Here is a 72,089-nt window from a genome sequence, read left to right as displayed (position 1 = left end):
GTGGTAGAGATATTAGAGTTTCACAAGTAGAACAGCCTGAACCTGCATGAATTTGGGCTGGGTTGACTTTCCTCTGTGACCAAGCTACAAGAAAATACTTTAGGTTGGCAGCCCTCTGAGCTGAAAGATTTGCCTCAGGCTAGAGGTTTCAATTTCTTTCCAAGGAATCTTACTCTGGGAATGACAATGATGTATCAAAGGTGGGCAAGTAAATCTCCTTGGAGGCTTTTTCCCTCAGCTGATATCTAAGAAATCTTGTTCCATTTAGACTGAACATAAAGGACAGTGCTTAACATGTCCCGAGCACAGGGGACAGCTGCAGAATTCTTGGCCCATGTTTAGTAGAAATAAATATGTTGAATGAAAATTTCTTGGTGAAAACTAGCTGGATTGAGAATAAAAACAAGCCCAGTCTAACACAACTTGGCAGACCTAAGGACCCATGCAAGGCCCACTGCAGAGTAAGGACTTTCCTTTCTGTGAGCTGATGACCTGGCCATGGGGCAGTTTTAGGGATATGTGAAGGTGTGGTGGCTTCATCCCATCCTTAAAATGGTCCAGTTCAGGGTACCACATAAAGGTTCCTCACTAAGCACTGGTGAGACCTCCCTGCATGCCCAGTTTGGGCTCCCAAGCACAAGAGCAGCAAGAACACATGAGAGAGGATCCTGTGAAGGGCCCTGAAGGTGATTGAAGGCTTAGAGCATCTGCCACATGAGGAGATGAGCCAACTATGGCTGTTCAGCCTCAAGGAGAGAAGGTTTGGGAGCAGATATTACCGACATGGATGAGTACCTGATGTGGGGACCCAGATTTTTTCTCAGTGGTGCCCCTTGAATGGACAAGAAGCAATTGGCACAAACTGAAATACAAAAGTTCCATATAAATACAAAAAACGCCTTTCCTGTTGTGGAGGTTTTAGGAGGGAGACCTCGAAGCAGCCTTTCAGTCTCTGGAGAGGGACATTTCATCAGGAAATCTAGTGACAGGACAAGGGGAAATGACTTCAAACTGGAAGACTATACTTTTAGATTAGATACTAGGAAAAAAATTCTTCCCTGCAAGGGTGGTGAGGCCCTGGCACAGGGTGCCCAGAGAAACTGTGGCTGCCTCATCCCTGGAAGCGTCCAAGGCCAGCTTGGTTGGGGCTTGGAGCAATCTGGTCTATTGGAAGGTGTCTCTGCCCATGGCAGGGGGTGGTCGAAACTGGATGGTCTTTAATGTGCCTTCCAACCCAAGCCATTCCATGATTCTAGGAATAATGAAGAATATGAATTATGAAGAATAATAGAAACCACATAGAAGCCCATTCCAGCTTCTTTTACAGTGATCCAGCTCCACTGAAGTCAGTGAGGACGTGGCCAAAGCATTGTCACAGCTGTCCTTGCAGCAAGGAGGGAGCACATGGCTGAGGATGAAGTAGGGGACCTTGGCAGTAGACTTTTAACATGTAGACACTGGCAACGAAGATGCAAGACTTTAATCCCAGACCCTGTTTTACATGTGCCATGCACGCCACACACTTATTTTGGGAACAGCTTATTACTTTGTCTGGTCTGCTGCAAATGCTAATGCATGTAGATGCTAATCAAGATTCCTGCTCTGCTTCCCCACCTCTCCTAATTGGATTGCATTAGAGCTCATTTGGGAGTTTGCACTCAGAATCACAAATGGGATTGGATCGGGTCTGCCCGGTCTCGGAGTGGGGGCAGCTGTGCTGCAGAGGAAGAGGGGGAACAGCAGCAAGGTCAAAATCTCAGAGCAGCCAAATAAATCCCTTTGTCATGCAAACAGATGTCCTGCAGTCACTTGGAAAGGGTGCACACCTCACTCCAGAGGGTCTAGCAGAAGTAAAGAACTCTATTATTTTGCAATGAGCAGCAGAGGATTTGGAGTGGCTACAGGAACAAGGTGAATGTAGGACATGCAGGAACCTGGTTATTGAAATGTGGCATATTAAAGTACTGTGACCTGACTTAGGGAGGGAGGGAGGAGGGAGGGAGTGAGGAAGGGGTTAGGAGCTCCTTCCTCCTCCTGTGGGTTTGGCTTGGATGGTGTTGAAGCCTGAGGAGAAGCCCCATTAGCTGCCCTTTGGTTCTCAGTGCAATATTTGGACTCAATGGAAGTAATGACTCCTAAATCACAAGAAAACAAAAATAAAATTCATCACTTAGCTAAACTCACCCAGTTTTAGTGTGCACTCACTTCTTCCAATGGGCCAGTTCTGCAGTTATTCATATTTTTATTCATAGTCTGAAGCCTGTATTCCCAGAAACTCTACTTGGATGATGGATTCAAAGCTTTCTGAAAAGAAAAGCCAAGTGACAATGTCCATCCTAGAAAAAAAGACATTTATTTCATCTTTAGTTTTTTCCAAGCTTTTCAACGTGATGTGATTGGAAAGAAAAACCCATGGAAAGTACTCAGTTACTTGGCTGCTGCCTGGCAACTTTTACACGACAATCACAACGCTTTATATGATATGTGATATATATAATATTTATCTGATAAAAAATGCCACAAATATTTGTGGTCAGAAATTCTTCCAGACAAGAAATCTGAATGAAAACGATTTGGCAAGAGCTGGAACCAACTGCCCTGTAAACTACGCCGATTCCAAGCCCTCATTTATTTTTGCTAAACAACCTTGTCTGCTTTTTTCTTTCTTCCACAGAGAGTTTGAAAACATCAGTTTTTCCATCTCTAAACAGAAACTCTAAGAGATAAGAATGGTTTGTGCTCTCCTTTTTGAGAGAAATGGAAACAAGAGCTCAGATGCATTAAAAAATAGAGCCTGGAAAGCACTGAAGTACTGCTAAAATTCATGGCACTGAGCCTAAATCATTTCAGATTTGGCCCTTGTAGATGATAATGGCATCTTCACTGTTTTCCCCCACACACTTAGTTAGCTACCAAGAGGCAAATCTGGCATTTTATATATGTGGATGTTATTCACTGAGGTTCACCTTAAAACTGTCTAATCCAAAATATTTTTGATTATTTGTAATTTTATTACTGATGGAGCTCAGGAATGAGGAAGTACCAGGATTCCCTATGGGATTTACACTTTTTTCCTTCTAACACTCCAACTTGAACTTTCTCTCTTGGTTCCTAACTCAGTGCAACAACACACTGCTGTTATTTTACAATTTTCTTTACATCCTGACAGAAAAGAAGGCTCAAGAGGAGGACAGCAACCTCTACTCATTTTGGCTTTTCATGGAGAGAAAGACTGAATGGGTCCCTCTTAGCAGGAAATGAACCTCGGGACCTCTCCAAAGAGCCAACTTGAACCCATCCATGGCATGTGCAGAGGTTATGAGCACTCCAAGATGATGAAGAAGCCTGGGAGCAAATCAACTTCTAAGATGGAAAAAAAACCCCTTTTACTGTCATCTATTAGATTCAAAGAGAAGGATGAGCATTAAAGAGGGAAAAGAGGTACTGAAAGGGAGTTGCTTGCCAAGAAATGAAGGTGTAATAACCCAAATATGATAATTGCTACTGTCCTGGTGCTTACAGTTATATTTTACATGTTCAAACTCAGACACTGCATAGTAAAAAACCCTTTAGATTTCTCATAAATCAACTCCCCTGTTTATTATTAACACAGCACAGCCCGAACTGGGAACCAGCAAGAGCAGTGATGAAAGAATTACTTTTGCTCTTCTGAGGAGCTTGGCAGCTTTCCCTTTGCTAATGCTTCCTCTTTGTGTCTCCTAGGAGTTCAGCCCTATTTGCTGCAATCTTCATTGTGGGTGCTCAGTGCTCAGTGTCTGTAAGATCTCTGCAAGCCTGACATTGAGTAATAGCTTTCTAAAAATGCCTCGAAGGCCATTTTAAATGTGGCAAAATGGTCTGTAACAAAATAGGTAAATGCAGAAACCTCATGGGATTTATATAAAATGCCCCAGAAGAAGGGAAGGAAACTAATTGCTGTCTATGTTCAGCTGTTCTGTTAAAACATCTTTTGCTTCAACACTTTCCATGGATACAATGCTAATACACTTTCTTCTGGGGAGATGTAGCTTTTCTCACATGAATGTCTATCACCTCAGGGATAAGACATTATTCAGGTCAAGAAACATGCCAGAAAAAAAAGCATCACATATGGGAGCAGTTTCAGACACTTTATTCATTTCCCAGGACTTGCAGAGCCTCGTGGAAGATCCTTCCATGCGTCAGTCATCTCCACAGTCCCAGCTTCTGACTGAGAGGTGTAATAAAATCTCTGGTAGTGGTGGTAAATGGTAAAATAGATCAAAAGAAAAATCTTCTGTGGCTGGAAATACTTCTGTCTTCATAAACTTCACTATAATCTGTACATGCTGTCTTATATGTGAAATTTTATTCCATATTTATAAGTATGGGGGTTGACAGCCATCTACACAAGATGACAGAACAGTCTCTTAAATCACTGTTTTCTCAGGAACCAGCTTCTTGGGACTGGAAAGAAACAACAAAAAAATAATGCTTAAAGAACAAAAAAACCCTTTTCTACAGACTGTTGCCAAAGACTGTATCTTCTGATACCTATTTTTTCTGTCTCCACTGGAACAGAAGCAGAGTTGATGAGCTTCAATGAGACACATTTTACAGCTGGGTTTCTTTTTGTGACCATCACACGCAATCTCTGTGCGCTGTCTGAACACTCCGTCAAGGCTGAGGGGGGATAAGGCTGCCCTAGGTGGGAGTCTTACCTTGGTGTCATTGGAATTTCTTAGCAGAGGTAGAGAACAGTGTGTTATCAACACGTGAGATTGTGCCACGCTCCCTACCACAGTGAGGAGCACCTTAGAGACACTTTTAGCACAGAAAATTTCACAGGAAGTGCATTTGGCAATCAACCTAGCAGCTTTCACTCAAGTGAAACCATTATATCAATCAGCCACATACTGTCTTTTTTTTCCCCAAGGTAGCAGCTGCAGGGTGTAGCCTGAGATATCCAGATTTTATTTCATAACTGTTCTGCTTTATATTTCATTTGTTTTAGCTTTTCCATTTCTCTTAGCTCTGCCAGCTATTGGGAAGTTTTATTATTATTTTTACAGCCTTCCAAATGCATTGCAGGGTTATAACAAGCATTTTCAACGTCTTGAGGCAGTTCCCCCCTGCCTGTTGCTAAACTGCTTTGAGTAATGTGGTTATTCAAAAAATAAATACATCTCTGTGCAATGCATCTAAATGTGATCCTCCCTGAAAACATGTTTAAATTCTACACCACATCTTTGGCTCAGAGGTTTTTGGGGATTTTTTTAATCCCTCTCTCAGAAGTCTTTCAGTCACAGCTGAACTTTCCAGGAATAAAACTTCCAAGAGTCTTAGACATGATACAAGGAAATTCTGCAACAGAAATGACACAAACTTTTATCCACTTGCCAGAGTCAGATTATTTCAAGAAATAGATTCTGCTCAAAGCACCATCATGTTCCTCTGCTCTGTGTATTTCTGAAGCAGTCGTGGCTTTCATCACTTTACATTTAAGGAGACTTATGCTACTTCTCTGCATGCTGTACTACAGGCAGTGAGGACCTGTCAGCCTGAGTTACATTCATTCTCAGAGTCATTATCAGGAGGGGACTAGAAGAAAATCTTGTTAATACATGGCATCCTCTGCTTTTCTGCCTAACCACCTTTATGCTAAAAAAAGGAAAATCTTCTCAGACACCTGCTTTCCAAGACCTTCTGAAATTAGTAAAAAAGGAAAGAGAAAGCAGAATATCTCTGGAGGTTCTCTGCTACACCCACTGAATCTCATGACTGAAAGCCCCTCTTTCAACCACAAACACCTTAAAAAATAAAATAGATGCAGAGCACATTCAATGTAAAGAAAGGTATCCTAAAGAAAAGAAGATTCAAGTTATTTGACTGCCCTGTTTTAATTCTCGTGTCACTGTGACCCAGCTGCTGCACACCACAGACCAAGCACCCTTCTCTATGGTACTTTTAGGAAGTTTGGCTACAGCAGAGCCCTGCCAGCCATAAGAGATGGTTGTGTTGGTAGGGAACAGCACCTTGTGCTCACCCTCCAGCGCTGGAACAGTCTACATGGGCATCTCAAGGACTCACAGAATCATTAAGGTCAGGAAAGACCTCTGAGATCACCAAGTCCAACTGCCAAGGCAGCACCACCATGTCCATCACTAAATCGTATCCATGTGCCATATTCTCGTATCTGGGGTTTTCTCAACACTTTTGGGGATGGTGACTCCAGGACTCCAGGACTGCCCTGGGGATCTTGTTCCAGTGCTTGACAACCCTTTCCATAAAGAATTTTTTTCTATTATCAATATAAACCTCCCCTGATGCAACTTGAGGCTGTTTCCTCTTGTGCTGTCCCAAGGAAATGACTCTGGGCCTGGAAAAAGTGTCTGTGGGTCAGCATTGTCCTGGAAGAACAGTGGTGGCCTTGGTTTGGGTAGAAAGAGGGTGACAGGCAGCAACAAAAGGATAGAAAGTTGTGCTGGAGAATTGAATGGAGTTTCAGCAGCTTAACTCAGCAGCTCCTCTGGTTTACACCTCTGCCTACACAGCAGCTAAAACCATTTTACAGTGAATTCATATCCAACATATTTTTAAAAAATAACTAAGCTGGCTTGGGGAAAGCATGCAGAGGTATCAGGAGACATTTCACAGAGCTTTGGATAGATGTGCAAGTGCTGAGGATTTTGATTTTACCTGCTAGAGGAGGGAAGCTGCTGACCGAAAAGATGGTGCACGTGGGCAGTTTGCATTTCTTTAGCAAACTTCACCTTCTGGCAAGAGCTGCACAGGAAATCTTTTCCACAGTGTGGTGATATCTGACAGAAAATTGTAGCTGCTGATGGAGAAAATGGTATGTGCCTAACACGAAAGGATTTATCCATCTTCTCCTCACTGCTAAAAAATATCTGATTATAATGGGAAAGGTCTAAAAATATTCTTTAATTTTTAAGTAAACACATCACTGCACAAAGCACTACACAAGATTTTATTTGGGCTGCTGCTCAACATGTTGGAACAAAATGATCTTTAAGGTTCTTTCCAATCCAAACCATTCTATGGTTTTAGGAACTCTTTTTTTCTGTTTACAAATGTGCAGACACTTGTTTTAAAAGTCGCTATTTGTCAAAATGGAAATAATAAAGACAATCTGACTCTTGGAAACAAAGCTCATCCATAACTCAATTGAAAATAACTCCTAATAACCCTTAATGACAAGAAATTAATTGAAAAATAAAAGCCATGAGGGTAATATGAAGCTCAACATGAAACTTCACATTGAAATGCTGCTCCAGTGTTTATAGAGAAGAGTGAGCTGTGAAAATATATTGCTTTTGGCCCACAGAGCCAGACCAAACACAGGACAAGAATGATCCAGCAGAGGTTTTTAATTGAGCTCTGTGCATTTCTGGATCAGGGCTCTGGGAATTCAGTCACTTTTGTGTGATTAATAAACATTGAGCTAATGGGCAGAAGGGCCCAGCAGATCAATCATGGTGGCATCTTGCAGAACAAAGCTCATGAGAGCTCACCCACTTGTATTGCACTGCTTCCAGAAAAACATCCAGTCTTGATCTGTGGGGAGCCAAAGATGGAAAATCTGCTGCCTCCTTTGGGACCCTGTTTCACTCTTAAAAATCTCTGTCCTTCCAGCCACTGGAATACCTCTAGTTTTACTTTTCAGCTGTTGTTTCTCACTGATATTTTTCTTCCTGACCTAAAGAACTGTTTTGCATTTGTGGTTATCTCCCCACAGGAAAAGTAACATTGTTGTAATTATTCTCTAATAATAATCATAATTTATTATTATTCTAAGCAATGCTGATAATCAAGTTTTTTTTCTTCATGTTTCTTTTTGATAAGAGTTTATCAGTGTATGGCACTTCTCACAGCCCTCAAAAACTTTTTGCAGCTCATTTCTTTATTTCTCCAGGATTGTCCTGGGAGACTTCGCATAATGTGGACACCAGCCCAGTAACACTCCAAATGTATATTAGGTAGATGTTGACAAATTTCAGCTTCTTGTTTGAAGGGTTTCTTCATTCTCCCAAGACAAAAGACTGAACTTTTCACATACTCACTGTTGTAATGAGTGTTACATTGCACATTTTACTATTTCTTTACTTTCTGATTTCATGTGGCCAAATGTTATGCCTGATGTGCAAAAATCTAATAAAATTAAATAAACTACTGCATTATTTCAATACAAGTGGTTATTTTAAAAAGTAATGAGACATATTTACCCACTTGCATTGCATCTGTGAAGCTGCACCAGGCAATTATTCTAAAGAAAGTCAGTTCTGATTCAGTCCTCTGCCTTCCACCTTGGCTGTTCAACCTGAATTTACTGATCACATCATCTTCCTCGAGGACAAGAGGCTGTAGTACTTTCTGATTTAGAGCCTGCTCCTCACCCTGCAATCACAGTTCTCACTGTAATAGACTGTCACGCTGATGGTGGCCTCAATCTTGAAATCTTTTGTTCAAACTCACACCAGAGTTTAAATACTCCCTAGCTGTGAGTGTGGTTGATAGCCCAGCCATAGAAGTCTGTTGTGGTTGAACTCCAGCCAGCAATCAAGTGCCACACAGCCCCTTGGTCACCCCATGTAGGAACCCAGAGTGCTGAGAATATTTCTCTGCCTGTTTTGAAGGGTTTTTACCCCCCTGAACAACACTGTTTTAACCTCCAACCTTGGAAAAAACTGCCTACGATCAGACAAGAACTAGAAAATACAGTGGTGTGAATTAGGTGATAGACTACTATGTGAGATTGTCACAGGGTGAAAAATTTAGAGGTTTTGGGCTTCTCTTTGTAGTAAATAGATAAGGGCAAAAAACATCAAAATGGAGGACTGTTGTTGTTCCCTAAACCTTCTTCTTCGTCTTTTTCTTCTACTACTCCATATTCTGCAGTAAAAGTAATTTGGGATGACTGGACAAAAAATTCCGCAGTTCCTGGTCATGTTACTGAATAATCGGTAGGAAAGTGAGAATATACATTTTTAGTAACCATTGGTTAAATTATCTTTAAAAGGCTGTGTAAATCTTGATAATCACACTTCTCTCCTTCTTTCACTGCTCTATGTTATGCCTGGGTCATGCTAGTGGCTCTGTTCCTCTGATAAGACTTAATAAATAACTATCTAGCAGCAGAGAAGGCTGAAAGTCTGTTTGTCTCTTGAAAACCCTGGCAAGGACTTTTAAAAATGCTCTCCCATCAGGAGAGGTTAGATTTAAGGCACAGATCAGTGTCAACCCCACCCCTGCTGTTCCCTGCTGGAATGGGGAGGAGAATCTGAAAAAACACCCAACAAAATCCCATGGGTTGAGATAGGAACAGTTTAATAATTGAAATAAAATAATAATAATGATGAGGAGAAGGAGAAGGAGAAGGAGAACAAAAACAACAACGACGGCAGAACAAAATCCAAGCGAAGCAAGTGATGCCCAACACAATTGCTCACCACTTGCTGACCAATGCCCAGTCCTTCCCTAGCAGTGATTGTCCCCTCCTGGTCAAGTTCTCCAGGTTAAATATTGGGAATGATGTTCTATGGAGTGGAATATCCCCTTGGCAATTAATCCAGCTGTCCTGACCATGCTCCCTCCCAGAACAGGGAAAACTGAAAAGTCCTTGATGTAGACTAAGCATGGCTTCATAACAACTAAAACATCAGTGTGTTATCAACATTATTCCTATACTGAATCCAAAACACAGCACTGTGGCAGCTACTGGGGGAGAAAATTATCTCTATTCCAGCCAAAATTAGGGCAATGTCCCACAGAGCTTTTTCCTTGGCCTCCTTTGTCAGAAATGGTCTCACTTGCACCATGAAATGCACTGTTCTCACCTTTGCTTTGTCATCGTCTGGCTAAAAGTTATGAGTAATATTTTATACAGATGCATTCTGTCTGTCTGCATTTTGTGAGAATGAGGCAATTTGAGTCTGATTCCTTCCCCTCTGCAATTTTCTCGTGGGATTCATCAAATCCCATTGTGTTTTCATTCAAGAAGAAACTTCTCTTTTAAAGCTCTGTGAGTGAATGCCAAAAAGGTGACAGTCAGGGGAGGATCAGAGAGAGCAACACCCACAAGCTTGGTAACTGTAGAGAGGAAAAAAATGAATTAAAGAAGTTTCAGAATATGAGACATTTTATTTATTTAAAAAAAAATATTATAAAGTGTGTATTTGTGATACACACATATAAGTCAGAGAGAAAATGTTGTTATTTGCATCAGAAACCCCCCAACTATTTATAGAGAATCCCAGAATCACAGAATGGTTTGGATGGGAAGGGACCTAAAGCTCATCCCATTCCACCCATCCATGGGCAGGGACACCTCCCACTCTCCCAGGTTGCTCCAAGCCCTGCCCAACCTGGCCTTGGACACTTCCAGGGATCCAGAGGCGGCCACAGCTTCTCTGGGCACCCTGTTCCAGGGCCTCCCCACCCTCACAGGGAAGAATTGATTGCATATAGGTAACCTAAATTTCCCCTCTTTCAGTTTGCAAGTAGCATTTTATAACTTTCCTTAATAAAATCACTCCTATTATATGGTAACAACACAGAAAAATCTACTGTGTTTTCCTTCTTGAATTTGTGATTGGATTTTGTTGTTGAGAGGTTTTTATGGCAAGGATTTCCAAAGCCATTTGACCACCTAAATCAGTTGTACTCTGAAGTTGCAGCATCTGTTTTTTTCCAGTGAGATCTTGATGTGCTCAATGCAAAGCACTTCAGATACTGAGCTCTACATATTTAATCTGTTCACATCTCTAGACTTATTCACTCTCTTGTTTTCTCACCCTTTTTACCCTAAAGCTCCTCAAAAGCCCCCATGACTCAAATAATTACGTTCACTAAACCGTTCACGCACATGACGCTCGATCATGTGTCTGTATTAGACTAAATTAAGGCTTTTGGCATCGAGCCCCTGCCCAAAAGAATTCCCTGTATCTGCATCTTGTTACAGGCTGCATCCCGTCCAAATGCCAGGCTCATCTCACAATTTCACAATCCTTTTGAGTAAGCAAAATGGTTATTTTATAGAATTTTGCTATAAATCTGGAGAAAAATTTGCCCTTTGGAGGGTTACTGGTCACTGAAACTTAGAAAGCTGCTACCCACATGAACAAACCAAAAATTGCTTACCCAGAACTGTTCTGTTTAATCCATCATATTTTTTGCACATTGTTGGGTTTCACCATAAAAATAACTCTATATTTTTGAATCACAGAACTATTAAAGCAATTGAAAGGCATTGAACTAAAGATAAAGGTGATTTAAACCAAAACAGAAATCCCAATATTGATTACTTCATGATTCTTTAATACAGGCTAATGAAACACCTAAATAGATTAAAATGTCCTTCTCCAAATGTCTTAAATCCCTGATGGGGCAAAGATAACCCAGGTGGATTTTGCACTTTTTTGTGTTCAAAGGGTCTTTGCTAAATATCCTGCAGGAAACTGGATTGTTAATGAGGTCAGACCAATACATCTGTTGTCAAAAGTCATGTTGTCAAAGCATTATTTGGGAACTCAGAAATTCTCAACTTTAGGTCTTATTCTGTCCTAATAAGAATGATATTTAGAGGAGATTTGTCCAGGTAAATAGGTGTCCTACAGATTTTCATTCACATTACATATTAGTTGGGGCATGGTTGGCTTTTACTGCAAACCTCAGCTTTGGCCTTCCAGGTTCAATGGGATTTCAAAGCCAGGCTTGTTCCAAAGGCAGCTCTTGGACTAGAAATGAGCTGTGAAGGACAACACTGAAATGGCAATGGAACCCCACCTCACATAGAATCATGGAATATCCTGAGTTCCAAGAAACCCACAAGGATCATTGAGTCCAACTCCTGCACTGGGCAGCCCCAAGAATTCAAGAGGATGGAGAGATGCTTTGTCTCAGAAAGGAGAGGAGACAAGGATATTCATTATTCAGGAGGAGGAAGAGGAGGATGTTTAGTCTCAGGGTACTTTACATTATTACAATCTTGCATTTAATCATCCAGAGCAATGAAATAGATTAACTGGAGTTTAGGATGGCCACAGAAAGAAAAAAGGACTGAAACGGATTAGCTGAGACAGCAGGAACATCTTCAGCCTCAGAGGTTACTCAGAGCAGACACTGCCTGAAAGGATGAGTTTATACAGAGCTGTGTTTGTCCTTAAGCAGGAGGATGGACAAGTTGACCTTCCAAGGTCCCCTCAAGCCCTATCAATTCCAGTTTACTATTTCCTGCATATAAAATAGGAATGGATTAATTTAAATACACTGTTGACAGGATTTGAGGTGGGAGCTGAGAAGCACAGGTCTGCCAGGATTGTTGCAATGCTGATTTCTTTTCCTGTCCGGTGTTCTGTGGTGAAAGGATTTATTTCGGTTATTAAACAAGAAGCTCTTTGCATGTGCCATAGCTTGGTGGCAAATTTAATTTCCTAAAGTTTGTAGAAACATGCGCTGAGATTAAGGGCCAACCAGAAGCTCATCTTCTTCCTCTACCCTAAAGGTTATGGGGCAACATGAGGGAAAGGTAGAAGGACAAAAAAGAGCCTGGTCACAGTGAGAGTAAATAAATTATTCACCTTCCAACATCTGATTGTCTCCTTGCTTGAGGAAAAAGTTGTATTAATTCTGATATAATGTAATTCTCCTTTCAGGGTCACATTACAACCCCCAAAGAGCTGGTTTCAGCTGCAGCACACATTTGTTCAGCCTGTGTTAATCTCTTTTCCAATTATCACCCTCTAGATCCTTTTGCAAACAAAATCAGCGTATGCAACTGGCTGTGAGACTTTTGGGAACAACAAACAGAATGAGGTCTTGATGAAAAGGTCAGCCTTTATCCATACATGACATCTCTCTCACTCAGTTCTGAAGCTGCTGTGAAGGGATTCCAACTGAGACTGATTTGAGTGTGAAGTCTGACCCTCTCTTTTGGGTGATATGGTGTGACAGGTAAAGAAAGGAGAAGAAATTAAAATTTTAGCTCTTTTTAAATTTATTTGCAAACAAAAAAGGCTGATTATTTTTTTTTTAAGAATGAATCTCAGCTGATTGACTGAAATAAATTTAAATATTTTTAATTCTATATAGTTCTAGAACATTTTCCCTATAGTAATATTGCTGGTATCCAGACACACTTCCTGGGAACCTGAGAGCTTTTAGTATGATACTCCCTCATTCTTGGAAGGGTTTAAGGCCAGGCTGGAGCTTGGAGCAACCTGGGATAGTGGAAGGCGTCGCTGCCCAAGGCAGGGGGTTTGAACAAGATGATCCTTAAGGTCCCTTCCAACCCAAACCATTCTGTGATTCTGTCTTTGGAAAAAAAAGAAAAAAAGCAGAGATTAAATAGATTTAAGATGCCTGAAGAACAAAAAGATCACTTTCCCTGAGAAAGCATCAATGACAATTTCACTTCAAGTGCAACAAATATCTTAAGCCAGTGAAGAACTGCTGTTGTTTTCAGGACTCCCTTGTGTTTTCCTTATGATAACTCGTATTTTTCTGCTTGAAACACAACACAAGGACAACAAAATACATATGATCCTTGCTCACCAGAATGAGTCAGTGAAAATTTTGGGGGTGATCTATCCCAAGAATGGGATGTCTACAGAAGAAACATGAAATGAGGTATGAAGATAAGCAATGGTTTTTAATCACAGACGCAATCACTGCTTAATGGAACATACCTTTGAAAACAAACAAAATGATAAGGTGGAAGTTTGTAGTTAAGGGTCCGAGCACAGTGATATGAATTTTGATTATTCTGGAATTTACTTTTTTCTTTCAACATAGAAGTTGTTTTTAGGATTGAATACTGATAAAATGTTTCATGGAGACATGTAAACATAACCAGCTGGAGGTTTTGATGAGATTTGTCTCCCTTCCCTTTAGCCCTCTCTTTTTATTGGAATCTGAAGAGCTGCGGACCTGAGCAACACCACTCCAGGTGTGTCATGGTCTTACACAAGACAGGCAAAATCACAGAATCCCAGAGTGGTTTAAGTTGGGAGGGACATCAAACACCATCCAGTTCCACCCCCTTGCCATGGGCAGGGACACCTTCCACTAGTCCAGGTTGCTCCAAGCCCCGTCCAACCTGGCCTTGGACACTTCCAGGGATCCAGAGGCAGCCAGAGCTTCTCTGGGCACCCTTGCCAGGGCCTCCCCACCCTCACAGGGAACAATTTCTTCCCAGTATCCCATCCAGCCCTGCCCTCTGGCAATTTGAAGCCATTCCCCCTTGTCCTGTCCCTTCATGCCCTGTCCCCAGTCCCTCCCCAGCTCTCCTGGAGCCCCTTTAGGCTCTGGAAGGGGCTCTGAGCTCTCCCTGGAGCCTTCTCTTCTCCAGGTGAACACCTCCAGCTCTCCCAGCCTGGCTCCAGATACCCTCAGAGTTTCTCTGTGGCCTCCTCTGGACTCACTCCAGCAGCTCCACGTCCTTCTGCTGTTGGGGATCTGCAGCTCTGCAGGTATCACAGCCCGTCATTCCCACTGACTGAACCAATGCAGTTCTTTCCACACCAGTCTTGGACACTCACCATGTACTGGAGTGTGGCTCCACACACTTTTGGGGCCTGATTAACTGTCCTTTCCCCCAGAGGTCTACTCTGAAGCTCTTGGGAAAAAAAAGAACTGCCAGTTCTCACTCTCTGTTTTTGTACAGGGGTGCTGACTGCACTCTCCAGTGACCCTAGAAGGGCCAAAGGCCAGAAGTCACCAGTTTCCCTGCTGAGCTCAGATCTCGAGGCATCTAAAGAGAAAGCTCCAGAGAGCTTATCACATCTCTTACTGAAGATTTATTAATTGCAGAAATGTAAACCCTGTTCAAGAATTCTGACTTGGCTTTCCCCATCGCAGGGACTCGTGAGCTGTGCTGGTGGAAGGGGGAGGCACTGTTAACCTAGGAAAGACTGCAGCTGTGAGTACTAGGGGGAAGATACCAGTCAAACTTTCTACAAATATTATATGGAAAATCTCTTGAGTTGTGTTTACGAAAAGGCTTTAGCTGGGATTATCACTGAGCTCAGTCCATTCCTGCATGAGCTGCAGGACAGGATCTCGTGAGGGCTGGCTGTAAAAGATGCACATTCTTAATCCCTGGACTCAGAGACGGATGTGAACTGCTCACTAAACAACTATGCACTTCTCTGAGGGTTCTTAAATGCTAACATGTCCACATTCAAATCCACTGCCTGCAAGAACAGCTTCAGTTATGGCAGCTCACGGAAGAAAAAGTAAACAGCTTAAGGGCCCTCGAAAATCTATTGCTTTTCTTTCCCTGAATTGCAAAAACAAGTGTTAAAGCACAGGATGAAGCCACTGAAATGTGTTTTCAGTAACATCGGGGAGGACAGAGCCAGGCAGGGACAAGGTCACCTTGGGATGTTAATGAGCTGCTTGCTTGACCCTGTCTTGTGACCCAGAGTGAGTTTGTGTATTTCATTTATTTCACCCCTTACTTGCTCTCACAGTCCTTTTCCCACAATGCCAACCAGCCTGTATGGAAATGTTGAGCTCTCTTCTGATATTAATTATTGCTGTGCAGTGTGCAAGATTCAGTGCCACAAATATGTGTTTCCATGCACGTGCACGGTGGGTGGGACGGGGAGCATCCTTTGTTTTCACAGAATCACTGAATGGTTTGGGTTGGAAGGGACCTTAAAGACCATCCCGTTCCACCCCCTGCCATGGGGCACCTTCCACTGGACCAGGTTGCTCGAAGCCCCATCATGTTTTAGTGAGACAGTTCATGTTTCTGAGGCAATTTACAACTGACTGATGGATTAAGAGGCAGGAACTTGGCTTCTTCTGGGTCTATCCATTTACAAATGAGGCATCACCACCATTCCCTCTGTCGCCTTTCATCAATTTTTTGCCTACAAAACTGGAGTCTGTACCACAAGCAGCAAAAAGCTGTGAACACCTCCTTTAAATATCCAGGAGTCGAGGGAAGCAACACTTAATGAGGACCTTATTGTACAACTGGCTTCTCTCTGGAGAGGGAGAAAAGAAGTTGAGTGAATTTGGGGACACACAACAGCCTGGCAAGTGGCAGTACACAATGAGGGACAGGAGTGGGCATTTTCTCTGCTGGGATGGAGAGGGGAGCTGTATTCCTCTGATCCTTGCAGGAAAACCCACAAGTTTCAAATCTTAATGATACTGCCCAAACTTGGAGAGCGCTGGACATTAAACACCTTTCACAATCTGCATGGAAACTGGGGTAAAATACTGCCACATCCATGCTGCTGGCTTGGATCATTTTACAGCTTTGCAGCTTTTGGCCTGGGGCATAGTCCCACTGTGCCGAGCTGTAAAAATACAAAATAAAAGGATTATCTTCTTTGCCAGTCTAACCACATGACAATAAACAACAGGCAAGTCGAGAAGGAGAAAACACTTCGAGGGTATTGCTCAGCACTTAAGGAAGACAAATGGCTCGTTTCATATAACACTGAAGGGGAAAAGGCACAAAGGAGAAGTGACATGCCCCGATGATCTTCCCCAAGTCTAGCAAAGTGTGGGAGGGGAAAACTGTGCAGATGTGACAACCTGCAATTTTCACACTTCATAACAACCAAGACATGAAATCAGGAGAGCTTTAGCTCTCTAGCAGTGATGACAAAATAATTTAGAAAGATTATCTGAAAGCACCACAATTTCAGATATGACCTGGGTTGACACTGAAGTCCTGATAAAAGCCCACAGGTTTTGTCACCTGTCACTGTTTACAGCATTTCCAGGTGATGAGAAACAGCTGTAAAAGAGTTAACAGGGCACAAAGCTCATCACAAACTCACCCCCAGGTGTTTTGCCTTCCTTTATCTAGTCTGATGTTTCTGAGAGCTGAGCCACCTCATTTAAAGGTGCTTGGGGGGGGGGGGGGGCTGTTTAAGACCTCTATTGTCAGCTCCCCGTGTGCTGCTCCCAGGGCCGGCTGAGCTGAGGTGCCTCAGGTAACAAATGGAAGTTTTCAAGGGATTAAGGGGGGGGGGGAAAAAAAGACTGAAGAGTTCCAAGTGGAAGATTAGTCATTGTGAGTTAAATGTGTTTAGTGTGATCTAATGACTAGACATAGGCAGAGAAAGTCAAAGGCAACTGAGTGGGGTTCTTGAAGTATTTTGACTGCCTCTCAATTCTGTATCAAATGAGGCACATGATAGTCTTAACAGGCAGCTATTTTTCTTCTACATGTGTTACCTGAACCCAATATTAAATACAAATCGAAAGCACTCTGGGGTGTGGAGTATTCAGAAAATGGAAATAAGAAGCTTCAGTTTTGAAACTGATGCAATAAATCAATTAGCTGAAAAAATAACCCAGAAAGGATTAACTCTAACAAGCTCCAAGCGAAGTAAACAAGCCCACTGTTTGCTGTTGGGAGTTGTTTGCTGTGTAATGTGTCTTTTAGGTCACCATGTCTGCATAGGTAATTACAGAGAGCTGCTCTTGTTAGCAGGATGCCTCTCCTGCACGGAACCTTGAACAGCAAAAGGCTGATGAAATGTGGGGGGTTTAAAAGAGAAGAATATAGAATAAGGGCATCCATAATTAAAAATTAAGGCTGTGTGGTTGATCTGGCACACTCTCTTCCCATAGCAGAGGAAAGAATCATGCCTGGGTGAATCTGTTCTTCCCAAAATGAGTGGCCATTTACAGCTGGGCTAAAGAGAAGGGGACTAAAGGAGGCTGAAAAGTGCAATAGTTCAGTTTTTCTATTTTAATTAATCTAAGAGGAAGACGCAGCCTCTATTTGGAAATGGCACTTATCACATCACAGGCTTGTTGTTGGGTAATAACTCTTTCCCCTACATGGAACTTTATGGTGTCTGTGTAGAAGAGTCTCTAAAGCACAAGCAAGGCAATACAGGGTTTGTGATGTTTTGGGTTTGTTTTTTCCTTTAAAAAAGGAAGAGTGTGTTATGACAGGATCAAGGCAGTGCCAAAAGAGAGAGCTGCGTGTGGCTGTGTTTATGGAGGAGGCTGCTTCCTAACCTGCTGCAAACTCCTGTGTGCTTGATGGAGCACAATAGGGTATGATAAGAAACATTTGAGTTTAACCCGAGGGAGTAACCTGGGCCAAACAAGACTTATCACTTTTTGTAGCTAGAACTACCTGAGCCAGATGGGTGTTGGTCACTTGTCCTGAAGAAAGAGCCTCAAGTTTTGCCAGGGGAGGTTTAGATTGGATATTAGGGAAAAATTCTTCATGGAAACGATTGACTGCCCAGGGCAGTGGTGGAATCACCATCCCCAGAGGGATTTAAAAGCTGTGTGGATGTGGCTTTTGGGGATGTGATTTAGTGGTGTCCTTGGCAGTGCTGAGCTAAGGTTGGACTTTACTCCTGGAGGTCTTTTCCAACCTTAATGATTCTGTGGTTCTGTAACTCTTTGCTCCACAAGCCTCTGACATTCAAAGCCTCCAAATTAAGCAAGACTCAGCAAAGGAATTAGTTCTGAGGCATATTCTGCAGACAAGCATTCCTGCTGCCATTTGTGCCCTTGAAATAAACCTTCTCCCAAGCCTCTAATCACATCTTTGATGCATCAGGGTAAGTCTTGTAAACAGATGAAAATTTACTGCACTGGATTGCTCGGGAAGGTGTCGCTCCCAGACAACTCTGGTTGTCTCTAAGTGCTTTGCAAACATCAGATGATTCTGAAGGCCTCAGGGTAAGTTCTCTGGGCTGGAAAGCTGCTTTTTGGAATGCACAGTGGGGAGTTGTGGCTTCCTGAGCAAATGGATTTGTGCAGCAGGTGTCAGCACAGCACAGTATTTCATTTCTTCTGGGATCAAGTCTCAATAATTTGGTTCTGGTTACTCAGCTGTTAAATCGCTTCCTGACGTGTGTGTAGTGCAGTCTGTGACTGCCCCTTTTTGCTGTAATTGCTTTCATTAGTGCTCAGTTGTGTTTTTCTCTGCTTGCTAAGATGGTTCCTGGCCTTATTGGGCTGTGCAACTGCTTGATCATTTTTTCCCATCATTTCCATTGTTTAATGTTGCAGTAAAAAGTCTGAAAAGAAATTAATGTTGCGCCATATAATCCATGATAAATGTCTCAAAGATATTTGGGAACATGACTTAGCTCTTAGATGACATTTTAGTTATCAGTGTTCTAATCCTTGCAGCTTTAGGTCCAGATTTAAAGGCATTTAGGCAACTGATCTCCAGTAAATTAAAAAAAAAAAGGAAGAAGTTTATCTAGGATCTATCTTTGATTCAGATTTCCATCTGTGAGCTCTCAGATTGTACTGAATGCTAAAGCCAGACTTGCCTTTATCTCTCTGAAAAGATAACCAGCCAGGGGGGGAGGAGGAAGAGAAGAGATCAATGTGGCAAATGGAAGACATGGTCTCCAACCGCTTCTCTGGTCACCTCTGGAAGATGTTTTATTAAATCCCAGAAAAGAATGATGAGTCTCAGATCTTCCTGCAAACGCATCTCTTAAAATCTTTGCCTGAAGGCATTCCATTTTGGATAAATAGATACTCATTGGAAGAAGTGTCTGACCTTGTCTCCTTGCCCAGATACTGGGAAAATATAATGACCAAACAGTAACTCATTTTCTGGCTTGTTTCCTCTTGGGTGCATTGGAAATGGAATTATTTGCACAAAACAAAGCAACTTCAGTGGGATTAATTTTTCCAAACCTCATGTTTGCAGCAGCATCTTTGCGGGAAACCTACAGTTTGTTTTCTGCTTCCAATCAAACGTTGACAGAAAACAGAACCCGGTTTTCCAAATCCCAGAGTCCCTTAACAGTGGGGCAAAGCCAGGTAAGGGCTCTGTGTAAAGGGCTAATCCCACATTTCCTCTTGCTGCACAGTGATGTCTCAGCAGCATGTTTGGAAAACCCTAGAAGATAAACCTCCCCGGGGAACCTGGGGTGTCACAGAAGTTTTGGAGCTGTGTGAGCAGTTGGATGATTGTGTTCATGCCCACTGGCTGACAGAAAATTAAGTGGAGGAATATAAATTAAACTGCAGGAATATAAATTACAATGGTCGTGGGGGGGGGGGGGGGAAGTGAGATTTGGAAATCTTGGCTGTACCTGAGCATCTTCAGCATCTGAAAGAGCTGCTGGTTCTCTCCCTCCCTTTGCTGTCTCCACTCACATCAGGTGGAGTTTTTGCGGTATTTGCATCCGTGTCTTGGACTTGACACCAGAATGCTCCTGACTCTGGACCTGGTGACACAAAGAATGATTTTCTGAATGCTTTCTGAGCAGATTTTGTTAATATTCAGCCTTGCTGTTCCCATTACAAGGAGAATTTGATGTTGCCCCAGGCTTTTCTTTTGCTGGAAGGCTGCTGTTTGCAGGGATCACCTGCACAGTCCTGCTTCTTTCTGCTCAGGAGAAATTTCCTCTGCTTTCCTTGGGTCCTGGTGATCATACCCAGCACTCCTCCCATAAACCCCCAAATCATCCCACTGACAGGCTAGAAAATGAGGAAAACAGAAATAACTTGGTCTTTTTGAAGTATCTTCCAGGTTTAATCAGGAAGGAGCTAGAGCTGTTCTCTTTGGTATGCTCATGGCTAAATGAATTTATTAAATTAATTTTTTGATCAGCTAGAAAAGCAGTTTGGAGCTGACCAGATCCAAAATCTACTGAGCCACTGGGGGTGTTTTTATAGTTTCTTAGTGAAGTTTGGGTAACAATTTGAGTATGCCAGGAGAAAACCCAAGCATTCAAAAAGTGTAATTAAATGGGGTGAAGGAAATTCACAGTTGGAATTGCAGTAAAACATTTATTTTGACATTTGGAAATGTGGGGTTTTTGCTAATTTATCTCTCAAAGAGGTTATAAAACATTTGCCAGTGTTACCTGTTGCCTCAAATTCTGAAGAAGTTTATCTGTAGAAATGTCCTGGTGAAGTCTGGAGCAGAGTTGTGGACAACTGGGTGTTTTTTTTTTTTTATTTTTCATTCCCCTGAGAACACTGGTTTTTTGGGTTGGTTTTTTTTTGGTAATGAAAAGAGAATGTGATGCTGCATCTCCCTTGGAAATTCTTTTCCCAACACTGTTCATTCATGAGATCCTGTGTAAGGGGCTAGGAAACCAAACAAGTGCTTTCCTACAAGATACCTCCAGATAGTCCCACAAATAATCCTAAATGTGCCTAGAGCAGCTGAATGCAGGACAGCATTGCAATATGTTACCTTACTACAGAAGTCACTGGGGTTTTGCTGGCACTTCAGCCCTTCCAAGCACCCACCTTTGTCTGCCCTGGATACAAATCTGCTTCAACCGCAGGATTTAAGTGGCAGGGGGTTTCTTTTTGTGTGTTTCTCCAGCAATCACTACAGAGGGGCTTTGAGCCATTTTTGTGGCTTCTAGGTTTCCCCAAAATCATCACATAAATAAAAAGATAATGCAATGAGCAAAAGACTGAGAGTGCACACAAAAGCACGTTCAAATCAAGAGAACAGGTAAAGTGATTCTCCTGTCCACCACTTCTGGACCTAGAGAATCTGAAATATTCAGAGCATAGAAATTACAGGAATATCCTGGCTTGCTGTGGTTTATTTTCTAGGAACACAGGCAGCTGTAGCTGTGCTCTTGTCCACAAGCACACCAAACAGCCTTCTTAGACCAGCTTTTAGGTTTCTCAGCTTTAAAAATAAATACACATTAAGGCTGTTTTGCTGTATTTCCAGCAGGTTGTCCAGGCATTTTGTCTCTAGGATTTCAAAATGCTGTTAGCCCTTGTCAGGTTCTTTTGCAGTGTGGTTGCACAGCTCCAGCAAAATGGTGTGTAGATTATAAATTACACCACTTGGAGTTCATGCAGGTGTGGAAATTGCAGTCTGGTTTTCCTGAAAGGGAGAGTGAGCAGTGAAAGGAGCTGGCATCTGGCTTAGCGCATCCTTGGTCTCCCTCTTCTGGCTCAGCTGGAAGGAGCTGCTCCATCCACGGAGAACAGAGCAGTGGGGGTTTCCAGTCAAGCTCTCCCACCCTTCTCTTTTTTTTTTTTTTTGTGCATCAACTACAGACTTTGAGAAAATCATCAATATCTCTTTACTACACACATGGAGTGGGAGGAAGGGGATGAAGGAGATTTGGAAACATTCAGGTTGTGACTCAGGATGTTCTGTTACTGCTGGGCTCTGGCTGCCTCCCACATTTTACCTGCTGGCTGGTATTAAGGGTTTAGAAATTCTAAAACTCAGTCACTGAGTTAAAAGGTCATTAAATTATCCACAAACGCTTTTTTTTTTTTTTTTTTTTTTTTTTTTTTTTTTTTTTTTTGGGTGCATTTTTATCCTGGTGCAAGTTTTATCTCAACAGGACCAAGGCAGTGACTGTCCCCTGTGCTGGGCAATGCTGAGGTACCTCCAACCTTGGGGTCAGTTTTGGGCCCCTCAGGACAAGACATTGAGGGGCTGGAGTCTGTCCAGGGAAGGGAATGGAGCTGGGGAAGGGGCTGGAGCACCAGGAGTGGCTGAGGGAGCTGTGGGGGCTCAGCCTGGAGAAAAGGAGGCTCAAGGGGGGACCTTGTGGCTCTGTACAACCACTTCAAAGAAGGTTGTGGGTATTGGTCTCTTTTTTCAAGAGAAAAGTGATAGGAAAAAAGGAAACTTGGTCTCAAGTTGTGCTTGGGGAAGTTTAGATATGATATTAGGAAAAATGTCCTCATGAAAGGGGTTGTCCAGCCCTGGAACAGCTGCCCAGGGCAGTGGTGGAGTCCCCATCCCTGGGGGGATTTAAAAGCCGTGTGGATGTGGCACTTGGGGACAGGGGTCAGTGGTGGCCTTGGCAGTGCTGGGGAATAGTTTGACTCAGTGATTTCAGAGGTCTTTTCCAAGTGAAATAATTCCATGAGTCTCTAAGACACCCTGTCAGCAAAATCAGGTGGTAATTTGAGTTTCTTCTAAAGGGGTTTTGATGTGAAGAGCAGATTTTGTATTCCTTCTCCTTACCTTTGGCTTTCTGAGCCTTTCTGCCACAAACTGGCCTCTAAGTAGTTTTGTTCCTTTATTTCTTAAAAAAGTGCAAGCTACAGCTGTTAACATCTGGCTTTAAAAAAATGCAATATCAGACTTCTGTATTTCACAATTACCAAGGTTTTTGTGTATTTTGAAGCTGGGCGCTAAACCGTGAGTAACACCATCGCCCACTTAAATTGGCTTCCTTTTCCCCACACCTGGCTTACATATGTGTCACAATATGTGACATTTAGAAGGGAATTTGGCAAGAGAAAATTAAAAAATGGGTGTCAGATGGAAGTGTAAGCTCTGAGACACAGGAAGAGATCACAGGGGAAATCTCTAGTCGCTATTGTGAAACTGCTGCCTCTTAAATATAGGGAATTATAACCCACTCTTTGGCTGTGTCTGGTCTTCTTCCTGTAGAAACAGACACCTTTGGGACTTTTAACCTGCAATTTTATGCAAGAAACCTCTACCTATACATATAACAACTATATCAGAAAAGCTGGTCTTGTTTTTGCTTTGCTGCTTGTTGTTGCTTTTGATTTTTCTTCACTGTGTGTGTCCTCACTGATGATTTATGTGTGAAGTTGAAAAAAGATTTCTGAAGTTTGGAAAAGAGCTTGTTCTAATTTCGTTGGGGTTTGCCCATCTTTGTTTTCTGTCTTTGTACCAATTTTTCCTTTGAAGAGGCAAGGCACATTTGGAAAAGTCCTGCAAGAACCTGCTTGGCAGGAACTGCAGCTCAGCCCAACATTTGTTCAACTTCTTAATGCCGTGATTGTTTTAATAATAATAATGGTAATAATAATGATAAATAAGTAGTATCAATCTTATCTTTTTATGATAAAGAATCTTAAAATGAGAATATAATTTTAAACCTGGCAAGGTGCAAGGCACCAGCTCCTATAAGCAGTTGCACATTGATGCTTAAATAATGTGACTTGCCCAACTCTTTAGCTCTCTTACAAGGATAGAGGGACTTCTCTTTGCTGCAGCCCAGATTAAAGTTGGCAATATTATAAATTAGAAAATTAGGGAAAAAGAATAACTGTGGCAAAATTGAAAATGGATCCCACTTTGTTAGGGAGGGGGAAAGTTGGCTTTAACACAAGAACTCTTTAAGTTGGGGATTTAGGAGCACAGGGATGTAAATTGTGTGCAAATTTACAGAAGCAGATTTCTGAGCAGTTGTAGCTGTGGGCAGAAGTGAGGATGTCCAGCCATGTGATGTGGCACAGTTTGTGTGCTGTTTCTTGGGATCTTCTTAGATCTAATTAGTGCAACACCAAGTGCCTGAACTAACCCTAGAGGGCTCTCATGACTCAGGAACAGAAAGGATGGGAGCATCAGAGGAGAGACTTCAAGTTCTCAATTTTCTCCTTTCATAAGGAAATACCTGCTTTATGCTTATGTATGTGCATTGGCCAGGGTGCAGCATTTTTGGTTTGAAACAGAATTAGAAAGTATCTGGGGTTTAACTGTGCCCTTCCCATCCCTTTCTGCTGGGAGAGAATTTTGTCACTAAGCAGGATCTTAAAAACATTTGCCAAATCTGCTGACAATTTCAAATAAGCCATTAAATGTCAGCTGATGAGCTTCAATTGTTGGAGTCTCTTGTGAGAATTAAGAAAATAACTCTGAATTGTAAAATGTAAAAGTAATACATCGTGCCTTCACTCAGAAGGCCCCCGGTGCTTAAAAAAAGGCAAATAGAAATACAAGTTCTGTAATAAAATTCTTCCCTGTGAGGGTGGTGAGGCCCTGGCACAGGCTGCCCAGGGAATTTGTGGCTGCCCCATCCCTGGAAGTGCTCAATAATTCTCAGCTTCTTTTTCTCCCTCACAAAACAAAAATAATTTGGTTTTTTTTATATATCCACTCCTTTGAACTTTTGGAGCCAAGTTCAGGTCCTAATCCTATTTCCTAATCCATAACTTTCCTGTAGCACAGCTTCATGTGCTGGCGAATTTCTCCACGTTTACTGGCTATAACTGTAATTAAACCCTTGAACTTAAAAGTGCCCTGATTAAGGAAATACTTCCGTGGCATTAAGAGAACACTTCACATTAAGGATTTTCAAGTGAGTATTTAAACACTAATGATTTTAATCCTAATGAGGACTTGATGTTCTGCTCCTCCAGCAGAAAAAGCCCTGGTCTCAGCACTAAACTGCTTGCAAGTTTTATTTTTCCTGACATTCTAATTATATATGAGAACAAAAACAAGACAGCACTGCTGGCATGTCAGATGGAAATTTTTTAAAGAGGAGAATGGCAAGAAACAGTTTGTAGCCAAACCGGAAAATCCCACATTATTATTCAGGATTTGTTTGTTTGGCTTAAAAAAAGGAGGAAAGGATTAATGGCAAGCATATTACCATTTTTTTTAGCTATATTGGCTGATTGGAAAGCATGTTAATAATATGGCTCAAACATTAAAGATAACCTGGTTTGGGTGCTGGTGTACTCAAACCAAACAAAAGGGTAAAATGCAAATAAAACAATAAAACTAATCTACCAGATTAACAGGTTTTTTTTCTTTCCTGAAATATGACTAATTCCTCAGGAGTAAGAGCTGCCTTATGTTTTAGGGTCTGGTATAAAATTCTCACAAACCTTTTGCCTTTTGAAATGTTCACCCTCAGTTTTTATTCACAGGCATCAGAAGTGGTGCAGCTCTAGTGTCAGCAACAGGAAAAACTCTTCCCCTCTGTGGCAACTTTCTCCCATTAAAAAAACATATAATCCAGAAGAGAGTAGGAGAAAGTAGATATAAATATCCAAGTTATTGAAACACAAAAAAAATTATGCTCTTGTTGCTGGAGGTTGGGGAGTTGAACCCTACTTTGATATCCACTGGGGTATATCCACAGCATTTCTATTTAAGAAAGCATTCCCATGAAACATTAGCATCTAAAATCAAATAACAGCTAGGATGGGAAAGAACAGGCAGTCGTAGTGTGATCTCCTGAAAAGGAGAAAGGAAGTTTGCTGGTAAGGGATTATTATTCCACATCTTAGGAAGGACTGATTGGCAGAAGGAGCTGATTCATGCACAGCTTTGGAAAAGTAAAGGTTTGAATTTGTACTTTTAAAAGCATCAGCTTCTGCAAATTTCCACCATGTTGTGAAAAAGAGTAATTGAAATTAAGCAAGTTTAAATCATGTAACCAACAGCTCCTAAACAGCAGAGAGGCACTGGGGAGCACTGAAGTTCTCAGGCATTTGTTTATTCATTTTTCTTCTATTCCACTATATAATACCTTCCAGCTTCTGATCCTGTCTATCTTCCTGCAAAATAAGGCACAAATACATCCACCAGATAAAAATGAGAAGGACTTTTTGTGAAATAACATTTTAATTTCCAAATGGCCCAAGTTAAATATCCTGTGCAAGTCTTGTTTCAGGTCCAAAGAATTACAGTATTACTGAATTAACTACAGAATCTCAAATTCAGTATCTTTTCCATAAAGCTATTAGTGCTTTTACAGCCTGAAATCCAGCTGTGAGAGAAAATCCATCTCATCCTTGTAACACCAGAAGAGATCTGGTAGGTGTGTGCTGTGCATGTAGAATAACTACCTTGAAAGAGGAGATACAGGATGTTCAGTGCAGGCTCTGTGCTTCACTGCATGATTCAATAAGTCTTCATTGAACAGACAAAGACTTTTCAGATGCTTGTAATATTGTGCATTGCAGGCAAATAGAAAAGAAGAAACAGTCTGATAGATTTCAAGTCTTTGTGTCAAAGGATGAGATGAGTAACAATAAAGTAGATGTGGATTTGGTTATGATTTTTTTTTTTAAATACCATTTCAGGCAAGGCAAACAGAACATAATTTCTTTAATTAGCATCTCCTGAAGTACATAAAGCACTGGAGAGAAAATTAAGGAGAAGAAAGAACCAACTGTCCCTTCCTCATCTTATCCTTATTCCACCTGTAAGAAAGCTAAATAGAACAGCATGAAGCTGCTGGAAAATGCCAGGATAGGAAACTTCAGCCCAAACTAGTTATAGTTCTTATTTTAGACAACCATTAGATGTTACAAGATACTTTCAGCAAGGCTGGGCTGGGTGGGGCATGGGCCAGATGCCCAGGGGGGTTTCCAACCCCGAGCAAGAGCTGAGCCCCTCAGGGCAGGGCATGACCCTGTCCTTGGGGCTGGGGACAGAGAGGCTTGGGGCTCCCGGGGTGGCAGGTGCCCTGAGAGTCTTTGGGTGTCCGGGTGCCCCTGGCTCCATAGAATGCTCCAGCATGGCAGGGATGGGGCCTCAGGAGGCTCTGCTCAGGTGTCTTTGCCCTTTCATGGGGCACAGCCCAGCCAGGGGATGGCCATCAGGGTGGCTTGGGCAGGATGGGCCCTGTGCTGTCTCCAGACAGGGACTGCAGTCCCTTCAAGCCTGTTCACCCAGACCTGCTGGATAAACCTTTCTCCCATCTCCTCCAGGCCACGGCTATGGCAATCACACTCCTCCTGGCTATGCTGGCCATCCTGCTTGGGCAGACACACAATCCACAGGCTGATGTGGCCATGGCCCAGCGGATGCAGCAGCGCAAGGCGTTTCTGCATCAGGAGATGTCACGGCTGTGGCAGCAGATTGAGCGGAGGGCCCTGGAAAAAGCTTTCCTCCACTCTGTCTTTCAGGCTGCTGTGGCAGCTGTGCTCATTGAATTCTGCATGCAAAAGCAGCTTGGCTCCAGCAGCTGCCATGAGCAGGACGACTACAGCAGTGAGGAGGATGAAGACCTCAATGGAGCACAAAATGCTACCAGGTCTTTGGCTTGGCCCACCCTATTTCCAGCACAGGAACTGCCTGACCTGGGCTGGAATCTCAAGCAGCTGCTGGGTGACTCCTTGATCACGCAAGAGTTTTCACAGAGCACTCTCATGTCAAAGATTTCCCCCCCACACTGGGATGAACGGCACGCATGAATTCCGGAAGGTTCACAAGAATGGAATCTTCTACCAGCTGCTCGTGTTCCTGCAGCCACCCCCTGGTCATTCTTCCATCCTAGAGCAGGACACTGTGGGGCAGGAGTCAGAGAGGTGCTCTGACATCCGTGTGGTGCTGGAGTGCTCTATGGAGCGTCTGATGAGATGAGTTTTTCTTTGTGTTTTGTCCACTACTGGGGCAATGATCTGGCTCAGGATCAGAACCCACTACTCCTAGAAACAGGCTCCTACTTATACCAGAGCAAATCTCCGCCTGAGTGCAAAATTTGCTGTTTTCAGCTTGGCTGCGTTTGCCTCAGTGCCTGCACCAGCATCTGATGCTGCTGCCCTGCTCCTGCAAGTTCCTGGTGAGCAGCCCCTCCAAGGAGCAGAGCTGCACTGAGATGGTTCTGGCAGTGCAGGAAGGCAGCACCGGCAGCTGTCTGATCCTAGAGTAGGCTGCAGCCAGCTTTCCCAGTGTGCTGGCTTAACTGGAGGAGAGTTAGACTAGTATGGGCTTAGGCTCATGTGGGGTTTGTTTTCATGTTGTGCTTAAAACTTAAAGAGAGATGTAATTGCTGAGCAGTGTTTGTGCAGTGTCAAGGTCCCTTCTGCTCAGCTGGTGTCACCCCTGGGCTCAGCTGGTGTCACCTCCAGGCTCATCCACCCACAGTCTGCTGGGAGTGATGGGAGCTGCCACCACAATGGGGCTGAGGGGACTGGGGGGGGATGAGGGATGAGGGCAAAGCTGAGGGGATTTGGGGGGGCTGAAAGGGATGCACTGCATACATCACTAGGGGTAAGAGTAGCGGAAAATCACAGAGCGTGTGCTGTAGCATGAAGTTGTTATAAAACAACAGCTCAGGCAGCTTTGGAAAGAAAGTAGAAAATACATATTAAGTCAATCAGAAATTAATTTGGTCAAGAAGAATGAAAAACAAGTTGCTGGGGCTGCATCTGGCATGCCTGATGATCCCTGGTCTGGTGTGGGGGTTTCCCACAGCGCCAAGGCACAGCCAAGGCACGGTCAGATGTGGCACGAAGTGTTCACATGAGTCACAGCCTCCTCCATGCCTATGTGAGCCTCACTGATCAACACCACCTGAATATTTGGCCCAGGGCTTGTGTTTTCTGGGGACAAGTGATCAGGTTTCAGAGCACTTGGTGGAAATGAATTTTTAAGGGTGTTACTTTGGTGCCTTGAATACGAAATGATGCAGGTTGCTTTTTTTCTCTCTCTCGCTTTCAACACAACAACAATTTTTGCCTTTGGGGACCTGCTTTAATTAACTGCATTCTCTGGTTGCACATCAAAGAGCTGGGGAATGAAAATGAGTTAAAACCTGGGCTTTTGCACTCTAGGAGTTTCTCCATCCTACTAAAATTCCAGGAAATGAAAGTTGTTTATTTTTTTTTTTCTTTTACTGATAAAATATTTAGAAGGGTTCAGCTGAATCTGTTTTCTTGTTTTGAAAAGAAAGTTAACAAGTGTTTGAAAATCACCTTGAGTATTGTGTCCAGTCACTTGAGTCCTCTGTCTCCTTCTGGGCCCCTCACTTGAAGAAAGATAGTGAGAGGCTGGAGTGTGTCCAGAGAAGGGCATGGAGCTGGAGATGGGTCTGGAACAAAAGTCCTATGAAGAGGAGCTGGGGTTGTTTAGCCTGGAGAAAGTCTCAGGGGACACTATTCTATTGAAAATGCTCTAGAAAACGGGCAAGTACAAAAAACCTTTTCCTGGCCTGCCATTTTTGAAAAATTCACAATATCAAAGTGCTCAGGAATATCTGCTTTTCTATGGCTGCTCAGACCAAGAGTAGGAGGGTAGAAGGAGTTGCTTTAGTGTTTGTTTGCAGCACAAGAGCTCAGGTCTGGCTGCCACAACTCTCCCTGTAATGTAAGGTTAATTGTAGTCATGTCATTTCCACTTCCGTAAGCCCAAGGTTTTTATTATTTGGAACAAGATGATTTATGGGTTGACACCCCATCCCTGGAAGTGTCCCAAGGCCAGGTTGGATGGGGCTTGGAACAACCTGGGATAGTGGAGCTGTCCCTGCCCATGGCAGGGGGGGTGGAACTGGATGGGCTTTAAGGTCGCTCCCAACCCAAACTATTCTGTGATTCCTTTTTCTTCAGGACAGAATGATTTCCTTACTGTTCCTTCTCCTTTTCCCAGCTTTAGACCCTGTAGGTGCCCAGCCACAAAGGTCTCATTGAGGAATCCAGTAAGTTGTGAAAGGTCCCTGAGGTGCCCACTCCTCTCCCTCTGACAACTTGAGGCAGGTCCTCAGTTTTCTCCTGTGAATTTAGTAGGGGAGGGATTGCAATTTTCACAAACATGACTGAGGATATTTGACCAAATTTAAAAAACAGTTTTCCTTTTGATGTTATCCTTAAAGCCCCCTTCAAGATACTTAATATCTTGAATGTTTTTCTTCATATTCTCTGTTAGACGACTTCTTCTGCTGACACTGTTTTTAATTTTCTGACCCTTCAAAAGCTGGACTTTGATATTAATAAGAACTTTTCATTCTTCTGGGCAGAAGGAATTTTACTTGAGTAAGAAAAGGAGCATAAGGAAAATTCATTCTGGCTCCAAATTTCATGAATATCTCTCTTTTCCATGCTCATTTTTTTTATAACTTACAAACATTGTTACAAGCTTGTCAGAGGAAACGGGTCACTGCAGTTTATAAGTAGCTTAAAGCACGCAGCAAACATGTCACTGATACTGAGGTGCCAAGAAAAGCCATCAAAGTAATATTTCCAGGATATTTTTAAGTGGTCACACTTCTAACTTGCACCCTACAGGCATAAATTCCGTGAAACTAAGAGGGATGCCTTGCTTTATTTTTTTCATACTGAGTAAGCAATTGAAGTTCCTTCAGCTAAAACTGAGAAATAAAAGCCTTACTTTACCAGGGGTTCTTCATGTCATTCCAAGAAGCCAGAAGCTCATTGCATCACAGGACTTTTCCAGAAATCACAGAAATATTTAGATTTGTCCTATTCACAGCCTGAAAGGCCAGGACGTGAGCTCCTTGGGGACAAGCAATGCATGAAACCCTCCTGCAAATCAATTACTTGCTCAGAGGAATTTAGAGTCTCCAGAGAATCTTTTGTGCAGTTTTTCTCCCAGGATGATGCAAAATCCAATGGATCCGTGACTAAAAATGCTCACAGATACCAAATTGCTGCATCTCAAGGCAAACACATTCTTTCCTCCAAAGAATGAGTAATTGCAGTCTTTTTAATTCAACTTAATCAAATCATTCTAATTTTTAAATATCACCTTTTTGTTGTTGTTGTTAGCATATGGCTACAGTCAAAAGTAGTCACCGTCAGCCAGAGGGATGAGGTGTAACAACTTTTCTTTTGGCCATGTGCCTGTTTAAAAATTTTGGGGTAGTTCTGTGATATTCTGAGAACTGGACAGCCTGGACATTTTTTTGCTTTGTGACCTCTGGCTTGAAACATTCACCTGAACAATTCAATTGCCAAAACTTATCTACCTGTACAGGTATATATAGGTACATGTGGTACACAAACACACCCTCTCACTCTTTCAGAAAATTCAGAGGTAGCTGCGGGTTGGGTAGAGATTGAAGAATTGGCTTGGATTTAATTGTTCTCAGGAGCCAGGATTGAGGGAGAGGTCTAGAGCCCCTCTGCTCTTGAGCCAAGCTGGGAGAGCTGGGGTTGTTCACCTGGAGAAGAGAAGGCTCCAGGGAGACCTCAGAGCCCCTTCCAGGGCCTGAAGGGGTTCCAGGAGAGCTGGAGGGGGACTGGGGACAAGGGATGGAGGGACAGGACCCAGGGAACGGCTTCAAATTGCCAGAGGGCAGGGATGGATGGGATACTGGGAAGGAATTCTTCCCTGTGAGGGTGGTGAGCCCCTGGCACAGGGTGCCCAGAGAAGCTGTGGCTGCCCCTGGATCCCTGGAAGTGTCCAAGGCCAGGCTGGATGGGGCTTGGAGCAACCTGGGCTAGTGGAAGGTGTCCCTGCCCTTGGCAGGGTCAGAACTGGATGGTCTTTAAGGTCTCTTCCCACCCAAACCATCCTATGATTCTAGAAATCACAAGTCTGCCAAGTAGATGTTCCTTCTCGTTGTTCACAAGAATGAGCCCATTTGTTACACTAATTGCTTCATATAATTTGTGCTGCCAGGTGGATCACAAACATCCAACCAGTCAGTCCTGTGTTCTCCTGTTACCTGTGAAGAGTCCCTGGAAACGGAACAGGACATCCCACAGCCAACCTGCACATCGGGGGAGCTCCTGCATGAATAGCACTGACTGAGGTTTCTAACAAGGACAAAAGATTCTCATTCCACGCTGAAACTCTTTGTTTTTACCTCAGCTTCCTTTCAAACCTCTCTGGAAATGGCAGCTCGATTCTTTTACCATCACCAGTTATCATAGCTCCCATGATAACAGCTTGGAAAGACAGTGCCATCCATACCAGCCTATCCCAGCTCCACCTCCAAAGTGTTTGTAGAGTTTTTGCCAAACTTGCTGATGGTCTTCCAGTATTCAGCATCAAATTTCACTTTTTCCCCCCCCCATTTTTTTTCTCAACAACTATATCATGGATATTTCCAGTTTCCTACATTGTTTCCAAGAAACAAATGGACTTTTTCTACTCCACTCACCTATATGTTTGAGCATAAGATAGACCTGAATTTCAGTCCAAGATTTTTACAAGCTGATTTCCCAGTTTGCCCCCACATTTTACTCTCACTTGATGGCAATCTGTCCTTCACCAGGTGCAGATAATACCACTGGTCTGTCTCAAGAACCAGCCAATTATTAATCTTTGGAGTTTGGCCATCTCAATGACACTCTAACACTTGCTAAACACTGGTCTGCACAAAGCCAGATCAGATTAGAAGGGCAAGAATTGCAATCTCAGTTTAGTTTGATCAGGTAAAAATTGCTTCAGTTTGTTTTGTTTGTTTGGGATGTTTAAAATTTTTCTTTTTTATTTTTTTTTAATCCAATATTATAGTACCTTAGTGTTTAGGCAATTTCATCTGCTAGTAATTTAAAATTCACTGTAAATACATGCAATTTCTTGAAAATGTTAGCAAGGATGAAACTCTTTCTGCCCTGTCACTCTGATGTCCCACAGTGACAGGTTGCCTAAGAAAATAGAATAGTTACACACTTGGGAACAATTATTCTCCTTCCAGGTAGTCTAGAAGCTAAATCCCATATTTTACCCCCTCTCCCTGTATTTTAGTTCTTTATTATTCTGGGCTTCAATTCATAAGAGATTGGTGAATGAATCACAACTGGTCCACTCTTTATGGCTCTAGGGTCATGTGTATATGAATTAGGGCCATATATTTTCATTTACAGAGAGTTTTAGATAAATCTCTTTCCATGCCATGATCAAGTGGTCACCAGTGATGGGCTCCATACCAGTCCAGTATCTCAAACAGAAAGGAAAAACTACTACAGGACACAGGTCTTTCTCTATTAGAAGTAATTAGAATTTCACATTTTCCTTAAGATTTGGTTTGAGCTGGGTGCAATTTGAAAGAACACCTGAAATCCTGTGCTCTGTGGTGCAAATCAATTGTAATACCTGGTAACACTGTTTGTATGTTGATATTTTACAACTTTCTCATTTGTAATTCATAGAGGAGCAAGTTTGTCATCAACTAATCCGTTGTATAAACTTAATACCTTGCATGAGTGAAACAGGATGTGAGTCAAAGCAGGCAGTGATTCCGTTCATTACAATTATCGTGCCTTTAGCAGCTTTGCCAGCTCTTGCAGAAATGTTTGATGTTCCATTTTAGGACTTGAGCAACTCCTGGTTGTTTATCAAATGAGATTCTGGCAGTGGGGGAAGGGAAAGAAAAAGAACGGAAAATTTTCTAGCTCAGAGCTTGAGTGCTGGCTGAAAATCCCACTGCTTCCTAAAGGTTGAAAAGGATCTTCAAGGACTCACATCCTGGGAAGAACAAGAAATTCTTTAAGAATAATGTAATTTTCTGAAAATGTAACTGAAGTCCAAGCTGAATCTGTAGAATCTAATATTTTCAGCAGAGAGACTTTTCAATTAATATGTTAATGTTAGTCCAGCAGCTCCAGTTGTCAGGTCAGTTTCTCATATCAAACAACATTTATTTCAGAAATGGGATGCTCCCTCCTCTATGTGTGACTCATTTTTCATTGATGCCACCATTTCCACTTCAAAATCTAGAGTCCTGCATGCTTTGTCCTTAATTCTTATATGGTTGAGTGGTTTAGTTTTCATGGTATATATATATAAAATAAAGCTTTTCTTTAAAGAACTTCAGCCTTGCTCAATTACAACATGGTTTGTAACCAACCTACATCTGTAGTTTCCCTTAAGGGCAGATGTCCTTGGTTGCAACCAAGTACCTAAGAGTCCAGGAGAGAAAAACCCAAGAATTTTGGATTAAATTATTATGAAATAGGATTATTTTAACTCATGTCCTTTCTCTCTATTACACCTACCTACTCTATACTGCACTCTTGTTCTTCTTTTAAATACAAAATCTCATTCTCACCTTATAATTTTCAGTAAGATCCCTCTCCCCTGCTGAACAGCACAACCTCGTTGGGACACCATCATGTTTTCTGTGATTTTTGATCATTTTGAAGGTAAGAAAAGGTAAATGCAGATGAGAAATGCCATGTGTTTAGCTTTAAGGATGACAACTGAAAAGAGTGGTGGATTCCTCATAAGAAAAGTGGGTGCTTTTATGGAAGGTAAACTTCAGCCAAAAGCAATGCAGGAAAAGATGGGAAATTCTGAATCAGAGATCAAGCAGGATGATAAATTTGCTCCCTGCTCCTTTCCCTCTGACTGGCACCTCTGAATCCCAATGGCAGGAATCACCATCTACATAATCTTTATCGTGTGTTCACTGCTCTGAACATATTTGCAGCAGCAGCCGAGCTTTGTTTCACTGCTCTTCTGCAGAATTCACACGCAAATATGTCACTTCTTGTGTTGTCTGTGGCATCTGAGGTCACTGGAATTACAGAAATAACCAGTTTGTTATACATTTGTAGAAAGGAAATAGCTGTGGAAAGTTGTGGGATTTTTTTTGCCTGATGGCTCCTAAATTGTGCTGGAATCAGGCTTTGGGTAGGAGCAGCATTATTCTAAACTACTGAAGGGACTTGCTGAGAACTTATCTGAAATTTCCAGGGGTGGTAGGAAAGAAAACAGCCCAGACTTTCACTTTTATTGCACCAGTTCTGTGCTTCATCGAGGGCACTGTGTGACCTCTCCTTTTGGCAGCAGTGCAAAGTGTCCCCAGAGAGCTGCAATCCAAAAAGATCCAGCATTTTATTCCATGTGCATAGAAGTGGAGTGTTCTTGTCTGGGGGCTGGTACAACCAATTAAGCTAAAGTAAATTTGGTTTGGATGTTTGGTTCATTGGTTTTCACAGCTGAAATGAGGGATAAAATCAGCGGCTTTATGATTTGTTAGGAAAAAAAAATCCTTCTTTTTCTTTTTATTAAATTAAAGTTCCACACCAGCTGAATTAAGTAGTGGGTTGTTTCCATGTGCTCCTTTATCCCCTCTTTCATGCTTGTACACCAAAGAAAGCTCTTTACAGATGGGGAAAAAAAAAGAGATAAATGTCACAGTCATTTCCCAATAACAATTCCCTTTTCCCTATGTGACTGCTTTTCTTCAGAAGGCATCTGCTCACCAAAAATAAACATGAGGATATTAAATGTATTTTTTCCTGTAAATCATATGAGACTTGATCATCTACTAAAATTGAAACTTGCCTGCGAGATATTCAAGCAAAATTGAAAGGCTTACCAAGAGTGCAGAAAACAAGCAGAAAGAAAGCATTTCTTCTCCTGAATTCAGAAATTGTTTCCCCAGAACTACCTGCCTTAGTTTTTATAATCACAGAAAATGCATTTGTTTATCTCCCAGGGTTCTCTCTTTCTCCTTCAAATGTATTTGGTTTTATTGAAGTGATAGAGCCTGAGGAAGCAGAGCTGCTGAAGGTGCCATGAGCATATGATTAAGTGGCACCCATGGAATATTAAATATTGGTGGTCTGAATAACACCTTAATATAGATGAATTTGGAAAAAACCCACTTTTTAAATATGTATTTCTATATCCAATATATTTATCATGAAGAAAAGACATTTTACCCTTAACCATGATGCACATTTGAGATCTGGATTGTCCTCCTCATCCTATATTAATAACTTGTTGGACATCATGGCACAGATTAATCTCAATCTTAGGCAAATATGTCTAAATATACAGCAAAATCCAGGCAATTTGGTCTTTAGGTGGTCTGGGAAATGCCGTGAGAAAGTCTTTGCTTTCCATCTATTAAGGTAATTGCAGCTTCTGTAATTGTAGATTCTACCAATTTGTGAACCAAGTTTATGAGAAAAAGAATCTTAAAATGTAGAAAGTAAATTTTTTTGGTAATAAATAATAATATTTTAAAATAAACAATAATAAGAAATGTTGTGCCATAAGCTGAACAGCTTCATGCTTCACATTTAAATTTGATGTCTGCAAAAAAGTGTTGCTGAAATGATGGTGTTTAGTTATTCAAATCAAGACGTGCTACTCCTGCACCTTCCAAAGGAATGAAAAATTGGTGTGTTATCCAATGAAGTATGGATTTTTGAGCTTTGCTGAAGTTGCAAGAGATGTAAATTTTGTTAAAGTTTTAAGCAGTCAAAGTGTTAACTCATTTTATGCTTTTAGGTATTTGGGGTTTGCAGCTGATGGAATTGGATACTTTGCTGTCCCCAAGCCACCTCCAGGGGCCAATGCTAGAAGTGTTTGATTTGTATGCAAGACCAAAGTGTGCTTTTTATCTGGACTCTTCAACCCTCATAGAACCATAGAATTCTTCCCCAAATAGGGTTGTACAACCCAGGGGGACAGATCCTACAGTGCTTCAAAAAGGAATTTTGTTTGCATTGATTAAATCATGTTGTGCAATTAAAAAACAGAAGCCAAGAAAAGCTTTGTGTTTCTACAACACAGTCTACCTAAAGAGCTCACAGCTTTTCCATCAAATAACATCCACTAATTTTGGATGCTCTATTTAGTGCACTGGACCTGCTGCCACCAATCTGGCAATTAGCACCAATTAACAGCAGCAAACTCAATTCAAAATCAACATAAAAACCAGCAGGTTGGTCATGCAGACAGAGCTTTCTATCTAGCAAAGACATATTAAGATTTCATGGCTGGAAACTGAATCTAGGAAAATCCAGGCCTATAATTAAGTCTGAATATTTCTTACAGTTGTTTCAATTAACCATGGGAACATCTTAGTAAGGACTGTGTGAAATTCGCTGTCACTCGAAGTCTTTAATTGAGTCTCATGGCTCCAAGTGAATCACATGCTGTGGGCTTGTTGAAGGGAGACAGAATAAAGGACTATAGTTTGTGTTATTTAAATAACAGATGGGATAATTGCATTTTATATTCTGAGAAACGCGCCAGCAAGAAAGTTAAAATATAATTGAATTAGAAAATCTAATAAATCAATACTGAAAACTTGCCAAGATGACAGATCGCTTCCTCTTTAGTCTGAGAGCAAAACAAACCCCAGCCTGTGTGAAACGTATATCCAGGGTAGCAGAGAGCAGGAAAATGAGCGCATATCTCCATGTCTTTAACGTGTGTGCTATTCCACAAAACACTAATTGATTACTGCGTCAGAAATCTATCAAAAGTTGACAGGAACTGCTCTTCATCTCATCTAATACCATCAAAAAACCCACCAAAACCCCCAAGCGATCCTGAGGTTGCTGAAATTTCTCCCAGTTGGTTCAGAAATAGCAGAGCAGTTTGCAAAGACTGGACTATCTTGAGCCACTGCAAATACCTGTGACCCAGCAGCTCCTGAAAACATGAGCTCTGATTAATTTCTTCTGCCATTCATTAACTTCCTCTGTTACCAGTCCTCCCTGATGTGAAGGTTTGTGGCCCTGTAAACCTCTGCTCACCTTTGCTGATCATTCTTCCATGAGCTCAATCAGAAGGTAACTATGGCAATTTTTAAATTCTATTTTTCATCCGACCCTGGAACAATTCAAAGGTCTTCCTACTCTATAATTTTCCCAATCATAGACAGACCACAGAACATTACCTTCATTTTGGGACCAGGTAAAAATAGGAATTATTGATGATCCTGTGAATTGGTACTGTTTAAATCAAATAGATCTTCCCCTGGTTGTTATCAGAGGACTTTGTTCCAGTGTCATTGTCCTGCTGTACATTTGGGTTGAGCTATTCCATCTGGTCTTTGTGCAATGCAAATTACCCACATTAGGTCATTAAACAGTTACAATAATTATGTTTCAAACATTAAAATGTGGGGCTTTTATCAAATCCAGTAGATTTCCTGAAAGAAGTTAAACAGGGAATGGTATTGGGAAGAAAACGAGGAGTGTTCCACAGCTGATTTCATCTCAGAAAGTGATTCGTTATCAAACCCACTGAAGAACACTTCATTTCATGTTAAGTAGCTGCAAACAAGGGCACTGTGCAAAGAGCCCCTCTAAATTAATAAAAGTATATTAATAAAAATGTTTTTAGTAGATCCTTTGAAATGTCATTAACCATCAACAGCACTTGGGAAAGAGGAAAAGAAGCTTTAGTAGAAACCCACTCTGAAAGACACTGAACAGAAGAATAATTGTGATGCTCAGGTCTCTGAGATGATTCATAACACACTCAGGGAACCATTTGGGGGGCAAAAAAAAGTCTGGAGCTTTTGTGGTGCTGGAATAAAATCCCATCTCTCCTGTAGGCTGCATTTACAACATTCCCAAGTGACAGACTGTGAGCATGTGGCTTTTGCAGAAGCAGCAGCAGATCTGGAGAAAATGGTATTTCCAGACACATCTTTCACTCTTTCTGCCAGTCAAGGCAAAATGGGTCTCATGGAGCTGGAGGACATCCTCCCAGGGAATTTCAAGGGCTGGCTTGAGGAGAGAAACCTTCCCTGGTGGATGAAAGACCATCCCTTCTGCCCAAGCAGCACCAGAAAACCGCTTTACCCTGAAATAATTGGAGCTTTCCATGGCTACAGAGCTTATCAATACAGACAATCTGTGTAGTGATGGTGCCTCATGGGGGTATCAGAACTGTAGGAGCCTTCACACAGACAAAATCCAAGCCGTTCTACCTTTGATGTGTCCCCAAGGCTTGGTTTTCTTCAATAAATTGCTTTGACTGTCACCAGAAGAAAGGTGAAATAAAAATTAAAGTAAAAAGAAGTGACAGCTCAGTCACTGCTGCCTGGCCAGTAGAATTGATATGATGTAAGGCTGGTTTGATAAGAATTAACATTTTAAGGAAAAGCAGTATTTTAATGAAATGAGAGCATCTGCTTCTCTGTTACTTTGGAGACATGAGGTTAAAAAATATGAAATACAGACAGGAGTAGATGGGACATCCTGACCAGTTTTCTGGGGGTTTTTTTGGCTGTTGAAGATGTAACAGTGCAACAGCACATACGACAGAAACACAAACAGAGGAGAGGAACAAACTCTATTTGCATGTAGTGCTCATTTGCCTGGCAAACCACATGGTCATGTTTTGAGCATTTAATACCACAGCCCAAAGATGGGGAACACTGACTTGTAAAGAGCACTGAGTGAGTGAATAAAAAGTTCTGAGATCTGGTCAAACACAGATAAAATCCTTATGTAGCTTGATAGGTGCTTTGCTGCTTTATAATTGTGAATAACTGTGAATTCTGCGAGGTCAAATACTGTAAACTTGTACTGCAAACATCTGCTCATCCCCAGCCCATATCGATCCTGGGAGTTGCCCAGGTGCTGTAGCCATGCCACATAGGATGCTTGCCACCAGATCTGGGCTTACATGGGAGCTCTTTAGCTCAGCTAATTAGGTTGACTCAGTTGGCTTGATGATCTCAGAGGTCTTTCCCAGCCTTGGTGATTCTGTGACCTCAGAAATGTTGATCCTCAGACTTGTTCACTGAAGGGAATAAGAGTCTCAGCCACAGTGTCAGTGCTGGCTGCTGTGTCACACACATCCTTGGGCCTGCATCTCTTGGGCCAGGCTGAAAATTGTGGAGACTCAATCAGCACAGGCTGAAATCCAGGTGTTTCACGGTGCAGCAGTGGGAAGAAAGAGCCAGGCACTATTTTACACCTGGCAGCACCACCACTCACTAGTTCAGCATCAGCTGTGCTGTAAATAACACTGGGATTCCCAAGACGAGCTTTTCAGGCCTCTTGTGGATTACGCTGGCTTCTCACCCAATTAATCTGATCTGATCATTGCTGAAACACATTCAGAGTGAAGATACCTGGTTGTAAGACAAAAACAAAGAAAAAATGAGCGACAGAATTGTGGTTTTACACAAAGTGACACCAGTTACCAGCCTTCCCTCAGTGGTGGCAGGATCAGTTTTGCTGTTGATGATCCTTAAGCTTTACACTTTAAACATCCAAAATTTTAGGAGTTTGCCAGCTTTATCATTCTTGTGTTCACTGCAGACAGCTGCTTCCTCCCCATGATGTTCTTCCAGACAGGCACTTCAGCTGGAGCAGGATCAGTTTGACCACCCTTAACTGCAGCAAAACTCCAGCTTGGGAAAAAATGTGTGTTGGAATGGGCTGGTGAAGATTAGGGGGCTATTTAAAGCTCACTGCTTGAGGCAGGCACCTGTGGACAGCAAGGGCTACTAGAAAGGGCCTGGGACCACTGTCTGAGGAAGAAAAACAAATCTCTCAGTCTGGGGACTGCCCTGGTCCCTGCTGGGCGAGAAGGCGGAAGAATTTCTCCTTTAAAACAAAACACAAGGGTCTGCCTGTGGTGTGTGCTGGAGGAAAAGCTGCCTCTTTTTCCAGAGGGATTCCTCTATGTGAGCTGAAACCAGTCACATCCCCTGGAATCACGGTCCCCAGAGAGGCAAAAGAATTACAGTAATTTCAGGTTTACTTTTAGAAGTAAAGAAAATAAAGCAAAGGTGACAGCAGAAGCACCTGAGAATATTAACTCATACCTTCAGAGGTTACTTCATCACAGCCCTCCTGAAATTAAAATAACTGTCTGAATTAACTTTTGACTTTGCAGAGGATGTAATTTATGTAGATTTAAGTGAAAGAAGATAGAATGACCTTACTTATAACTGCAAACCACTGGTGAAATGTGGCAGCTTGGAACTGCAGCACCCGTGCTGGACAGTTTATACAGCTGTGTGCCTTTGATGGGAGAGTCAGGATGCTCCAGAACTGGGCCAGGAGGTGGGAAATATTCCAGAGGTCAGCAATGTTTACTCTACCAGATAAAAAAGGAGTGTTAGTCCTGGCAATAAAGTAGTCATATTTTCACAAGTGCATGGGATAAACTACATTAATTTTGAAAAGAATTTATGTTTTTTATAAAGAATCTGAAAGTTATTTATAAAGCCTCTAGAACCTGTTGCTTTTTCATTTTTGATACCCTTAAAATTAGAATCGTTGTGTGTGGCCTCCAGAGATGAGTTAATCTGTCTTTCTGTCCCAAGGTAGGATCAGGTATAATTTTGACCTTATCAGGCATTTTGTCCAACCTGTTTCCAAAACACTCCATTAACAGAGTTTTAGCAATGTCCCAGACAATTAATGTCAACACTTGACTATCCCTGCTTATAGAAACTTCTTCTAATGCTTTAACAATTTTTTTTTACTGCTGTTGTCATTGTTGCAGTTTATGCATCTCGCTTCTTCTTCTGCATACCACAAATATGGAAGCAGATTTCCTCCTTGGGTTTGCTGGAACACTTTCCATATATGAAAATATACGGAATATATGCCCAGCGTGCTGGGTGGTGAGTGAAACAGGGATGCCTGTGGAGCTGTGGATCTCTCCTCTGTGACATATTGCAGAAAGCTCCTGATGTCCCAGGAGTAGTAAAAAAATATTTTTTTTGTGCAGCAGCAGGTGGAAATTGCAAAGAATCTGTTCCCTAGAGTGGTTATAGTGGGGTTTTTTATTGCAGTGAGATCTTAATGAGTGTGTTTGAATGTGAAGCTGGAGAAAGGTGAGATAAAGAGGCAGCAAAACCACTCTCCCAATACCCACTGAGGTGCAAGAATGAAAAATAGTAGGCAGAGATGATGTTGAACAGCTCATAGACAGCACCTTTATCCTCATGTGCCCTGTCAGGAACGAGGTCCCAACATCAGTAACTACTTCGAGGTCAAGGTCAGCCGAGCTGCTGAACCTACAGATTGGAACAAGCTGTTAATGTTGGGCATAAAGTTTGTTCCTCTAAGGCAGGAAAAAATTGCTGCTGGTGATCATTAGATGGCAGCCTTCCTTTAGGTTAGGGAGGGAAGGTTTTGAATTCATTACAGTTCTTCCAACAAGCATTAAAAAAAATAAAAATAGCTTCTTCCCACCTGTTGTCGCTGGCAAGTTTTCATATTAGTTGCTAAGTCGACCCACCACCCACACTGAATTCACCTCACCCAGCCAAACCTTCCCTGCCAGAGCAACCCAAACCCTTTCCCACTTCCAGCTCATGCCTGACTCACAAAGATGCTGTGCAGTGAAAGGTGAGCTCATTCCTCCCTCTGAGACACCTCCAGATCCACCTTGGCTGGAGGGATTCATGCACTGGGAGGCCCAATCAGTGCAAAATGGTATCACGTGGTTTGTCAGGATAACATGGCAGGACTGACAAAGGATTCGGGAGTGGGAGAGAGCCCTGGATTGTACTGCAGCATTCACTGTCATATTCATGGAGTATAAAAATCATCTTAGTGACCTTGGCTTGGTGTCTTTTCATTCCTCATCAAACTCGTGTTTTCAGGACATGGGGGTTTTTTTTAACTTTACACTTAATAAAAGCCTTTAGGATGCCCATGCTGATAGATTCTTTTCTCATTCTTTTTTAACAATAAGAAAAAATCCCTTTTCATTAGCAGCAGATTCAAGCTGTACAGGAAGTTCTTTTAATTGATTTTGGCATTTATCATGCGTTAAATTGACTGCTTAGCCAGGTCATGATTTTTAATGCCAAACTGAGGTTTTTTTAGGGGGTGTCCCTTCCATTCTCTAGCTTTGAAAGGCAAGTTGTAAGCTTGCAAATCAGCTTTAATATTCCTTCAGGTTTGAGTAAAGAGAACTTGGTTAATAGAACTAAACCTGAAATAAAACAAGCTCCACGCTCTATAAACCAATAACCTTTGCTCAAGACACAGAAATATTGTGTAATAAATTGCTATGGAACTGATTAGGATGGGAGCAAATTACACGTAAAATACTCCTCCAGCTTCATGGCCCTCAGAAATGAAGAGGAATTAATGGTATCTGAGGTGAGGAGTCCATGCTTATTAGAAACCCAACTGGCGTGTTTGCTAAATTTATCGGTGCACCTGATAGGATGTTAAAACCAATAAAGCAGCTGACATTTACTGGTTGAAAATGTAATAAAATACTGTGTTTCAGTAACTTGCAGTTTAGCAATTCTCAAATTGATGCTCCTGCCACGGTAAATTACTCGGAATCATTTAATTTCTCCGAGCACCTGCTCTGCAGTTTATTTGAAGACATTTTGCCACGTGAAAGTGGAACTCTCTCATTCATCCCTGTTCCCAGTGGTGCCAGTGTGACCCTTCCAGCTCGCAAGGATGAAAGGGAAAGGGAAGCTGGCTCGCCCACCCACGCCTCTGCTGCTATTACTGCTTTTATTACGTTTGTACTTAAGGACTCTCACATCCCTGTTGTGCTTGGCATTGCACTGAGAGGAACACACAGGGCTTATAATTTAAGTAGGAATGTTTCAGTCAGGATGGAAGGAGAGTTATAACTCACAGAGTGCCACAGCAGATGGTTTGCTCTCATTCCTGCCTGACATTTTGTAGAGAAGGTGTTTTTGACTGGACAAGCAGAAAGTGAGAAACAACAGGAGGCTAAAGGATCAGACAGACTAAAAAGGAAGGAGGGAAGTACAGGGAGAAGGGAGGGTTGTGGAACGACGGGAAGAAACAGGGAAAAAGCAGAATAATTTGGTTCCATGCTACAGACATCTCCCTGGGTCCAGAGGTCTCAACTCTGGTGGATTCCAACTAATTATTCATTTCACCAAGGCACCTTATTTAGGGATCCTGTTGCCTTATATTTTCAACAGTTCACAGATGGAGCTGGAGTCCAAAGGTATCAATCTTTAGAATTGCTTCGCTGCCCTCAGCAATGATGGACCAGTTCTGGAGGGAGCCACATACAGGTGATTCAGATGGATATCTAAAGTTAGATGGAACCAATCCAGGTCTTGATGTTTCCAAAGGGTGTGTGATTTGGCTGGAGATCTCCCCAACATCCTCCCACACCCACTGAGTTATCGGGAAGGGGGTTGACCTAAACCAAACACTTTTACAACTTTATTTTTCCCGTGAGTCTTTGCTTTGCCTGCTGCTATTTCCGCCAGCTGGAGAATTTGGAAGTTTCTTTCTCTAATCCCACTCAGTCACCCAATGGCACATGGTGGAGTCTAATGGGGGTGGGAGAGTATCCTAGTGTACCCTGGCTAATCTGCTCTTCCTCCAGCATCAGCTGCAATCCAAATGGAGTCAGTTCCCAGAGAAACAAAAGGAAAAGCTCCCCATTAATGCCATTTGTCACAAGTCCTTAGTATCATACTTGCCTTTTAGCCTTATTCATCAACATTCAGGGGGAAAAAAAAAAACAAACAAAAACCATTCTGAATAAATGAGATTTGACAGAACTTTCCTCGGGAACAATGGCTTTAAAACCAGCTGGAAAGAATGCTTTTAAAAATAGACCAAATTGATCTGTCGGCTTTGAAAAAAAATCAATCTAAGAAGAAAGGAAAAAAAATTCTATTATTCCCCTTCCAACTTCTCATAATCATTTTTGAAGTCTGGGTTTCACCAAGGAAGCCTTTTTAGTTCATTCTTTTAAAAGAGTTAAAGAGTTTCCCCATTCTGTTTTCTTCTTTTTTTCCCCTTGGTGTGGCAGCACGGTACACGACACCTCTACTGTCTGTATAGAAATAAAGGATGTAAATCCAAGTTCCAAGACCATGAAAATATCATGAGTAAGAACCTGAAATTCAGTATATCTCTACTGCTGCCAAACAGATTATCAGAGTTGCTTTCATTTACTTACATATTAATTTATTTTCTAATCTCTTGCTGGCTAAATGAAACCAAATGGTGTGAGATACATTAAAAAAAGTCAATAAATAATCACTTCTCTGTGAATCCTGGTAAGTTCAAAGCAGATATAAACAATACTCTGTTGCTGCTTGTTCTGAGCTTCCCCTCCCCCTCCCAAAGACACTTGCTCCTGCCCATGTGCTCTGAGCTCCTTTGTTCTAAGCGCCCGCAAAACCAAATGTACCTCAGACTCTTTAGCAGTGTCTGATTGGCCGCTCACCCCGGGTCCGCCCCCAGTCCGCCCCTTTCCCCTTCTCCGAATAAAAGAGATGGTCGAGGGAGGCCCCGCCCTCTCTTGGCTCAGCTATCTTCCTGTGAACATCTCTGGTTGTCTGTCTCATTTGAAAGCTTCTAACTGCAGGAAATTGAGCGAGCAGGGAGCTATATTTCTCCCTCTTTGCTTCTGCTGGTGGTATTTGCTCTGCAGCTGATACAGGTACCGATTTTAGAGATACTAAAGTGCCAGATTGCCCGTGCTACCTCTCTAGGCTGCTCGAGGCTTTCGAAGGCATTGAAATACAAGCGCTAGCCGGTATAAAGCTGAAAAGATACCTTCCACAATACTCCAAGTCCAAAGTGCCCTCAACAGGATTGATGGATTCAGCCCTCTGCTCATTTTGTACACCCAAAAAATTTGCTCTGATGTCCACTCAAATCTGGGAAGAGGGTTGTTGTTTGTAATGGGCTCTGAATAAGATTTGTCATTTCAGGCTACTGCTAAATGCATCTGCTGTGTCCCAGAAGAGACAAATGATGATGAGAGAAGAGAGGTTTCTCATTCCTCACCAGCTCACTGGGACGTACAAATGCAAAGCTTTTGGAGGATACACACAGACACACACTAGTAGGTTAAGAGAATCTGATAATTAGTTGCTCAGAAAAGGATCTAATCACCACTTGGCACCAAAGATCCTTCGTGCCTGACTTCAGGCTCATGAGTGACATGGCTGGGCCTAGCTCTCCAGCTCAGGGCTACTGACTTGTTTGGGGATATTCCCACCCTGAAGCCTTGGGGAAGCATTGCAAAGTGGGTTGTGAGCTGGACCAGGACACACACTCATTTTGTCTGGTAGTTTTGGGAACAGTCGATCCCTCTGTTTCACATGAAACTGCACAGGAGAACTTCAGCACAGGCCTTTGCATGAGGAAATGTACAAAAGACTCTCTCCTGAGAAAGGTTTTTCCTAGACACAGGATATGGAAGTTGCTTTAAATCATATATTATTCAGGGGATACTTTTTTTCTGGTATAAGTCTGTGAATTTGTTACCTGACTCCTACATTTAAATGAAACTCTCTGTAGTTTAACCTACACTTTCCTCAGTGTTTGTTTGCATTACCTCACAAGCATAACGAGCCCAATAATACATCACAACGTAATTATTGCATTAATCACCAGGTGAATACATTAATTATCAAACGATTGCATCACAAGGAAGCCTTTCAGGTAACACAGAACTAGATTTATCTGTGCTGTGTGCTGTTACAAGTTTTGAGTCACTTTGAGTTAGGATTTCTAAGTCTTTAGGGTCATTTTTAAGGTATCCCTGGTTCTTTTATCCTTTCCTTTTTCCCAGTTTCTTTCCCCAGAGTATGTTGGTACACACTTTACACTCTCATTTATCTACATTTTCCTAGGTGATTATTTAAGATGATGACCCCAGCAACAGAAATAAAGGGACAACAAAAGGCATTTGCTACCAAATAGGTCTATCTCTTTGAGATAACCCTTGACAGTTGCATCCTCTGACTAAAAACCCAAATTGCTGGATCATCCAGAGTGAGTAGGTGGGAATTGAAGGATTCAGAACACACAAATTCCGATTTTAGATGCATTCAGCCAGTCCTTTATGTTCCTGACAGGACTTAAAAATACAAACACTGAAACAGGCTGAGAGCAGTTTCACAGTGCTGAAGACCTCAAACATTTTAGGTATTATCAGTAAGGATAAGAGTTCAAACATGCAAATATAATGCAAATAAAACAGTGTTAAAAAAATCACTAAAAGGCTTTATTTATGGGTAAAACTATTCAAATCTTTTAAAAGCTTGAATCTAGACACATTTTTGGGGAATTCTGTGATTTAAAAAAAATTAATGGACTTGTCCAAATCAAAATGACTACCCTATGAACTTTGGATAAATTTGATAACTTTTTTGAATGTTGAATCTAACTGGTCAGCATGCTCACATTGTAACATCTTCACTGCAAACCCACCAAAGTCTGGTCTCACCACATCCTTACATCATATAAATTATATATTATATGCATATACACTATATAAATTATATAAATTTTAAATATTAAGGAGATTTCCCTCTGGGGAAGAAAAAAGAAGAAACTTGAAGATGGTTGTAAACTTATTATTACAAGGTACCAAAGCTTCATACTAAACTTTATGCATTATTGAGATTTTAATATAATTTCCTTTAAAGAAATAACTCACTGTGTTCACTGAGGCTGTGTTTAGCAATAACAATGTTCAGAGAATATAATTCCTCCTTGACCAGAAAGAAACTTCATCAAATACTCACCATACATTTTTATGAAGGAAATATTGAATTGTGTATATATAGTCTTGTAATTGCAAAGTAATGATTTGGTTCAATATAAATTTCCTCCATTCCAACATTTAACTGTAATTAAAAAAGTTCAGCCAAAACTTGTGATGGGTATTTGAAACACGAATAGGATTTTAACCAGATGTGTTTTCTTGACAGCTGTAGTAAACATATTGTCCCTGGTAATACTTTAAACTGATTGAAATTAATGCAATGTGTCCAGTTTGGAGTTTGATGCATTGAGTGAGCCAGAAGGCTTTACAGGAAGTTAACTCTGCAGAAAGAATATAGGCAGACATGACGACATTGTGTTGATTAATGTCCCCTCTAACGCCACACCCCGATGGGATTTTTTTCCCATTTTGTTGACTTAACAGACTTCAGTTCTGCCACCGAGTCCCAGATGCAGTAAGAGATGCTTTCACAAAACCCTCCAGTCAAGCTGAGAACATCACCAAGTTTTCCTTTGTCTGCATAAAAGACGGAGTAGAAAACTAATTTCCCCAAGGAGAGCAAAGCAGAAGTTGCATTGAGAAAAGGGAAAAAGGAATCAAGACCACCCCCACAAAATGTCAGAATCAAAACTTAAAATAAAAATCAAAGTATGTAGGCCACACTTCAAAATAATTAACCAAAAAGATTGGTTAATTGGCTCCTGAATAGTGAGCATTCACTCACATACAGTGCAGGCTGCATGGATAATAAAGGCAGGTTTATAACAGGGAAAAGCCAGGCAAGCTCCAAGGCATTAATTTGTAATCCCAGGGAATATCCTGCAGGTTAAATTGGTAAGGTAGAAAAGCTTCTTTTTGGTATGTTGATAAAAATGCGAATGAGGAGGTGAAGACAATACAAATTAGCATGTCAAGCTATGAGGAATCCAATTCAAACCAAAAGAGAACATTTGTAGTTTCCACTCACTAAAATCACATTCGATTTTCATGTGTTTTCTTGACTAATATCAAACTCATGATCACTGCAAAAGCAAATGAAGCCAGCAAAAAAAACCCCACCTTGACCAATGGGCTCTTCATTCTTTCCCTCTGTCCCAACATTTTTTGGTTCTTGTCCAGGAGTTTTGGGTTTGGTATGAAGGTGGGGATGCAAGTGGAGTCAGTATGACACAAATATAAATCAATATGGAAAAAACCATTCCATTAAACCATACATTATCCCTGTGTGCTAGGGAGAGCTTTGATTGTCTGGAGCTTAATGACAGTGAGAGCACGGCTGAGTGTTCCTGGGTAAGAATCAGGGGGAAGGCAAGAAGGCAAAGGTCATTGTGGGAGTCTGGTCTAGACTGCCCAACCAGGATGAAGAGGCAGGAGAAACATTCTATGAGCAGCTGGGGAAAGTCCCACAATCTCTAATAATTTTTCTTGTGGGGGACTTCAGCTTACCAGATGTCTGCTGGAACCACAACACAGTGGAGAGGAAACACTCTGGGAGATTGCTGGAGTGTGTGGAATATAACACACCAACACAGATGGTGAGGGAATCCCTTAGAAAAGGCACCTGCTGGATCTGTTGTTTGCACCAGGGAAGGAATTCTGAGTGATGTGATGGTTGGAAGCCACCTTGGGCAGAGTGATCACATCTCAAAGAGGGAGGAGGGTCAGTAAATTGTTGCCTTGGGCTCCCAAAGGCCTGACTTTGGCCTGTTTGAGAGCCTGGTTGGTGAAGCCCCTTGGGAGGCAGCTCCTGAAGGGCAAAGGAGTCCGGGAAGGCTGGACATGATTTGAGGAAATCTTAAAGGCACAACAGTAAGCTGTCCCCATGTGGCAAAAGAAGTGCCCGTGAGGAGGATTTAGATTGGATATAATTAAATACTTCTTCACAGGAAGAGTTGTCCAACACTGGCACAGAGTGCCCAAGGCAGGCTTGGAGTCCCCGTCCCTGGAGGGATTTAAAAACCATGTAAATGTGGCACTTGGGGATGTGTTTTAGTGGTGGCCTTGGCACTGCTGGGTTAACAGTTGGACTCAATGATCTTGGAGGGCTTTTCCAACAGAAATCATTCTATGATTCCATGATAAACACAAGATTAAACAGATGTGTTTTGCTGAATAAAGATGTGGGATTAGCAACAGGACAAGAACTAATGGCCATAAACTGTAACACAAGAAGTTCTATCTCAACATGAGGAAGAACTTCTGCACATCGAGAGGGGAAGAGCACTGGAACAGCTTCCCAGGGAGGGCTTGGAGTCTCCCTCTCTGGAGATATTCCAAACCCACCTGGCCACATTCCTGTGTCACCTGCTCCAGGTGACTCTGCCTTAGTAGGGGGGTTGGATCAGACGGGCTCCAGAAGTTCCTCCCAACCCCAACTATTCTGTGATTCTGTAATTATTTAACCTTCTGTTTGTGGGATCCACCTCAATTTAACGAACCAGAATTTAGGAAAGGTAGTTTCCTTAGTCTGAAATGACAGGTAATGGATGGAGAGAGGCACCTGCATGGTTTTCTGAAACAGATGTTGACATTGTTGACGTTGTCAACATTGGCAATGTTGACTTTGCCATCTAGAGAGCTTTGATATTACTAGGCCATTTCATGTAAACAAATACTGACAGCGCAGTGCAGTGTTGGGGCTGTTTAGTTCAAACTAAGTGTTCTCCAGATTTTCAGAAAATGCAATTTTGTTTCTGTGTGCAAATCCAGTTATTTTTCTCTTACATAACTTTAGTCCATTTTTTTTTCCAGACTTTGTACTCGCTAGCTCCATTTAAATTCATTTTATTCTTTGAGAAATAAGATTTTCCATTTATCATTTCTGGGAAACAGGTACAATTTGTAGGGGAGAGAACAAGACATAGCGATGGCCCAGGTTTGCAGTCTTCTTATACTTTGCTGTGCTGTGCCAGAATGTAAAGAAGTGATCCAGAAAAATGCCAAACACCATCATTATTTTTTATTTTTAACATCTTTCAGGAACCTATAATTTTAACATGTGACCATACAAAACAACAGTTTATTCCAGCAGCTAAATTAAATCAAGGAACATAGACCTGGGCTTCTGTTGATGAAACAATTAGGATCCTAGTCCTGTTTTTCAAAACTCCAGCTCTAACCAGGAGAAGCAAATGCAACTTTCAAAATGTGCAGACATGAAGTAATAACTCAGCCCCAGAACTGTGATTATAAAGACAATAAATATTAACTGGTTCATAGAAACCTGGCTCAGAACCCCAACAGGCAGCCCAACAGATGATGCAGCTCCCTTGAGTCTCTAAAAGCAGGAGTACCAAAAGAAGCAGCAAAATGTTCATATTAATTTGCTCTCAGAATCATTTCTTTAACTTCCTTTTGTGGCTCTCATGCCAGATCAGTGTGGGTTAGTCCAGGAAGGAGAGCAACCACTGAATTAAATTTGAACCTGCCTCCCACCCCTTGCAGCAATTCTTACCACAAAAGCTGCAAAGGTTAAAACAAGACCATGGTCCTTTACAGGCCAAATCTGTCCAAGATAAATCCTCAATGTAGATAAAAAGCATTTCCTAGTTTAAAAGACATGGAGCAATCAAACCCCTACACTCCAGTATTTTTGTTTTCTTTTCTTTTCTTTTTTTTTTCCTCTCAAAGCCCATTCTTCAAGTACTTTATTCTTCCCCATTCTTCAGCATCTTTTATCTTTTCCCTAGGCTGATGCCAAGTTCTATGCATTTTCATTGCCTCTACATTACTTCTTGATGTAAAACCAGACTGCTCTCCTTCACCTCTGTAAAGCAGCTTTTATTTATCCTTCTGAAGTTCTGATGTGTAAAGCTGTGATGGGCATCCTGCCCACCTGAGGGCTCAGCAGCTTCAAATGAATTCCACCAAACTCTGGACTGAATGTTACCTTGTACTGGAGTTTAATTGCTGTCTGCTTCTTACTGTTTGGTGAGAGACATAAAATATTATTACTGGCTCCTCTATTTGGTTCCGGGAGAGTTTTCTAGGAGAGCAACGTAGGTCTTGTAGGAACACCAGGATTTAATGTGCCTGAGAGCATTTTCCAAATGAGCTCTGTCAGGCTTAGGGCCATGACAACCTCTTCCAGTGCCCAACCACCCTCTGGGTGAAGAACCTTTTCCTGATATCCAACCTAAACCTTTCCTGACAAATCTCCAGCCGTTCCCTCTGGTCCTGTCACTGGTCACCAGAGAGCAGAGATCAGTATTGCAGTAATGCTCCCACTTCATAGACAGGACCTAAGATGCCAAAATCAACCTGAGTGCTCAACCTTGCTTATATCCTTTCAAAAATAGCAGCAGAACTGCCTAGTACAGAATCACTCAAAATGTGTTTGCTAGACGAGATAAGAAGCCAAATACCCCTAGATTTCTCTGCGTCCTGGGCTGCTGAACACTTCTCTTGTCTCCTTCTGAGACTCCCAGATTGCAATCAGTGGAATACTTTGAGCTATTCTCCTTGACTGTGGTCTATTTTCAAAATTATTTTAAGGCTGTCTGTATTTGCTGTTGTTAGGGGCTCATTTTCACTATGCAGATGTATTTAAATGTATTCATCCTCCCCCACCTTCCTGTGTAGTGACTGTCAGCTGTGTCTGCACAACCTGCCTATTACTGTAACTTCCACAACAATAACAGCCTAATTGATAGGCAGAGTAAATGAAGGAGCAACAAGGAGATCATCAGTGCTGGTAAACGAGTCAACAACACGCAAAGGGGTCATCAGGTGTTCTGCTCCCTTAAGGACTTCAAAGCAGCTATTTGAAATTCTTATTAAAATGCATGAAGTGTGTGATCCTGCCTGCTTTGCTCAGGATAGGGCAGAGTGGAGAATTTAAAAACATACAGGATTTTAGAGCCCAATTCACTTGCATTTGAGCTATCCTAAGTTTTATGAGGAGAGCCTTATAGAGAATGATCTCTCACAAAATTTTGCTTAAGCTGTGTAGCTCCGTGTTGTGGTTTGACATTGGTTAAAACATCAGGTACCCATAAAAACCATGAGGAAGGGCTCATGAATTGAGATAAGGACTGGGAGAAAGCACTTTAAGGGCAAAACAGGTTCAAACTTAAAGGTATAAAGTAAATTTATTATTAACAGAGTTAGAGGGAGATAATGAGGAATAAAATAAGCCTTTAAAACACCTTTTCCGCACCCCCAGCCCCTCCCTGCTTCCCACTGAGAGCACAGGGAGACAGGGTGTGGGAGAGTTCAGTTGGTTTGTCACTCAAGATCGTTCTTCAGTTTACTTAGGGAGAGGAGTCTCTTCTACTGTGCCGTGGGGTCCTTCCCACAGAAGACAGTTCTCCATGAACTTCTCCAGCCCGGTTCTGATTTCATGAGTAGTCCCGCCCAACCTGCTGTAACGTGAGTCCCTCCCACAGGCAAAACAGTTTTCCCAGAACTGCTGTGATGTGGGTCATTGGTCCATGAGGTGCAGTCTTTTAAGGCTAGGCTGCTGTAGTTTGGAAGCAAGGGCTTTCTCTCACCATCTCTGGAAGCCAGGGCCTTCTCTCTCTCTCTCTCTCTGCAGGTCTCCCACTGGATTACAGCTTTTCTGCCGTCCACTCGTTCCTGTGTGGGCACCTTTCCCACAGGCTGCAAGTGGACCTCTGCACTCCCCCCATGGACGTCATGATTACAGGGAGACAGTTTGTTTTATTATAGTTCTCACCACAGCTTGCAGAAGAATCTCGCCTCTAATGTTTTGAGCACCTCCTCCCCCTCTTTCTACTGACCTTGGTGTCGCCATGTTGGTTTGGGCTACACTGTCTAGTTGTTTTGAAAAATAGGCCGCAGCTCTCCGCTGGTCTCCAAGGTGCTGTGCCAGTACCCCCAGAGCAACATTCAGTCGTTCATGTAAAGAGTTCAAAAGGTTTAGTCAAGTCCGGCAGCCCCAGAGCTGGGGCTGACATCAGGGAATGTTTCAGCTGTTTAAATGCAGCCCTGGCATTCCCTATCCACATGACTGTCCCCTTTTCAGCTGCTTTAAGGACCTCATACATAGGTCTTACCAATAGCTTGATATCCACAGGCGACACCAGCCTACCATTGCCATGTTCTTTCTTCCTCCTCTTCTCCAACCAAAGCGGGAAAAAAACCCCAAACTTGTTGCTCGTAACTACCACTGCTAACAAATTCCACCGATTCAAAGATTTCTGCCGCATCTCTCAGCACCGAGAGGTTGATTTCGTCTAGGTTCCATGGCGGGGAATCATTCGCCATGTTTCCGCTGCCAGCCAGGCGGCCCCACCACCACCGCGTGGGCAGTGCTGGTCACCGTGGCGCTGGCGCTATTTAACACCTCTCCTCAGGTGGGGTGCCAGGAAGGAGAAGCCGACACCACTGTCCCTGCCCTTCCACCCACAGCACGGCTGGCTAGAGCGGGCTGTGTCAATACGGCGGTGGCTGCACAGTCGCAGCGGCTGTGTGGCCGTGCGCGCAGTGCTGGGATGGTCCTGGAGGCTGCGCCTCCCCAGCCCTGGGGACAAAAACTGCCCGCGTGCTGTTTTGATTTCCTTCTTAAATATGTCACCGCAGAGGCGTTAGCAGCCTCTCTAATTGGGCCAGCAGCATGTCCATCTTCAGAGCCATCAGGGATTGGCTCTGGCAGACACAGTGGAAGCTTCTGGCAGTTTCTCACAGAAGCCACCTCTGTGGCTGCTCCCCGCCCCACCGAAAAACCAGGCTATGTTAAACCAACACGCTCCATATTGCTTTCAAGGGCAGACAGTGCCCAAGCACAGGAACACAGTCCTCAGGCTTGGTATAAATCTAGATAATGTCAGTGTTTTGAGTCTCATTTCCACAATTCTGTGTAGTGGATTGTATGTACTCAAATACTCCAGCTATGGAAACATTTATCTTACTCATGCAAAAACACAGGATAAAAGGTAGTTCCCAAAAATGGACCTCAGATGGTAGAATTAATCTTTTCTTGTCTTTGGGATGATGAGCAGTTAACTTCTACTTTCAGTAACATCTTCCTTCTCTATTCTTTGCTATGGACTTGGGTTGAGTTCTTGGGCTTCAAGAGGGAGGTAAAATCTTGGACAAAAGATTTCTGGAATCTTTGTGTCATGGGTAATGTCTAAAATTTGAGGCAAATACCATCTCCAAGCCTAAAGCACAGGTTTAGGTTGTGGATCTGTCTCAACTTGTCTGGGGGATCCAGGCAGTGTTACCATTACACACATTCTGTCGTCTTGCTTAGCTTCAATTACACTTTGAGTTTTTTGGGGGTTTTATTGAAAAAAAAAGTCTGTGAGGAAGATTTTAGGACAGTAAAAAAATTGCTTTGCTGGGTTATTTACACAAGATTTTGGGAGCTGATATTTCTCATAGAAGGCTGTACCTCTCTTTCCTCCACAAGTTCTATTGCAGACATATATAAATATGTAAAAAGTTATGAACAAACACTGCAGCATTGATGTCAGATTGAGCCATCCTGCCAGTTCCCTGTAGGAAGGCACTGCTACAGGTCAGGGGAACATGTTGATTTTAGCAATGGAGTAAAATTTTTCTAGGAGAAAAAGTACACAAATGCCCATCTCTTTTGAACAAAAAGGGAAAGAACTAAAGGAGAAGCTGGCAGAAATCAGAGCATCCCAGAAGACCAAGGATTTAAATCCTTACGGGAACTCAGACGTTTTCTTGGCTGTATTAGTTACTGAAATCCATTGCAGGGAAAAATCACTTTAGTTTTATCTCCAGTCTAATCTCATGGAGTTCTCCATACTGAAAGGTGTTCCATGCCCAGCTGCAGCTCATGGAAATTCACTTAAACATTGCTTTACCCCAAACAAGACACAGATTTTTGAGCCTGAAAAGACCTAAAGAACAACATGATGGTGGTAAAGCTGCTCCAAATCTTGAGGAAAATTAACTATATGCATATAGGAGCAAGAAGAGGGAGATAAAAGTGATAAAGAAGAGAAGTAAAACAGGAAAAGCTCTTAGTTTGTGAATAGAAAATATAAATACTATACAGAAATTTACATGCTGAGATAATGATTTTAGTTGCCATTTGATGTACTCAATAGCTACGGAATAAGAGTAATACTTCTATAATAATTATAATAATAATAATAACAACAACAATCTACCTTGTATATTCCTTTTGTCCAGAAAATCACTAAGCACTTTACAAAGGAGGTCAGCACCATTAGCATTCTTTTAGATTCTAAAATTCACCTGACAGAGGATTTTAAGCAGAAATCCCTCTGTAGCCTGCTCTTGGATTTTGTTCATGATGGTTTTTTCCTTTGTCCATCAGCAATATTTGCAAGTCTAAGCAGCCTGGCAAAATTGTACCAGGTGATGTTTTTCACTGTTAATATGTGAGTGACATTTCTTTTTCTCTATAATGATTCATCAGAGCAAAGCCAGGGAAAACAACTTTGCTTTTACACATTGCTAGAGCAAGACAGCAGGGTTGCTTTAAGATTTTCCTTGAAGAGCTTTTCCTTCCATGTAATATTGAGTGGCACCATGTTCTCCATAATGAAGTGTTTCCAGCTACACTGGGACCATTCCTTGACCTTGTAACAGCCTTCACCCACATCTTAACTGGAAATAAGTTCAAGCGTGATCATCTTAAGACATGGTCCTGTGATTCAAAAAATGAAAGCACGATGAAATCCAGTTGTCTCCCTACATCTTTAGCTGTGAGAATTGGGATATTTTTAGTCAACTAAAACCAGATTCTTCATTACAATGTAATGAAGAATTTACAGTGTTTGCAAAAATGGTTTTTTGAAGGTCTTGAAGTGTCCATCAGCATCCCTCAGTCTTTTCAAGGGCTATGTCAAGAAAAAGACTAAAAGAATTTGCTTGTTGAGTGGAGCAATCACTCTGAATTTCTTCAACCAATGCTAGGAAGGAAATAAAAGCAGCTCCAAACAATCAAACCAAAGACAGAAAAAAAAAAAAAATCCTGTAGTTGATTAATTGACCATGGCATGGTAAATGCTTGCTTTAAATATCAAATTGTCAGAAGCCTGGAACGATGGAGGAGGAATTGCTCTGTACCTCCTGCAACTACCTTCACACACTATGTTCAGAGGTGGGATGTCACCCTCTGTCCTCCTTTGGTCTGATCTGGGATGGAGAAACTTATATAATTTTGGGTTGGAGAAACATAATTTTGGGTTGGAGAAACTTACATAATTTTGGGTAAAGTGAGGAGAAACACCAAAAATGAATAATTTTATTTTATTCTCTGTGTCAGGTCACAACTTGAGTCAAACTCACTAAACCATAAAATTTTATACATGGCCATATAAAGCGAGGGACATTAAGGCACATTCATTTCAATTTCCTACAGTTCAACCAAACTTCAGATCAAAGAGGGATAGCCCACATTTCCAACATGCTTTAAATTATGAGGAAGTGCTAGCATTCCACAATTTAAAAACCCACCAGATAGAAACATTATTAATCTAAGTTTTACCACGACTACCCTGGACTCAATGAAATTAGACCTCTCTATGACTTTAAAACCAGAATATTTTGGAAAGCCCAAAAAAGGCAATGGAAAAGATTTGGAAGCCAAATTTTTTTCAAAGAGCAGAAAGTAGGATTTTTTGTGTGTTTTCCAAATTGTTTTATGTTCTAACATAGAGTCATAGAATAGTTTGGGTTGGAAGGGACATTAAAGACCATCTTGTCATGGGCAGGGACAACTTCCACTAGACCTGGTTGCTCCAGGCCCCATCCAACCTGACCTGGAACACTTCCAGGAAAGTGGGGATTTCCTAGTCCTTATTGGTAGGAAATATGAGTAAACTACAGGGGTGACCACAGCTGTGCCAACACAGATTTGCCTGGAGTCTGGGTCAGATTCCAATTCTGCAATGATATGTCCCTTCACTGTGATTCTTTTAACAAATTTCACATAAAACAGCAACTTAGAAAAAAATCTCAAATCTCATATCTGTAGCATAAGACATGCTTGTCCTTGTAAACAAGAGGTAACTGCCTAGGGGGAAATGAGACAATAACACCTGAAACAGCACATGACATAATTTTGGGATATTTTGAAATCAATTTATCCACTATCTCTGTTCCCTGACACATCACATATGCTTCAAGGTATCCTGAGATGCCAGCGCCTGTCTCCGCTTTCACACCAGCTCCAAACTCCATTATTTTGCTCATCCACTGAAAGCAGAGGGTGGAAGAGTGCTCCCAGCAGATGGATTTGATACAGCAAATATAAATAAAATTCCCTGGCAGAAATCAAACTCTCATTTCCCCATCGCTCACTGCAGAGGGTGCTGTCTGCCCACATTCCTGGTCCTCAGGAAACAGGTGGGGAAAGAGGGTTGTGAACTATTTAAAAGTTGAAAAGATGTTTTGGGATATTACCCAAATGCTCTAATCTCTAGTACAGTTAAAGACATAAAGTCACATTTCAGAGTCACGACCGAGTCACAGTGGACTAAAGCCGCTGTCACAGCCAGAGTGGAGTTCTGAACAAGCACAGGGCAGTCAGCCCTGGTTTAAATGAAAAAAAAAAAATAAATAAATAAAGGAGGTTTTCCTCCCTGCCTTTAATGAAGTTTAAGTTTTTCTGAAGTCATTCACATAGGCAGTGATGCTAAGGTATGAACAGTAAGTCCTTCCTGGTAAAATCACAAAGTTTTGGGGCTCTCTTTTCATACTGAAACTCTGGAAAAGATTTGGAACATCAGAATTTTGTTATTAAACAAGGAGAGTGGGGCTCAAAGATGGTCAGTCCTGTCCTGTGCTTTGCACATATATGGGGATGTCAGGGCAGATCTTATTTGAACTGAAGTGACTCATCTGATAGCACCAAAAGATCAACATTTTTGTCCCTGGATCTAGAAGGGTTTATGTTTTGTTCTGCTTAATCTATAACTGTTTTAAATACAAAAAGAGCATCTTTTGTACACAGGGAAGACACCAGATTTACCACTTCCCTTCAGACCTTACGCTTTTCCAATTTCCAGCTGTGAAACAAGCTGTTCTGTGAACAGTGACCACCCCTCCCAAAATCCACCATCTGGTGGGAAATGAATGCTCTTGCATTAGAGGAAAAGACCTTTACATTTCAGGTGCTTTAGCTGGGAACAGTGTCCTTCATCCAGCATAGCCAGCACATCCTCACCCTTCACTTCAGCCAAGTGCCTGACTATTGCCTGTCTAGAAGCAGAGAGGATAAAAAATTCTGAACTCCAAGAAATACAAAATACCAGCAAGAAAGTCTGAATCAAACCTTCAGGAGATACTTTTGGCAGCAATTAGTAAGAAGATGTAACCCAAGGACAAACTGGCTACACATTGCACACCACCAGGGAGTTTGGTACAAAGAACTAAAGCAAACTGGTGGCACTCAGGTCTTTCAGAGTGAATGACCACAGGAGCGTTATGGGAACCACAGGAGAGACCAATGGTTATGACAACCAAGCCAAAATATCACCACACCCCACTATTCCCCACTCAGGTGAGACCCCACCTGCAGAGCTGCCTCCAGCCCTGGGGTCCAACATAAGGAGGACATGGAACTGCTGGAGTGAGTCCAGAGGAAGCCATGGAGATGCTCCAAGGGCTGGAGCCCCTCTGCTCTGGAGCCAGCTTGGGAGAGCTAGGGGTGTTCACCTGCAGAAGGCTCCAGGGAGACCTCAGAGCCCCTTCCAATGCCTAAAGGGGCTCCAGGAGAGCTGGAGAGGGACTTGGGGCAAAGGATGGAGTGACAGGACGAGGGGGGATGGCTTTAAACTGAAAGAGAAGAGATTCTTTAGACTAAATGTTAGGAATAAATTCTTGGCTATGAGAATGGTAAAGCACTGGCACAGGGTGCCCAGAGAAGCTGTGGCTGCCCCATCCCTGGAAACACTCAAGGCCAGGTTGGATGGGGCTTGGAGCACCCTGGCCCAATGCAATGTGTCCCTGCCCATGGCAGGGAAGTTGGAGGTAGATGACTTTGAAGGGCCCTTGCAAATCAAACCACCCCATAATTCTATGATTCTGTGTACCTCTGACCTTGTCGAGTCAGAATTGGTGACTTTGAAGGAGAAAGTGAAGCCCAGATGTGCATAGGATTGTCCTTAGAATACTTTTGAGAAGCCAATAAAAAATTCAGGAGACAGGAGCACACTGGAAACTACAACTCCATGTGAACCCTCTCTGCGCAGAAATAGAAGGAACATGGAGACAACAGAAGGAATTTCAAGGCAGAGATAAGTTACAGCTGATTTTCGGAGGACAGGAGCTGCATCCCTTGGAAAAACCAGTGAGCACGGCTGCCACAGCAGTGGCATAGAAGTTTTTGCACCAGTCCTCATGCTGGATGTATCCAAGTGCTAAAATGGACTCTCTATCCAGCCAAAGCAACCCTCAGGGTTCAGGGAACACTCCTGTGCTTTGTTAGCAGACATCTATTCACCTTGACTTTTTTATTCTCATTGCTGTAGAAAGATGTGTTAGCATGAAACCCAGAGAATATGGGAATTTTATGAAAGAAATCCTTCCCTGTGGTGTGATAACACCTATGCACATTGAGTCATGCTGTAATCGTTCTCCATCCCATAATCTTCAAGGAAAATTCAGATTCTTTGTTCCCAATCTTGCAGCACTTCAAAGCTTTCTCCTGGAGCAAGTGCAGTTGAAGAGGTGGTTACTCTGCGTGAGTGGAGAGCAGGGACACAGCGAGGGGGGACATGGCTTAAAACCCAGAGTAGTCTTAAAAATCATGACAGCTAAAATTGGGGGAGGGAGGGAAAAGAAGTAATTCTGACTGTTGTTATCCCTAGTCTTTGAGTCTTTTCCTAAGAATTCCTTTTTCCTTGAATTCTGCCTTCATGAAAATAAATAGAAATTATACAAAATATTAAGGCTTGACTGAGAAAAAAAATTAACTCTTGTCTACAGTACTAATGTCAGTTGTTTACTCACCTTCCAAATAAATGTGCCTTGACTGCTCAAGCAAAGCCCGTGAAATTTGAGTTGAATTGAGTGAAGAACCTACTGCTTCTATCTTACTGAAGAATCTTTTGCCTCAATCAATTTTTCATTGCATTAGGCCAGTGAAAGTGAAGTCACAAAGACTTGGAACCAGTTTTAACCAATACAATTGATATATTCAGTGATCAGTATGAGTTAATGGAGTTGTTTAACAGCCTCCCCTCAACTGAACACAGACATAAGTCTAATTAAATCAATTAATCTTTAGAAATCTTTGAAACATCGAGGATCTGGAGATACTTCGCACAAACCGAGGGTCAAAGAGAACTTTCTGGCCTGCATAAAGCTGACACACACCTGACATTCCATGGCCATCCATCCTGTTGCCTCCTGAGCAGCTCGCCTGTGCATCCTCCAGGAGATTTGCCCCAGAAAAGCCACCCAAGGAGCAGCTGCTGTGCAAACACAGCCATGCAGAGCCATTAGGGATGCACCAGGATGCCTCAGACACTGGCGTGGGGAGCAGGTGACTCACACAGACACACGAGGCGCTCCAGGGTGTCCAGGATTTGAAATTAAGTGTGGAAAAACAAGACAGAATTCAGGTGATGAATTTTTGGTGTGAGCTGTTCCAAAAGCCAATTAACCTCAAATTTAAAGGACAGGCACTAGAACATTTAGTCAGCTGAACTCTTAGAAAGTGATAACTCCAGGGGAATTTTGAGAGGGTAGAGAAGAAAGTACAGTGATATTCTCAATTTTGGAGAATTAAAAAAGAAATTCATTAAATAACTGATTTTTTAATAAAACTGCTTTTCACAAACCAGCTCTTTTTCTAATGTGAAAATGTGAACTCTACAATAGACATGTAGTAACTTTTCTTCATATCACAGACTATCACTATCTTTAAATTTGACCTAATGTAATTAATATCTATAGAAATTAATTATAGTAATTAATACTTATAGAAATGCCAATAGTAGAAACTTTACTATCCTCTTTTAATTTTTTTTTTTTGTTGATGTGGAGGACAGGTATATTCTCTGTTGAACTCTCCCGTTGCCTTTCATGCCAACAAGGCTCACCAATCTCAATTTATCATCAAAGACTTATTTATACAATACAAGAAGTTCTTTATACCAGTACTAAAATACTACTAAACTATTTCTACCAGTATTAAACTCATCAAACCTCATGGAAAATTGTTCACATGAAGAACACTCTGAGTGTTGCGGAGTGCTATAATTTTGATGCCATATTTCATGTAAAGGAATACTCTGTAGATAGGCAGTACCATGAAATATTCCCTCTCCAGCGTTAAATTTCTACAATTAATTATAGAATTCAAGTCTGACAAGATCCTGGAAGATTTTTCTGGTCACTGGCTCATACGTCATGATTTGAGTCTGCAGCAAGTGTAGAGAAAATACACCAAGTATCTGCTGTGACACTCAGCCATACAATAGTTACTCACATTAAACTACATTTGACACTGCTGTTGAGTGGAGAGAAGGAAAATGCATATTTAGCACTTCAGCATTTGAGCAAAGGTCTCTGAATCCCAGAGCAGAGATCCAGGATGAAATGGAAACAGCAGAGCTCCTCTGACACCCTCACTCAGCACACTAACAATAATTAGCTGATGTGTGAAACTCAGGGAACAGGAGCATTTATAGGTGTTACTAACAGGGTGACTCCCCACCATCATTCTGTGCATGATAAATTCCTTTTTACTACTGTGAAATGTATTTCTGCATTATGGCATTTTCTGACACTGTTACCTTCTCTTCTGCCTTTGAGCTGAGCTTCACAGAGGAAACAAAGATCAACTCTAGACCCAAGGGTGGAAATTTTGGAGCTCCAGGACTGCAGAGCTGAACTTCAGGATAAATTATAACTTTATTTCCTAGATAACGAAGCCAAATAGAATCTAAAATTTCCTTGGGTAAATTGTTTTAATGTGGGATATTGATGGAAACAGATACTCAGTGTGAGGATAGAAGCCATTGACTCCTCATGGCTTCCCCATCCTCCAGCCCCATAGCTTGTGATCCAATAGAATTAATTCATAACATAATTAATTCACTGCAGATAGTTTGTTGTGTAAGCTCCAGACCTGCTTTTGCACAGACCTGGCCATAATTACATTCATTACTTGGCTTCCATGGCACTTCTGACATAGCACAATAATGTTGAAGAGGAGTTTCTGAGCTGCTACTCTGTCTGATCCAGGTTCTTCTGGAATACATGGGGACAGGCCCTCAGGTCTTTTCCTTGTTCTTGAGAATTGCATTGAGCTTCTCTCCCACCTTGCAGACCTATTTCTCATTTGCTGCATCACTTCTCAGCTCCTCACCACACCTGACTGTTCATTTAAACATCTCCTTATTAACAGTGTACGGTGGAAGCTTTTAGTTTCACATCCTGTCAGATTTAATTACAAGCTTCACGTTTTCCTTCACTTCATGTGCCTTTGCTGGTGTTTAACCAATCTTTTTTTTCAGGGAAGAGTAGGATTTACACAAAAGCTCTGATTATGGTAGAGATAATTGCATCTCAGATTTTGGAGGATTATTCTGCTCAGGCATCTATCCTTACGTGCTCACAGTCACTGACACCATGTCCACAAAGCAACAGCCAAAACAATAGCAATAGGTAAATAACAGTAAAGTCACCAATAACGTGATTTTTCAAGGTGCAAAGTGACCTTTTGTGTTCTTCTCCCAGCCTGCAGGAGTTGCAGTCAGTCCATCACATGTTGTCTCTGTGGCTCTTTCCTCCTCAGGGGAGAACTCCTCTCACTCTTCCCCTGCTCCAGCCTGGGGTCCCTCCCACAGTTCTTTAACTTCTTCAACATGGGTTCTTCACATGGCTTTCAGACCTTCAGGAACTGCTTCAGAGTGGGTCCCTTCCCACTGGGTGCATCCTTCAGGAACAGGCTGCTCCAACATAGATCTCTCACGAGGTCACAAATCCTGCCAACAAATCTGCTCCAGACTGGGCTCCTCTCTCCATGCATCCACAGGTCCTCTCATGGAGCAGGTGGATCTCTGCTCTCCATGGAGCTCCCTGGGCTGCAGGGGCACAGCTGCCTCTCCATGGACTGAGCCAGAGGCTGGACAGTCTGAGTGTCCTTGGAGAGCAGGCCTGGAGAGGCTTTGTTACGTCTGCCTAGCATGAAAGAGCAAAGTGAACAGGCTACAAGGAACTTCAGAGTTACACACTAGGCAGTGCAGGATTTGAAAAATATAAAAGTTAAAACCCAAGGCATCACAATCAGCTGCAAACCTGTTTTTGCTCTGTGCCTGTCAGTATGGATTTCCTTTTTTCTTCTTCAGTCTTCCATTTTATATTAGTCTATGTTGTGAGAAATGAGAAAACTCTTAGAAAAATTAAAATAATTTATTAAAAATGGAAAAATTGAGAAATTACAAAAATTAGCAAAACATAAAAATTTGGGATCCCAGTGGCTCAGGAGGCATGCCCCAGGAGCGCAGGGATTTGAGATCTTCAGGCTTAGACAGCACTGGATGCCTGGTGGAAAAACCTGCAGTGCTGGGCTGACTTTCAGCTAGTCCAAAAGTCAAGGCTAAAAATTATTAAAGGCTCTTTAAAAAAAGTAAGGCTTAAGTACCCAGCACTGGCATCCACGACTGCTAAATCTGCAATGGCCTGCACTGCTCTGAACCTTGCCTTGTTGTTTTATAGTGCCTTTGCTCCGCCCCAGTCCGCCCACAGCCCGCCCACAGCCCGCCCACAGCACACCCCTTTGGTCCAAAGTGATTGGTGCTTTCCTTTTGACAGATCATCTCTGTCTACCAATAGCTCGTCGTTGTCAGGGGGGTAGTAGCAGCTGGAGTAAGGGTGGTAACATGCCCTCATTAAGATTCAGGTTGCCACGGAGCTTGCCTGCAGAACAATGGCTATGGGTCTAAAAATAGCTGTTGGCTGTTAGAAACTGGGGTTTTGGAGTTGGTCCTGAGACTAAAATGCAAAGTAAAACCCTTAAAAAAAAAATATTAAAATACATCTCATACATCTTAAACATTTATAAAAGTAGACAATGAACATGGGAGAAACAACTCTTACAGTGTACAAGTGGTTTAAAGTTTGAAAAGGGATTTTTAACTGGGAAACTTTTAACTGGGGGATTTTAACTGGGACTGGTGCAGATAAACTACTTTGAACAAGTGAAAGCACTGATAATAGAACTTGATTTTTGTACCTGATGGGTTAACTTTAACATTCAATTAAAAAAAATATATTAACTCAGAATTAACTAATTAAAGCACTTAACATGCAAAGACCAAGCTAATTAGGGATTTCATGTATGACATATGTTGATTTCCTCCAGCACATTGGCACTGAGCATTCCATCGTGTCCCAGGGAAGGAAAAGGAAGGATCTGATGATCATGCCTTTATTTAGTAAAATTAGCCCATTCCAGAATACTCTGAAGTGGAGAACACTCTCTGCCAAAAAGAGAGTCCTTGCCAGGGAATTACAAGCTGTATTTGCAGCACATGAATTTAAGTCATTGCTTGAACATATTTAGGTGAACTGTGGTAAAATACATGTAATATTTACGTATGTCTGGGTTGGTTGGAATTTTCCCATCTGAAGTGAGTTTAGAACTTTTCTCTCCCTGCTTGCACCAGCATATTTCAAGAAAACTTCCAATTTCAGAGCTGCTTTAAATGAGTCTTATCTTACCCCAGAGGGACAATCATGTGACTGTCTTCTTATTCTTTTTTCTTTTCTAATTTTTCTTTCAGAATGAAGAAATTTTGCTTTGCTGTGTAAGATGAAAAGGAAGAGTGATGTAGTTCAACACCAACCCTCTGTATTTTCAGGTGTTGAGATTTCATCTTCAGGCTTATTGGCCACATTTGGTTTTGATTTATTTCAGCCCTTTATTTCTTATCTTTTATAATTTGTTTTTGCTGTGAATTTAAAATCACTTGAGTATAATTAAATAGAAATTTAAATTAAGGAATTAGAGGAATAAAATAAAACCATCCTCCCCTGACTAAAGTCCAGTGTTTCTCACAGTATTTGAAAGAATGGTCAGGACAAAGTTCTCATTCAAACAGATTCAATGCTGTAATGATCAGTGTTCTCCCTTTTCAACCTCACTCCTCTGGACTGAAAGGAGCTGAAATTATCCTCATAGTACCATGTTCACCAGGGCTGAACTTAATAGTGACAAATGAAGGCTTTGAACTTGCAGAGTCAAAAGTGGTGATTTTTGATGTGATGTAGAAGCTTTTGGCTCGGAAGTGACTGAGAAGAAAGATCTGCGTACGCTGAGAGATCACAAACAGAGACAATGACTCCTTCGGGCCTGTGCTCAGAGTCTTCCTGGGATTTGGACACACTGCTGAGCCAGGAGAACACATGGATGTCCCTTAGTCATGCTCAGCAGTGCACAGAGGAAAACAAGTTGCAGAATCACAGAAACACAGAATAATTTATGTTGGAAAAGATCCTTGAGTCCAACTGATCACCAGTTAGAGCAGAGCACTGAGTGCCACATCCAGGCATTTGTTAATCACCCCCAGGGATGGTGATGCCATCACCTCCCTGGACAGCCCCTTCCAATGCCTGACCAGCATTTCCATGGAGAAATTCCTCCTGATGTGCAACCTAACCCTCCCTGGCCCAGCCTGAGGCCGTTCCCTCTCCTCCTGTCCCTGTTCCCTGGGAGCAGAGCCCGACCCCCCCGGCTTCCCCCTCCTGTCAGGGAGTTGTGCAGAGCCACAAGGTCCCCCCTGAGCCTCCTTTTCTCCAGGCTGAGCCCCTTTCCCAGCTCCCTCAGACTCTCCTGGTGTTCCATCCCCTTCCTCAGCTCCGTTCCCTTCTCTGGACACACTCCAGCCCCTCAATGTCCTTCCTGAATTGAACTGGACACAGCACTCAAGGTGTGGCCTCACCAGTGCCCAGCACACTGGGACTAACCAAGTTCTCACATTAGACAGGTAATTCAAATATATCAAACTCTGTTGAAACAAAAAGTTTAATTTTTTAAAAAATATATGTGGGACAAAATGTTCTGAGAAAACTTTCAGAGTAATTTTGCCATCAAATCATATTGTCCTGTACTGGAGCAATGAAACACACTGGAAAGATCCCACCTTGGATAAGGAAGGGAGAGACTCGGTTGGTTTTTTGTACATTAAATGTCTTCAAAAGGCTTAGGCTAAATTAACTTCACTTTAGGAGACTTGAAGAACTAAGAGACATTAGAAGTTATTTTTTACTCCTTATGGGTGATGATTGAGCTTTCAAAGATGGTAAAAGCTGCCATAAAACTGGAGAGAACCATCCATGCAGGTATAATAATAAAAGTTTCTACAGGCAGTCCTTCACCTTCTTCCCACCTAAAAAACAGGTTTTTCTCTGGAAAACAGTTTTGGCAGAAATCTACTTTTCTATTTGAGTAAAATATCATCCATTGCTGTTGTTGTTGTGCCACTTGGTGCAGCTCAGGTGCAGGAGTGAACAAGTTGTAAATAATTTGATTTTTAGTCTTTGCAATGCTTAATGAAGCCTCAGTGTACCTGGTCCTCAGGGCCTCCCGAAGTGAACTGGGACCTCCCAGAAGGAAGGAAAAAGAAAGAAGAAATCCCTGGAAGCTGTAATGGCATATTTCAACTATGCAGATGCCACAGCAGCAGGTACAGACCCTGAATGGGCTGGAATCCTGCCATGTGCCTGGATATGAGATATTATCTGTTTATCTGTTAATTCCTGATAGAACCTCATGCTGTTGCTGCTGAGCCCCCTGATGGAAAAGAGGGATCTGCTAATAACCTTGTAAAACAGTTGGTTCTCTCTCGTTGTGGGAATGAAGCAGATATTCAAAAAGAATAATGGAGTTTCTTTTACTCTCCTGAGCATGTGTTTGCATGTATTTTCACTTAGAAACTCAATTTGGACAACCTCAAATGGGTTTTTTAAAGAAGTATCATTAAATCCCTTACTGTATGGTCCATAACAATATGAAGTTATTTCACATATCATTACAGACAGAGCCCAGTGCAAATTTAAAAGCAGATATTCTGCAGAACCCACTCACTTCAGCCAGAACTCTTTCAAAAGACCATGATTCATCAGGGAACAGAACAATTTCCATGTCTAAAACTCTTTTTTTTTATTGTATCTCTAAGTACCTCACAATCAGTGGAGAACTGTCATTTTCCAGCCCACTTTATGTCATGAGCCAAGTGACTAACCTGTTCAAAGTGTTTAGTGTCAGCTTGGAAAACAGAAAAATCCAGACAAGAGGAGAAAATTAGCATCCTGAGGAGTACAAAAAAGCTCGTACAAAGATAAAGATTCAAATAATCTCCATTCCAATCTTCTGAAAAATACCCAGAGGCCTATGAGAAAGGAGTTTCACTAAATTTGTGGCTGATGATATATCTGAAGTTGAGTTTTCCCTAAACAGAAAGTTTCATCACACTAGAAAAGTTGGCACTTTGAATGTGTGAAACTTTTGAGGAGCCTTAGGAGCATTGTATGTGAAGAGTCAGAAACAAATGAAACAGAAGATAAAATTCAGGCTTCTCTTAGTGTGGGTAGATAATGAAAAAATAACTTGATACCTTTCTCTGAAAATTTAAGATTTCCCATGAAAAGTGCTACACATTTACATCTGTGAGTGTGGGTACAGCACCTGCTGCAGTGCCATGGGGACACAACCAGAACTCCGTTGAGGGGACACCAGGAAAAGGGGAGGTAACATCAGGCAGCAGGTAAAGAACTCACTGGCAGAGTTTCCCAGGAAATAGGGCTCAGGCCTCAGCTCATGTCATGGTTTTATGAACTGGCACAAAATGACATATAATTCAATTTCCCAATGAAAAGCTAGAGGGCATCTTCTATTAACAGAAAAATCAGTACTTTATATCCCAAAAGCTGCATGAACTCGAAGACTGGAATTAAAAGAAAGCTGAAAGGAATTTAATAGGGGAAGAAAACCCAGTAAGATTGCATGTTTGGAGACTGACCACAGGCATTTCTGTTGCAAGTTGGGACACAGAATTGGAAGTGAGTGAGAAAGAGGAGCAATGGTGCAGCACAACTGGTAACAGGGTGAGGGGGAAATGCTGGGGTGATGCCAGCAAGGAGGATGCTGAATGCAACAGCCAAAAAATGCTTCCAGCAGACTCGAGGAAAATTATTGGCCTGGTATGAAAAGAGAACTTATTTGAAATGCAGGGTTCACATCTGTTTGTTCATGGCCAACAAAGACTGAGCCCTGAAGAGGTGTAAGGAGAGACCGTCTTGGTCAGGGGAGTGAGAGCCCTCTTTGGGATGGAGTGAGGGAAAACCAGCCTTGGTATGCCAAGTAAAAGGCCAAGAAGAGCTGGGATTGTCCTCTGTCAGTACCCCAGTGGAACAAATTCCAGGAAAAGAAAAGATTTTTGAAGATAAAAAAACAAATTTAGAACAAGAGCATCTGATTTTAACTGTCAATGAGTGCCTTTGAGCTGATACCCAAGAGATTTATGGGCCATTCACTTAAGAGCTGGACTTGATGATTACTGTGGGTCCCTTCCAACTCAGAATATTCTGTGATTCTGTGATTTCACACTTTAGGAAGTCTTGGAATAGTATTTAAGAGAAGAGAAAGAAATAAACGTGGTTTTGTAACAGCTGCCATGTGGGATTCAACTTCAGTTTCCTTCTCTCACAAGAACACAGGATGGTCTTTCTGAGCAAAGTGCTATTCTCTGTTTTGGGATCTCCTGGCTAAATGCTCATCTCTGAATCTGCAGGGCAATGAATGTTGATTTCTTTTCTGGAAGATGACAGTGTGGAAAATAATGGCACCTCTGCAAACCTTCTTTTACCCTCTTATAGTAGCACATGATGAGAAAAGACTCTTCTCTCTTCAGCCCAGGAGATGGATGGAGATGCTGATGGGTTCCTGTGTGGATCATCATGATCAATGCTCTCCGATTTTGAGCTCCTCTCTAAACTGCTCAAGTTAAAATGTTTATACCACTGACCAGCACTGAAGCTGAAATGTACTGCTCCACTTTCAGGATCTTGAAATTTCAGACTCTTTTCCATAAAAAAATATTGGTTGCATATGATCTCTTAGACACTGTGAAAAAATCCACCTGTATATTATTTCACTTATGCTCAGCTCCGAGTTGTTCTGAGTGGAGGCAGAGTGATTCCACAGCCTAATACTCAAATGGGGTTTTATTCATAAAATTATGGATTTTTTTTTCAATTCAGTTAATTGGGTTGAAATGAAATGAAATGAGATGGGAAATGGATTTCCCTTCGAGCTCATTGTCCTAAATTTCCAGAGACACTGCTCCTTACAGTTTTGTTTCCCCTAACTTTAACTTCTTCCACTTCTCTGTTTAAATGAAATTTGTCACTGCAGCTTTCAGTGTGCAGCACAGAAGTGTTCTGCATGGCATGACCTTGACACTTCACTTATGACAAGGAAGAAAACCTGGTGCTCTCCAGGGGACTGATCACTTGGGAGAAATATTGGAGATTCTCACATGCGCTGTGTAGATTTGCTCTCATCACTACTTTTAAACGTGTACAATGAAACAGAGAACTAATCTAGACTTTTTCTCTTCTCAGCTGGCTAGAAGCTTGTGAATGCAATGCATTCTGGCACCTTCTCAATCAAATTTATTTCACATCCTTTGCTCCTTCATTTTCCTGGAGCTGCCAAAGTCCCATCATCTGTTTTTTAAGAAAGCACTTCGTGTTGCAAGTACTTTTGAAAAGTGTGGTGTACCCTTAGCAGACATTGCTGGGATGCTCTTCTGGAACCATCTCTTTTTTCATCATTATTTCCTTATTTAACAAACTCAAAGCCTCGCTCTCATGCCCACATCTCCTGGGAAAAATCAGAATTATTTGAGGAAGGATCAGAAAGTAATAAACCTCAGCAAACATGATCCTGTTTCCATCTTTCTCTCCATCTTTGGAGGAGGGCCTGGCATGATTTCTGACTGACTTTAGCAAAGCAAAATGTTCCTTGTCAGTGTTATTCCAGGTGAGACTCTTTCATGGCTTTGTTTTAGCAGGATGACACTGAGAGGAATGTTGTTTATGGTGGGTGTAAAAAATGCAGGATTTGGTTGGAGTAAAACCAGAGAGATGGGGCCTATTTCACTGGGGTTTTTAAGGGATAACTCATTTGGACCTTGTTTCAAAGGCAAGTTTTAATTAAAAGCACATTGTGCAGATTTGTAAGAAAGTGGCTAACTGGTGGAAGGTCAGCTATCTTGTAAGCAGCAAGTCATGGGAAAATTGTGCTATTATGGGTTACATAAGCATAACAAAGCTTTCATCTATAATTACTATTAAATTCATCCTCTTTGAATAGGCTCCATAGCTCTGCTGGCCTTCAGGGCTTTAGCTAACATGGGGTTTGACTTTTTGCTAGTGAAAGATACTTCCCAATCAGCAAAGAATATAATGAGACCTGATTCTTCCCTTTCAGTGGGCAGAGGAGAGAACAGAGTACAAAGGCAAAACAACATAAAGAGAGCTGGAGCACAAATTGCAGCAGATAAAAGTCAGCTGGTGTTCCAGGACAGAGCAAATTTAACCCCAGAAATTCTTTGTTCATTTATGAAACCTTGAAGAAGAACATGTCCTGAGATGACAGATAATAAAAAGGGACATCACTCGTCACCTGTCAAGAGTACCCAGGTCTTGGGCAATACGCTGTATTCAGAGAGACCAGAATGATTGCTTAGCACAGCTGTTCCAGAAAATGTGCCAAGGAATTGATTAATCTTTGGGCTCAAAGGTTGGAATCAAGATGAGCACCACAAACATCAACCATTGGCTGTAGAGAGCAAGGGAGCACAAGCAGAGGGCTAAAGTATGGAAGATAAAACAAAAGTCAACCTAAATCTTTAAGTGTGACATGGAGCTCCTGGACTGGATCCAGTGGAGGCTACAAAGATGATGAGGGGGCTGGAACATTTCTTTTACAAGGAAATGCTGAAGGAGCCGGGGCTGCTCAGCCTCGAGAGGAGCCCCAGCTGAGAGGGGCCCTCAGCCCTGGGTGTCCCTGGCTGCAGGGAGGGCTCAGGGCAGGGCCCAGGCTCTGCTCCGGGGCCCAGCAGCGGCACCAGAGCACCGGGCAGGGACTGAGCCCAGGAAGTTCCACCTGGACATGAGGAAGAACCTCTTTACCGAGAACACTGGAACAGATTGTCCAGAGAGGATGTGGCGTCTCCCTCACTGGGGATATTCGAGAGCCATCTGGACACAACCCTGCTCCCTGTGCTCTGGGATGGCCGTGCTGGAGCAGGGAGATGGGACCAGATGACCCACTGTGGTCCCTTCCAACCCGACCCATCCTGGGATTCTGTAATTCGAAAATACAAACATGAACTTTGGGCTACAGTTATTTCCATATTGTATTGTTATAACCAAGAGCAGGAGAGCTCCTGTATTTACTTACGTACATATGGGGCTCATCTTTGATGTCCTTCACTGAGACACATTTGCTTTGGTTCTGCTCAATTCATTCAGCTGTATAAATGTCCGCAGAATAACATTTAGCATTAAGGAATTAACATCTAGC

This window comes from Corvus moneduloides, chromosome 5, assembly GCF_009650955.1.
Source record: "Corvus moneduloides isolate bCorMon1 chromosome 5, bCorMon1.pri, whole genome shotgun sequence".
Lineage (NCBI taxonomy): Eukaryota > Metazoa > Chordata > Aves > Passeriformes > Corvidae > Corvus > Corvus moneduloides.
Note: the sequence above shows the minus strand (reverse complement) of the source record.